The sequence below is a fragment of the Salarias fasciatus genome, unplaced genomic scaffold (genome assembly GCF_902148845.1).
Source record: "Salarias fasciatus unplaced genomic scaffold, fSalaFa1.1, whole genome shotgun sequence".
In the NCBI taxonomy this organism is placed as follows: domain Eukaryota; kingdom Metazoa; phylum Chordata; class Actinopteri; order Blenniiformes; family Blenniidae; genus Salarias; species Salarias fasciatus.
Genome location: NW_021941396.1, coordinates 287,202 through 358,689, shown reverse-complemented (window position 1 = coordinate 358,689; position 71,488 = coordinate 287,202). Strand labels below are relative to the sequence as shown.

The window sequence follows — 71,488 nt, the reverse complement described above, 5'->3', positions numbered from 1 at the left end:
AGCTGCCAGCGGTGAAGGTTAGGTGTTACCCGGGGGCCAGAGTGGGGGACATCGAGGGGAACCTTAGGCTTTTAAAACAGGAAGGTAGGAGATTCCGTCGAGTCGTGATTCACGCAGGCGGTAATGATGCCCGGCGGAGACAATCAGAGGTGCTCAAATTACAAGTAGCCTCGGTGTGTGAATTGGCTAAGTCGATGTCTGATGCCGTAATATTCTCTGGTCCCCTGCCCAATTTGGTCAATGATGAAATGTATAGCCGACTTTCATCATTCAATCGCTGGTTGTCTAGATGGAGTGAGGAAAACGGAGTTATTTTTCTAAACAACTGGTGCACCTTCTGGGGAAAGCCTGGGCTCATCCGCAGGGACGGCATCCACCCAACTTTGGATGGTGCAGCCCTCTTAGCTCACAATATGGCTGATCGGCTCAGTACTCTAAATTGACAATCCAGCTATGAGCCCCGGGCGCAGAGCAGTCGTGTAGAACGCTCCTCTGTTGATCTTGTTGATCCCGTCACTAATCCTGCTCCCGGATTTTTACAAGTCAAGCATGGAGGTTTACCTAGGCTAACAGAGACTGTGTCTGTCCATAGTGCTCAAAGCAGTAGAAAAAAGTCAGTGGGTAAAAAGCTTAACATCTGTACAAGACAGAATAACTCTTCCAGTAGGAAATACATAAAATGTGGTCTACTAAACATTAGAGCAATCTCCACTAAATCTCTGTTAGTTAATGACCTTATCGGTGACAATAACATTGATCTCCTTGCTCTAACAGAAACTTGGCTTCAGCAAGATGACTATGTGTGGCTCAATGAATGTACCCCTCCAACCTATGTTAATTTCCAAACAGCTAGATCAACAGGTGGAGGTGGAGGTGTGGCAGTGATATCACACTCCAGTCTTCTTCTTAAACCCAAAACTAATGTTAAATTCAACTCTTTTGAAAGCTTAATACTAACGCTTACTTGTCCAAATGGGAAGAATCAAAAAGCTGTGCTATTAATTATTGTGTATCGACCTCCTGGTCCTTACTCTGACTTTTTAACTGAGTTCTCAGAGTTTTTAAGCAATATAGTATTGACTCATAACAAGATCCTTATAATAGGTGACTTTAACATCCATGTGGATGATTCTGGTGATAGTTTGAGTAATGCGTTTATTGCAGTATTAGATAGTATCGGTTTCACTCAAAATGTTGATGAATCCACTCATAGTCACAAGCACACCCTGGATCTGGTCTTAACATATGGGATAGAGGTCAGTGACCTAAATGTTCTCCCTCTGAACCCCATACTCTCAGACCATTTTTTAATTACTTTTCAGGTTTTGATTGAAGACTACTGTGCTCAAAAAGATAAAATTCAGCTGATACGGACATTATCTGAAAAAGCTGTGGCTCGGTACAAAGAATTGATCCAGCCTGCATTTGCTGCATTATCTTGTGAACTCACAGAAATGAGCTTATTGACCAGTGGTGATAATAGTGATCAGTTTGTTGACAGTGCTATGCACTCACTAAAATCTGCCCTTGACGTAGTGGCCCCGTTGCAGCTGAAAACCAATCGACCCAGGCGCGTTGCTCCATGGTTTAATTCTGAAACCCGTGTTCTCAAACAAAAAACTCGGCAATTAGAAAGACTGTGGCGTAAATCTAAATCAGAACAATCTCTGAAGGCCTGGAAATGTAGCTTGCTAAGCTATAAACAAACTCTTTTTAAAGCCAAGACATTATATTACTCTCGTTTAATAGAAATAAACAAAAATAACCCTCGGTTTCTATTCAACACTGTAGCCAGACTGACAACCAGTCATACTGTAGTGGAACCAGTAATCCCAGAATCTTTAAACTGCCATGACTTTCTTAAATTATTTAATGATAAAATCATAACCATCAGAGGTAAAATCAGTGAAGCGCTTTCCTCAGATCAAGCTCAGGGAATCCAGCCACTGCCTCCACCTGAAATACCTGAAATACTAGATAGTTTCTCATCAGTAAATGGGGCTGAGATTACTTCAATTGTAATGTCTTCTAAAACCTCAACCTGTCTCCTAGATCCAATTCCAACTAAGCTTTTCAAAGATATTATTCCAGTTATCTTAAATACGATCATAACTGTAATAAATACGTCTCTAGAAATTGGCTATGTGCCACAGTCATTTAAATTCGCAGTAATCAAACCACTGCTGAAAAAACCTAATCTTGATCCTGATATTCTAGCTAACTACAGACCGATATCAAATCTGCCTTTTATTTCAAAAGTCCTGGAAAAAGTTGTGGTTAAACAGCTTTGCCGCCACCTACAGGACAATAGTTTATTTGAGAAATTTCAGTCAGGATATAGAGCTTATCACAGCACTGAGACTGCGTTAGTTAAAGTCACTAATGACTTGCTATTGGCGGCTGACGCAGGTCTAGTCTCAGTCCTGGTTCTCCTAGACCTCAGTGCAGCTTTTGATACAATCGACCACAATATTCTCCTGCAGAGGTTAGAATGTGAGGTCGGCATCAGAGGAAAAGCCCTCTGCTGGTTCAAATCCTATTTATCTAATAGGTACCAATTTGTTCACGTTAACCAACAGTCCTCACCGTGCTCCCAGGTCAGTGATGGGGTTCCTCAAGGGTCCGTGCTCGGGCCAATTTTATTTCTGTTATATATGCTTCCTTTAGGGAACATAATTAGAAGTCACAATATCAATTTTCATTGCTATGCAGATGACACACAACTGTATTTATCTATGAAACCTGATCAAACTAATCAAATAGACAGACTCAGTGACTGTATCAGAGAAATTAAAACCTGGATGACTACGAACTATCTCCGTCTGAATCCTGGCAAAACAGAGGTCATTATACTAGGCCCCCATAAACTGAGAGAGTGTCTATCTGAACAGATTATCACCTTAGATAACGTCAGTGTATCCTCCTCCTCTACTGTCAGGAACCTCGGGGTCTTATTTGATCAGGATATCTCCTTTAAAGCACACATCAACCTGGCTTGTAAAACAGCATATTTCCACTTGCGCAACATAGCTAAAATAAGAAACATTCTACCTAGAAGCGATGCAGAAAAACTCATCCATGCATTTGTTTCTGCGAGATTGGACTACTGCAACTCCCTTCTCGCAGCCTGCCCAAAAAGTGTATTAAAAAAACTTTCAGTTGGTTCAAAATGTGGCCGCCAGATTATTAACTGGAACTAGAAGACGTGAACACATTACTCCCGTTCTAAAATCTCTTCACTGGCTTCCTGTCGAGTTTAGAGTTCGATTTAAAATCCTTCTCCTCACTTACAAAATCCTAAATGGGATGGCTCCAACCTATCTCCAAGATGCTTTAACGCCTTATCAACCAATCAGAGCACTCCGCTCTCAAAATGCAGGGTTACTGGTGACTCCTAGAGTCTCTAAATGGACACTAGGTGGAAGAGCCTTTAGCTATCAGGCACCGTTTTTATGGAACCAGCTTCCAAGTGGTGTCAAAGAGGCAGACACAGTCTCCACATTTAAGGTTAGGCTCAAGACGTTTCTCTTCGATGCAGCCTATGATCAGGTCAGCTAGGGACTCTAAACTAAACTAAACTAAACTAAACTAAACTAAACTAAACTAAACAAACAAACCAAACCAAACTACAGTAAACCAAACTAAACCAAACTAAACCAAACCAAACCAAACCAAACTAAACTAAACTAAACTAAACTAAACTAAACTAAACTAAACCAAATTACACTAAACAAAATTAAACTAAATTAAACTAAACTAAACTATACTAACTAAATACTAGTTTAAACAGTTAAGTATCCACAAAGCTGCCCTAGGAGCTAGAATGCTGTGGGAAGTACGGTGCACTGAGCCCTGTCCTCTAATGTCTGAATGTTCTTCCCTTTAGTCCCTTCATTGCTTTTCCCCTGCTGTCCCCCCCTTCGAGGGGGAGTCTTCTCCAGTTTCAGTTGCTGACTCCACTATTACGAGGGCCTACGAACAAGCTCCGTCCAGACCGGGAGGACACTCCTGTCGGTCCTGCCCGCGGACTGGCTTCGGTTCTACTTCTGGGATCCGTGGTTCCTGTGCTGGACCGTCCAACGGACTGTCCTCAACATAGTCCTAGGCTTTACTTCTTATTGTCTCATGCTAGCTGTTGCCAAAGCTTTCCGTCCCTGGGAGAGGGATCCCTCCATACTGTGGTTCTCCCCAAGATTTCTTCTTCTCCCACTGGGTTTTTGGAGTTTGTTCTTGCCGGATGTGAGGGTCTAAGGCGGTGGTTGCTTCGTTTTGTCTCGTTACTGTAAATATTGACATATTACCATTATTATTACCCCCGGTTCCTCTTCTCCACCTTCTACATTTTAACTGGCACTAATTTTAATAAAGCTTTTAAGGAGCCAACAGACGCTCTCTGTGAAGACTTTGCAGACCACTTCAGAACTAAAATCATGGACATCAGGTCTAGTCTTTTACCCCAACAGGTTTTATCAGTGAACACAGCTGAACCGTTGTCCATGCCTGAGGAAACACTGGACAGTTTTGACCTGGTTGATGCGAGGACTCTTGGTCGAGTTTTCTCCCAAGTAAAATCAACAACCTGCCTTTTAGATCCCATCCCCACACCACTTTTCAAATCACTTTATGGATTCCTTGAGGAACAGATTTTAAATATCATGAACAGCTCTCTTCAGACAGGTGTCTTCCCCACTGCCTTTAAAACGGCGGTGGTGAAGCCCCTTCTGAAGAAGAGCAATTTAGACCCCGATGTTTTTAATAACTACAGACCAGTATCCAACTTACCATTTTTAAGTAAAGTTTTAGAAAGACTGGTTTTTAACCAAGTCAATGACTTTTTAATGATTAATAACATTTTAGAAAGACATCAGTCTGGTTTTAGAGTGAACCACAGCACCGAGACGGCCCTTTTAAAGATTTTAAATGATATCAGGTGGAATTTAGATAATAAAAAGCTCACAGTGATGGTTCTACTGGACCTGAGTGCTGCATTTGATACAGTAGACCACCACATTTTAATAAATAGACTGAGTCACCTGGTGGGCCTCTCTGGTACTGTTCTGAACTGGTTCAGTTCTTTTCTCACAGATCGATGTTTTTATGTAAGTTTGGATACTTGTTCCTCAGGAACCCATGAAATTAGGTGTGGGGTTCCCCAAGGTTCAATTTTAGGTCCTATACTTTTTAATCTCTACATGCTTCCACTTGGGGACGTCATCAGGAGACACGGCATCAGTTTCCATAGTTACGCTGACGACACTCAGCTGTACATCGCCGTGTCTCCTGGTGACTCCGGGCCAATAGAAACCCTTTTTAACTGTATTTCAGACATCAAGTCATGGATGGCAGTGAATTTCCTACAGCTCAACCAGGACAAGACTGAGGTTTTAGTTATCGGTCCTGAAGGTCAGAGAGAGAAGATTTTACCAAAATTACGGGATTTTAAACCAGCACAATCAGTTAAGAACCTGGGCGTGATTTTTGACTCTGAGCTAAATTTTATTCCACACATAAAAAACATAACTAAGATTGGATTTTATCATCTTAAGAACATAGCTAGAGTCGCCCGTTTCTCTCTCAGGCCAGCACAGAGGTGCTAATGCATGCTTTTATCTCCTGTAGATTAGATTACTGTAATGCCTTGCTCTCTGGTCTTCCCAAAAAGAATATTTCAAACTTACAGCTATTACAAAACTCAGCCGCTCGCGTGCTGACGAGGACCAGGGGGCGGGCCCACATTACACCGGTTTTACAGTCGCTGCATTGGCTCCCTGTCCGCTTCAGGATCGATTTTAAGGTTCTCTTATTAGTTTTTAAATGTCTTAACGGCCTTGCGCCTTCTTATTTAGCTGATCTGTTTTTACCCTATCGACCCTCGCGGGCCCTGAGGTCCTCTGGCAGCGCCTTATTGTGTGTTCCTAAAGCCAGAACCAAGACTCATGGTGAGGCGGCTTTTGGCCATTATGGCCCCCGCCTGTGGAACAGCCTGCCAGAGAACCTCAGGACCGCAGAGACCGTTGATATTTTTAAAGGGAGGTTGAAAACACACCTTTTTAATCAGGCTTTTAACTGACCTTTTATAGTCCTCTTATTCCATTCTTATTATGTAATTTTATTCTATTTTATTATGCACATTCAACTTGTTTTACTTTTTTACTTTATAATCCTATCTTATTATCTTATTTTAATTTTGTGTCATATTTTATTATGTTTTAGCTGTTTAATTCCAGTGTTTCCTCAGGGGGGTCCTTCACACCGGGAGTTGGTGCTGGTCCAATGCTGGGGTTACTGTGCCCGGGTACTCTGGTCCTGGCTGGCCTGGGGGCTCCACACTTTGGTGTGCGAGTTCCCATGGTCTGTCGGGGTCGGGGGTCGGGCGCTGGAGCCCCAGTTTTAATTGACCCTCGACTTCCCTTGGTGTGGGGGGCCCCACTGGTGGCGTTTTCCCTAAGATGCTCAGTGCCATGCCATGTCTCCTCTGTTCTGTGCAAATTAATGGTAGAGTGTGAGTGTGAGTGTGAGTGTGAGTGTGAGTGTGAGTGTGAGGGTGAGTGTGTGTGTGGTGCATACTGTTTGATGGCGCGGTTTTTATTCTTTTTGTTTTTATGACTGTTTTTAATGTTCAGCACTTTGCGTTGTTTTTATTAATATGAAAAGTGCTATATAAATAAAATCTGATTTGATTTGATTTGATTTGATTATGCTTATTCACCGTTTTTACTTTTACCGACCAATGTAACATCTTGAAGCCCTCTGAGGCAGCTGTTGTTGTGATACTGGGCTGTACAAAAATAAATTGATTGATTGATTGATTGATTCTTCTGAGTGGGGGTGGGTGGGGGTGGGGTGGGGTTGTATTTAATCAACAAATAATCTGTACACACATATGCATACAATAAAGTCCTAAAGTCTTGAAAGGTACAAGACAGACAGTTTTTCATTTATTATTATATATCCATATTATTACGTGCATCTGAACCTGAACTGTGACACAAAGAAGCAGAAGTAAGCTTAATTCCTCTCAGACAGCCTGGGATGTGGAAGAGCAGCCAGGAAATAAAATGTATTTAATCACGTCAGTTTAGCAGTGAGCTTCACTGCAGTGCATTTGAAAATGAGGAGAGGTGTCATTTGATTGGGCAAATTACGCGAGGCTGGGTTAAACCCACTTTCTCTCCTCCTCTTGCCACCTGCGGCGCTGGGCGGGACGGCGGCGTGACTGCGCTGCTCTGCGCCTGTTCATGAAATTAGCAAAATGTTCTGGACACGCCCCGTTGACTTTCTTCGCCGAAGGCACACTTTGCGGTCTGCAGACAGTGGGCGGAGTCTAAGAAGGTAGGGCCGTGAGTCTTTTAGGCAGCGGGGCGTTGAAATGTCCCTCCTGCAGCTCTCTGAGCCCAGCTCTTCACTGATCCTGGTTCTGTGCTGCTGCTGTGTTGTTCAGTTAACAGGATATATTCGTGCATCAAACTAAAAAAAAAGAGAAAAAAAAGATTTTCCAGTCAGAAAACTCTGGTCCTGATATCACCAGACCGGCCTCGGGTTCTGCTGCAGGTTCCTGCTGTCGTGCTGCTGGCGGTGGGGGACCCTCCCATCCCGGCTGGCTGGGCTGCTCCTTGCTGTGGGGCAGGGCTGTCACATACGGTGGCCCTGAGGTGCAAAACACAACGCCAAATCAGAAAACACAACACAAAAACAGAAAACACAACACAAAAAGACAAAACACAACGCCAAATCAGAAAACACAACACAAAAACAGAAAACACAACACAAAAAGAGAAAACACAACGCCAAATCAGAAAACACAACACAAAAAGACAAAACACAACAGCAAAAGAGAAAACAACACAAAAACAGAAAACACAACGCCAAATCAGAAAACACAACACAAAAACAGAAAACACAACACAAAAAGACAAAACACAACGCCAAATCAGAAAACACAACACAAAAAGAGAAAACACAATGACAAAAGAGAAAACACGAATGCAAATAAGAAAACACAACACAAAAACAGAAAACACAACGGCAAATCAGAAAACACAACACAAAAAGAGAAAACACAACAGCAAAAGAGAAAACAACACAAAAACAGAAAACACAACGCCAAATCAGAAAACACAACACAAAAAGAGAAAACACAACAGCAAAAGAGAAAACACAACACAAAAAGAGAAAACACAACACAAAAACAGAAAACACAACGGCAAATCAGAAAACACAACACAAAAACAGAAAACACAACGCCAAATCAGAAAACACAACACAAAAAGAGAAAACACAACGGCAAAAGAGAAAACGGAAATCGGGTGACATCAGTCTTCTTCTTCTAATGATTTCCGGCAGGCTGTACGCTTGTTTAGCGCAATGCTGCCCCTTCAGGTTAAGTAGTGGGTGACATCGGTCGTCGCTGATTGGACGAAAGAACTGGTCCGTCCTTTGAACCGGAAAGAGTCACAGTTCGCCACTAATCCAATGCCTCGGATCCTTAAGATGCAATAAAAAACGCCTGTTTTTTTTAATAAAATGCCATAAAAAACGTGCGTTTTAAACCAGCAAGACGCGCGATTTTAACGGCGTTTTATAAGATGTTAATGAGCTCTGTGTAACCCTGGGTGAAAATCTCAAAATTCCCACTTTCTGCAAGTCCCTTGAATGCACCACACACACACCTCACAGGTCACATGTTTCCCATGACCAATCCAAGGTATTGGAGGGAAAGTTACCTGCGACCTCACTTCCTCTCCAGTCAGTTGTGTGGGGAGAGGAGCTGAGGGAGCAGCAGTGCACAGATCTCTGCCTGCCTGGAGCTTTGGATTGGGGGACTTTGTCAGGACATGTGCCTGTGTGAAGGGAATTGGCCAGGTGTCCTACTCTGAATTGAGTAGTGGATGGCGAGCCAGTGGTTCAGCGGCCAGGAGCCTGAAGAGACCCCCTCAGTTCCCAAATAAATTGTCGGGTAGGAGGCTGGTGCAGCCTGCTCTCTTGCCCCCACCTACTCACTCCTCCATTACACCACTTTCCCCAATATTCACATTCACTCTGGACATTTGCGCTTTCGCCAAACCCCACCACTGCAATAATTCATATATGGACAATTGGTGGTGAAAAATGGACCCCGAGTGAGAAGAAACCCGACACCTGCTGGACTCTGAATTTATTTTCTTTATTTTGAGTTACTTAGTTTGTTTGCTCGTTCACTGTAAATATTTTGGGTTGTTTGTTTAATAGTTCTGTTTTGTTGTCACATTTAATATATTATGCTTGCACTTAAACTTACCTGGTGTTGTGTTTTACTGTCCTCCGCCCTCCAGTAGTCGAACCCAGAATCTTTTGACTAGCCCGCTTAATATACTCACCTCAGTGGTGATAAATTATCATAACGTAACCGAAATATCTGTTACATCTGCCCTCTGAAAAACACAGCCAATAATTTTACTTTTTCTGAAGCCAATCAGCAGAGAGCACAGCGACGCCAAAACAATGGATCTAAGACATGGCCAGCTCCTCTGCTAGAATAAATGACTGAAATTCAGAGGGTTAAAATATCGATTTGCACGACTTATAATCACCATGGCTGAAAACGCTGTGCTGAAAACGTGTGCTTAGTACAAAAAAAAAAACAAACCAACCCTTGATCATCACATTTTCAAAATGTATTAAGTCCATATCTGTACATACTTCTATATATTATAGCTCCAGTTATATTTTAGTAGTAGTAGTGTTATATTGTAGATCTGTTGTATATCAAGTTCAATGTTTTCTTCTTTTTGATTTCAATTACTTATTCTTTATTTGCAAATGTCCTCATTTATTTGCACCAGTTTGTTCTACGAGCCTCCATAACTAAATGTCTTCATGGTGAGATAAATAGTCTCTTCTGTTCTTTATGAGGCACAGATCTGCTCATAACTGGGTAAAATTCGTAATTTTTTTTCTGACAGACAGAACAGTTTGCTGTTAAAGGTTTAGTTTCAAACCAGTCTTAGGAATTGTGCAGAGACTACATGCTTGTCACCATGAGGCCGGCTCAGAAGAAGAGCTGGTTGATGACAGGAGAATTGTTTTATAAGGCTGTATTTAGTGACAGTGTTGTTTAAAGCTGTAACAGGGTAATATTAAATCAGTACTGGCTTCTCCCTGCATGGAGATGATACTGGCTCCACCTCACCTTTGGCTCTTCAACTGCAGTCTGAAGTGTGTTTCCATAAAGCAGCCTGTTACTGTAACGTGTCGCATTGCAGAGTTGTCTGGATTGAAGTTCACGATAATCACCATGTAAAATATTCAAAACACCACCCTGTACATCCCTTACAAATGGAGTTATTTCATTTCCATTCAGCACCACGACTTAGAAAGAAATGCCAAATGCAAAAACACTGCTGTGCTTGTGTTGAGCAAGAACCAGTGAATTCAGACACATATGGGCGTGAAAATGGTTTTTATTGGAAAGGACATCAACACCACCAGTTGTTGAGTTACTCCTGTGGGTTCTCGGGGTCTGGACCAGCAGAGAGACCCGCTGCAGGGACATCTGAAGGCCTGGCTCTGCTGCTGCTGAGAGGCCACATCAGCCTGATTCAGCCTGATTCAGCCTCGCTGCCCTGCTTCATCTTCAAGGAGCTGCAGGTCCAGACGCCGCTCCTCCTGCTGCTCCTCCTGATGGACATGCCGTTCGTCACGCTGCAGCTCCCAGCTCACCTAAAGCCTGAATTTCTCTCAGGGACTTCGTCAGGTCTGGTTGGTGTTCCAGCCTCCTCCTGGGTAAAAAGCAAAGGGGGAAAGAGAGCAGTTCAGCAGACACTGCCACCCACACCCTGCCTCCACCCATCAGACCCTGTGGTGCAGCTGGTGGAGACGTTCCTGGACAGTAACATTGCTGGATGTAATTCCCAGGGTGTAAATGCAGAGTGTGGCCTATCAGCTGACTGCTCTGCTCTTCTGTAATGGATTCAATATGATCTATTGTCGTTTGTCCAGCAGTTTTTGCTACTTCACCAGTTTGTGTTCACTGTAACACTGGACGAGGAGAGCTGTTCAGCGTAAACATCCACAGTTCACAGAGCAACTGAAGCTGCAGAAACAGCAGCATAGATTTATTTCAGTACTCTGCATCAATAGTACTGCACACTGGGCCCTGGATCCAGCTGCAGCAGCAGTGGTGAACGTATCTTGATAGAATTCTACTTGATAGAATACCAGTATAGATGCTGAATCGTTTCCTGCATTATCTACAGCATGAACAAGGCTGCTGCTCACCTCCCAGCTGCTGGAGCTTCATAACACAGGAGAGTCCGGCTGGAGGTGGATGCTCCATCCTGACGACGCTACATCTCTCTCCTCCACCCCTGGGCCCAGAGGAGGACGACTCCTGTCCTCCTGCAGAAACGTTACACAAACCACATGCAACACCACAATGCTACATGGCTGGGTGCAAAGCTATCTAGCCTAGCTGCGTGCTAATGCTAACCAGCTAGCGCGCTGCGTGGATACACTTTTAAGACAAAAACCTCAGATTTCAGTGGTGGATAGCGGCATGGTAACACTGGTGGTTGTACAGTTCATTGTCTTAAAACTTACCATCAGCTCCATCTCAGCCGCCGTCCACACAGCCTCTCCTCCGTTTCTTGCATTTCGCCCGGTGCTGACCGGGTCTGGAGCCGACGGAGAGCAGCCGCTCGGAGACGACGGTGTTTTTTTCCCTTTTATTCCCATTTGCGGTGATTTTTTCCCCCTTTTTTGGATTTCTAACGGCACCGTTCGGTTCCGTTGAACCTCCTCTGCAGTGATGGAAGCAGCCGCTGCTCCTCCGGGGAAGACCGGTGTTCAGTAGACTTTTTGGAAATGTTTGCGTTGCTGTCGCGGTGAGACCGGTGGAACAGATCGTCACAGACGGCTCGCTGCTTCGCAGGCTAGAACGCCGCATATTCGATCCGAACTGAGCAGACCTGAACCGTACCGAAACTGTGGAAAAGAGGCTTTAGTGGCGAACTGCGACTCTTTCCGGTTCAAAGGACGGACCTGTTCTTTCGTCCAATCAGCGACGACTGATGTCACCCACTACTTAACCTGAAGGGGCAGCATTGCGCTAAACAAGCGTACAGCCTGCCGGAAATCATTAGAAGAAGAAGACTGATGTCACCCGATTTCCGTTTTCTCTTTTGCCGTTGTGTTTTCTCTTTTTGTGTTGTGTTTTCTGATTTGCCGTTGTGTTTTCTCTTTTTGTGTTGTGTTTTCTGATTTGCCGTTGTGTTTTCTCTTTTTGTGTTGTGTTTTCAGATTTGGCGTTGTGTTTTCTCTTTTTGTGTTGTGTTTTCTCTTTTGCTGTTGTGTTTTGTCTTTTTGTGTTGTGTTTTCTGATTTGCCGTTGTGTTTTCTGTTTTTGTGTTGTGTTTTCTCTTTTGCTGTTGTGTTTTGTCTTTTTGTGTTGTGTTTTCTGATTTGCCGTTGTGTTTTCTCTTTTTGTGTTGTGTTTTCAGATTTGGCGTTGTGTTTCTCTTTTTGTGTTGTGTTTTCTCTTTTGCTGTTGTGTTTTGTCTTTTTGTGTTGTGTTTTCTGATTTGCCGTTGTGTTTTCTGTTTTTGTGTTGTGTTTTCTCTTTTGCTGTTGTGTTTTGTCTTTTTGTGTTGTGTTTTCTTATTTGCATTCGTGTTTTCTCTTTTGCCGTTGTGTTTTGCACCTCAGGGCCACCGTAGTCACAAGATCAAATTTTCTCTTCACGATTATCGTGGGCAAAAAATATCACGATAACGATATTATCACGATATCAGCAAAAATGTTACTAATAATGGTTCAAACATTCAGATTCATCTTTAATTTTATTTTTGTTTGTTTTCTCTTTTCCCAGATGAATTACAGTCAGAATACCTGTCAAATGAGGTGTTGAAACAATATGAGAACAGTAACTGTACAGCTGCAAACCAAAAGTGTAGTTACACTCCACTAATTAAAATCTGATGTACTGATTAACAGAGGATCCACAGCAGAGGCGTCATTTACGTCGGGTTGGTGGGTTCTGAAAACCCTCGGGCCCTGTTGGGGTGAAATCCTGTCCCACCACCACACTGCAGAGGATTGTTGTTTGTTTGTTTAAATCTGAGGCGGAATGAGCAGCAGCTGCTTCTCTCCAGCAGAGGCGCCGCTACTGGCTAGGGCCCCGAGCTGAAGGGGGCCCCGAGGGACGGCTGACATCAGTCAATTTCAATGACAAATTTAAGGCGCTACGCTAGACGCTGCAACGACAACGTGTCGAAAATCCCCCGCATGGGGCCCTTTAGAGTACTCCCCGGTTAGTTGCTAGAAGGGGGCCGGCGGAGAAGACGGCGGATATCAGCGACACAACTTGAAACCCCCCGGACACATTACAATGACACGTCTGGAACCTACCTAATGGGGCCCCACTGCTACCCGGCTAGCATCAACGCGCAGTCAGCGTTGCTAAACACACTTTCTTCGGGTGAGGATAGAGCGTCTCGCTGTCGTTGTCGGCCACCGCCGACATGTTTAGTTCACTCGTGACGCTCGCTAACTGGGAGCCACGCTAGCTAGGAGCCGTGCCGCTACCGCTGCTCTGCTGTGTTTATATGTGAGGGGGGGGGGGGGGGGGGGGGGGGGGGGGGGGGCAGGGGGGGGCTGCAGGGTGGAAGAACAGGAGCAGATTTTGAAAATACACTTCAACACGTTTGAAGAGGCTCTAGATCCTCGATGCGTTATTATCATGTGCGCATTTTGAACACGATATTGAAATTTCACTTTTTAATACCACGATTATCGTCAATACCGGTTTACCGCGACAGCCCTCGTGTGGGGGCCCCCGGTCTGGCAGGTCGGGGGAGTCGGGTGCCGGGGCCCCAGCAGTCCCAGCAGTGAAATAAAGAAAAGAAGTTTGAGCAAAGATTTCCTGTTTATTACACAAAGACTGAATTTGCTTTGACAGAAAGGAAGGACTGTGAGACGTCGAGGACTCCTGGCTGTGTCTCCTGGCTCCTCATTGGCCGGCTGCGGGTCAGGTGGGTCTTCAGGTGTGCCTGGCCGGGCAGGCGTGGCCCACGCGGCGGCAGTAGCAGAAGGCGTTGAAGAAGCGGCAGTAGCAGGTGTCGCAGGAGTCGCAGCAGGGCAGCGAGGAGCCCAGGCAGGACTGCTGGTGAGGGATGCAGCGCCGCGGCGAGCGCATGGCGCGACCCTGCAGCTGCAGCACCGCCGGCGAGGCCTGCGACACACGGGGACAGCGCTGAGCCACGGCGGCACACCCGCCAGGAAACCGACGTCACGCTCGCTGCCAAACCTCGTCGTAGGACCCCGCATCTATGAGGAAGGGATCCTCCGCAGAGTCCACCGGCAGGAGGGGCGGGTCCCGCACGGCGTCGGGGGCGTGGCCTCTGTCTGCACAACACACAAGACTCATTGTCCCACATGCTCCCTACAGCAGCACAGAGAGCAAACCATTTCTTCACGTTGAAATACGACCCACTGGCTCCCCACTCAGGGACTTCCTGATTGGACAGGGTGTCAGCTGACAGCTCTCTGGCTGGGCTTACTGACCCAGGTCCAGCAGGTAGGCCGCTTCGGGGCGGCGTCCGGCTGCCGGACCCTCGTCCAGCTGCAGGTTTCCATGAACCAGAGAAGAGGAGAGTCGGAGCAGACTGAAGGAGCAGCAGCAGAGCAGCACAGAGCCGAACATGCTGCCGGGAACCAACCAAACCCTGAGAGGAGGAACCACAGACCGGAACCAGATCCTAAATCCTCTGAACCTGCTGGTGAGAAACAACAAGAGAACAGTTCACTTCTGGAACCATGGAGCTCCAGCTTCATCCTTTAAATCCTCATCTCCGCTTTTAAGGTGCTGTAGGCAGGCTTTTGCTAGCCAGTGCTATTTTTTTTTCCTTTGGATTAAATGTCAGAGTATCCATTGATAATCCTTTAGGAGTGCAGCATAACTGCTCTACCGCGAGGGCGCAGCGTTTCCATCTGTCTCTGTTCTGAGCTGAAAAGGATTCACGACCGCTCCCGGTATCTTTGGCCAATCAGAAGAGCCCTGAAGCTCTATCCTGAAGCTCTGTTTCTCGTGAACGCACACAAAGAAGTCCAGGCCCGCATATTTACCTGCTTCATCGGACATAACACGATCAAAACTCCCCGGAGGACACCGTCTGTTTCTACTGTAGTTCTTAAAGGAAGGCTTTGACCCCGGCCCGCCGTGAAAAGGTCACAGGTGAATCAACCCGCCGTCGCAGGCGGCCGTGACACTGCCGGCCCCGACTACAGGATATAGCGATATAGGATATAGCGGCGCACAGCGGCTGAGTCTATGGCTTCTACTGCTGTGCGCCGGTATATCCCTCCGCAGAACACTATGCTTGTGCAGCTCTGTGTATCAAAACGTTACTTTAACGGATTGAAAAGAAAACACGTCTTTTAAAATGTTTTATAACATTTGGATTTACTTCACGTGCTAACACGCCGTCCCCTGGACCGCTGGAAGGAGGATTTTGTCCACTTTCTCAGTCTGGCTCTGTCTCCTCTTCACCTGCCGTAGTTGAGCTAAGCTAACTACGATGCTAACAGCTGTTAGCCAGGCACTGGACGAACGGACACAAAAAAGGTATTTATGAGCTTATCTCACTCTGTAAACGATCGGGATAGGGCGTGGGTCCAAAATCTTCAGAGTATTCTTTTAAAGCAGAGACTGAGTCAGCCTCCCTTCCAGACTCTGGAGCTGGTTCCACAGAACAGGAGCCTGATAGCTAAAGGCTCTACCTCCTGTTCTACTGTTAGAGAACCAGGAACCTCCAGCAGACCAGCACTCTGAGAAGGAAGCGTTCTCCTGGGACGGTCTGGGACTAACAGCTGTTTAGGATCTGATGGTTCCTGGTTGTTCAGGGCTTTATAGGTTCAGAGGAGGATTTTGAATTCTATTCTAGATTGAACAGGAAGCAGTGAAGGGAAGCTGATATTGGGCTGATATGATCTCTCCTACTGGTTCTTGTGAGAACTCTTGCTGCAGCGTTTTGAACCAGTTGGAGACTTTTTAGGCAGTTATTGGTTCCTGATAACAGGAGTTCCAGTAGTCTACTCTGGAGGAACAGATGATGGATTCATTTCTCAGTCTGGCTTTGAGTCAGCATGTTCCTGATTTTAGAAATATTACCAGGTGAAAGAAGGAGGTCCTGCAGACCTGTTTAATGTGGGAGTTAAAGGTCAAAGGTCACTCCAGGTTCCTCACAGTGTTACTGGGAGTTAAAGCTGAGCAGCTGAGCCTATCTCCAGCTTGTGGTTCACCTTCGAGTCTGTAAGTCTTGCTGATGTTCTGGCTCTGGTAAACAAGACGAAACTCTCACCCTGTCCCTCTGACGTCATTCCCTGTAGACTGTTCCCAGAGGTCCTGGAGGCAGTTGGTCCCTCGGTCACTGAAATGATAAACCTCTCTCTGTCATCAGGTGTGTTCCCGAATGCCTTCAAGCTCGCCATTGTGGAGCCTCTTCTAAAAAAAGGAGGTTTAGACCCGGCAGACCGAAATAGTTATAGGCCCATCTCTAAGCTGCCATTTCTGTCAAAGATCCTTGAGAAGGTGGTCTGCAATCAGCTGTCTTCCTACCTCGACCAATACAACCTCTTCGACAAATTCCAGTCTGGCTTCCGTCAGCACCGCTCCACAGAAACAGCCCTACTAAAAGTGTCCAGTGACATAATGATGTCTGCCGATTCGGGCAGTTGCACCGTGCTGGTTCTCCTGGATCTGTCCTCAGCGTTTGACACTGTTGACCACCAGGTCCTGCTATGTAGACTGAGGGACCATGTGGGACTGTCGGGGTCGGTTCTCCAGTGGTTTACCTCATATCTGTCTGGACGCAGCTTTTGTGTGTCAACAGACCAGGTTAAATCAGAGTCCATGAATCTTGGGTGTGGGGTGCCTCAGGGCTCCGTCCTGGGCCCTATTTTATTTCTATTGTATCTGCTCCCCCTGGGTAACACAATCCAAAGGTTCAAGGACGTCTCCTACCACTTATATGCTGACGGCATCCAGCTCTACTGCTCTTTCAAGCCAGATGGGATACAGAAGCTGGATTCCCTTTTTCCACTGCTTGGCAGAAATAAAACAATGGCTTAGCGAAAACTCTCTCCAACTTAACACAGACAAAACTGAAACACTCATCTTCGCCCCTGATGTCTCAATTCCAGGGATCAAACAGGACCTTGGTGACCTCGGGCAGTCTGCCAAATCCAGTCTCAGAAACCTGGAGGTTTTCTTTGATAAAGACATGTCTCTGGCGGAGCACTGCAAGCAGCTGACGAGAAACTGTTTCTTTCAACTGACAAAAATCTCTAAACTTAATAAAAATGGTCTCATTCAATGATTTAGAGCTCATCATTCATGCTTTTGTCTCTTCGCGCTTAGACTACTGCAACAGCTTGTTCTCATGCCTGAATAAGAAGCAGCTTTCGAGGCTGCAACTTGTGCAAAACTCTGCAGCAAGAGTCTTGACCCGCACTAACAGATGGACCCGCATGTCTCCCAGTCTGAAGGAGCTTCATTGGCTGCCAGTTTCTTATAGAGTTAACTTTAAGATTTTGGTTTTAACCTTTCAGGCCTTGCACGACCAAGCTCCTTCTTATATTCTCGACCTGCTCCAGCCTTACTCCCCTGTGAGGGCTTTAAGGTCTGCGGACCAGAATCTCTTAAAGGTGCCGCGTACCCGCTTTAAGACCAGAGGAGCCCGATCATTCCAGGCCATTGCTCCCAGGCTCTGGAACGATCTCCCGCTCTCTCTTCGATCAGTTGTGTCTGTTGACACTTTTAAGTCACAACTTAAAACCTTTTTATTCTCTCAAGCATTTGCTTGGTTTTTCGGGCCTGTTTTGATCACATTTTTAGTGTTGCTTATTTATGTATGTGTATTTAATTGTTGTCTTATTTATGTATGCTGTGAAGCACTTTGTGGCTTTTTGTCTGTGACAGGTGCTATATAAATAAACTTTACTTACTTACTTACAACACCATCTAGGGTCAGTATTTGATTAGATCATTTTTATCTCAGGTGATTTGGGCCAAATAAAATAAATTCTGTTTTATCTTAATTTAGCAGGAGAAAATTATGACTCATCCAGGTTTTTATGTCATTAAAGCTGGTGTCCGGAGTTTCCGTTCGTTTCCAATGTATGTATCATTTTTTAACAGAGCTTAAATGTGTTAGTCTGGTTCAATACTACAACATAATATTAGCATTGTTTTTATTTAACCTTTATTTAACCAGGAGAATCCCGTTGAGATTAAGAGCCTCTTAATCTCAACGGGAGATTGAGAGTCTCCCGTTGAGAGAGAGTGTATGAAAGCTCTTCCCCCAGTTCTGTTCTGGCAAAAGGATCACAGAGCAACAAACGATCATTTGACCGCGAGCCGTAAGAATCAACACTTCTTCATGTGATTAAGTTGCAAATGTAGGAGGGCAGTCGACCACGCATGGCCTTGTAAATAAAAATGTACCAATGTCCCAACCTCCTGGTGGACAAAGGCGTCCATCCCACACGACAATACAGATCACAATGACGAGTCAGAGCTCTGCAGGTGTAATAAACCTCAGTGAGACACGATAAACGGTGTCAATCTTCCGAAGACATTGAGCTGAGGCCTTCATGTACAGCAGGTCTCCATAATCTAAAACTGATAAAAATGTTGCAGTGACAAGCTGCTTTTTCACATTGAAAGAAAAACAAAATTTATTTCTGAAGAAAAAACCCAATGTGAGTTTCAGTTTCTTCACAAGATTTTCAATGTGTGTCTTGAAGCAGAGGCCCTCGTCAAGCAAGACCCAAGATGTCTGTACACCTGAACCACTTCTGTGACATTTCCCTCAAGCCTAAACAGTGGGGGGCAGCTTGAAGCACCTTCTTATTGTTTGAGAACAACATCAGTGTCGTCTTGTCAGTGTTGAGGACTAACTTGAGCTGCAGAAGTGTGTTCTGGACCACAGTAAAAGCTTTCTGCAAGGATTCAACAGCTTTCGTCGGGTTGGTCCATCACAGTCAATAATTGTGTCGTCAGCATAAAAGTGCATATTAGCATCTGACACATTGAGACCCAAATCATTAATGTACATTATGAACAACGGGGTCCCAGTATTGAACCCTGTGGCACCCCCTTGTGGACACTCATAAAGTCAGAACAAAACCCTTCATACTTAATGCACTGAGTCCTGTCACTCAGATAATTTGCGAACCAGGACACTGCATGATCAGACAAACCAAAATGATGGAGCCTTTGCTTTAAAACAGTATGACCCACCGTGTCAACAGCTTTTGACTAATCAATAAAAAGTGAAGCGCAGCACTGCTTGTTGTCAAGAGCAACAATGATATCATTAATCACTTTAGTGGCAGCAGTGACAGTACGGTGCCTTTTCCTAAAGCCTAAAGCCACTTTGAGATAAGATCATTCGAGTCTAAAAAATCTTTAAGTTGATCACATACAAGAGATTCAAGAACTTTCGACAGGGTACACAAGTTAGATATTGGCCTATAAGTGGTTAAAGGGGACGTTGATCAGTGGACCTTTTTTAAACCTGTAAACTCTATTAAATAGTCTGATACCAATGTGAAACGACACCAAAGTGTCCAGTAATGCGGTTCATGTCTTTGCCCGCAAGCCCTGAAAACAGTTCTGCCTGGCTGTGAAGGCTCTGGTTCACTGAGGGTTTTCAAGCCGGACCGTTGCGACGTAGATGTGATCCAGACTTCCTTATATGGTTATGCTGAGACCCGGCCCTGGTTCTCTGTGCCTGGTGTGTGTGTTGGTGTTAGATCCAGAGAACATGGTTCCCAGAAAATATTTATTTGGATATCCTGGAAAGGCAGTTTTATTTGGCTTTCCTGAAGACGAAGTCACCAGGCAGCAGTGGGAATTATTTCTTTTTCCGGGTCAGAAGAAGACAAATCCTCCAGTCTCTGTCTGCCGACGGCATTTTGCACGGCGCTGTTTTGCAGAAGCGGTGAGTTAGAACTTTTCAATGTCCTGTGTTTATTCTGTGTTAGCTATAAAAGTTATTTCAGATGGTAAGGTTGGGGCCTCGACGAAATCATCAGCTGATAGGGGAATAGCGCAAAAAAGTTACAATTACCACCAACGTCCGAAATTTACAGCCAAACGGCAGATGAATTTTCTGTTTGGCGAGTAAATAGCGGGGTTATCTGCCACACGGGGCAAGGGGGGAATGTTTTCTACCATAATAATGATAATAGGAAGCGTTTTGGGACGCAAAGTGTGGGATCACTGCAAGCTGAAAGGAAAACACAGTGCAGCCTGTCTGTGGTGCTTCGGAGCTATCCTAGCATCGTGTGCTACACCAAGACGTAGCATGTTTATTATCAGAGCAGCGTCGCTGCAGCAGGTCAGTGAAAACACAATCATCCCATGAGGGTTTCTGCCAGACCTTTTCAGTCCGGGCGCCACGCTCGCGCTAAATTCTGCAGCACCCGGACAACGGACAGGAAAAAAATAAATTAAAAAATAGTGCCGTGTCTGCGGCTAATTAGCAGTTGTGCACCGCGGAGCAGCGGCGGCGGCGCTTGGACACTCCGTGTGAGCAGCGCGCTGCTCAGCATCACTCCCCCCGACACACACACACACACACACACACGTTCCACCCTGGTTAAACTTTTATCCTGCAGGAAACACTGTAGACGCAAATAAATATTTTTACAATCAGCTGTTTACACGTCTGAGTCCCAGAGGAGAGCCAGCAGTCGTCACCAACTGTCTTTGAATGCGCCACACCGCCAAGGAGGTCCTTGAACGCAACGCGAAATGAAATGGAAGTGATTCCACAGAAGAGGCACAACATGTTCAAAGGTTCAGGCTGGATTTCTGAGGAATGTTCCATTTCACAAACAGCTGATTTGGCAATGCTTGTCAGTTATCTCCAATTCCATACCGGCAAAGTGGGTTTGACCAATCACAGCGATTGGGATGTGCACATGGATGAGACTGGGATGGAGTCAACTGAACAGAGCGTTTTCGGAGGAAGAAGGAAAAGCGAGGAAGCGGCGCAGTAAAAGACACAGATCTAAGAAGCTTTCAGTGCCGGTTATCCTGTATGGGTCTTCTAGGGGGGCTAGAAATTAAATACCAATGAGCAAAACCGGCCGATCAACGTCCCCTGTGGTTAAAACTGCAGAGTGGCCCCCTTTCAACAAGGGAATAACATAAGCTGACTTCCAAACTGATGGAATTTCTTTGTTTTCAACTGAGAGATTATAAAGCATTGTAAGTGGCTGTGCTACAAAATCAGCTGCCAATTTCAAGAACTAGGGCTCTATCAGGTCTGGTCCTGTGATCTAGTTCTTTGAGGGCTTTATGCACTCGCTGCACAGTAAAAGGAGCAAAACTAAAAAGGTCTCCAGAAAACACTGGATGGTCTGTGCAGGGAGACAAAGAGGCTCCTGCAGAATCAAACAAGGAACCAGATGAGACAAAATGCTCATTAAAGCAGTTTAAAACCTCAGCTCTATCATAAACTGGGACTGAATCCTTTAGAACAAATCGCGGAAGAGCCTGAGAACTTTTGTTTAGAGATAGAGACTTAATCACTTTCCAAAATTTCTGTGGATTATTAAGATTCTCAGTTGTGACAGACAAGCAGTACTCTGATTGAGCTTTTTTGATGAGGGAAGTGCATTTATTTCTTAGCTGCTGGAAAACAGACCAATCGGTGGCAGAATCACTTCTTCTGGCTTTGGCCCATGCCATGTTTCACTGATGGATAATGTCTGACAACTCTGGAGAGAACCAAGGATTTTCTCTTCCCTTCACTCTGATTTTCTTAATAGGAGCATGTTTGTTTATAATTTTCACCAAATTTCCCTTGAAGAAAGGCCAGGCTAATTCCACGTCTGGCAACAGACCTATATGCCCCCAGTTCACCAGAGATAAATCATGATGAAAAGCTTGTACATTAAATCTTTTTAGGATTCTCTTGCAAACAATGCGTGGATTGCATTTAGGGATTTTAGTATTCCTGCAAGCAGCAACAACACAGAGATCACTCAGATCATTGCAGAAGACACCCAATGATGAGAATTTGTGAGGAACATTTGTTAAATTAAATCGATCAAAGTAGACTCGTCAGGATTTTTAAGATTTGGCCTTGTAGGCATGTTGACCAGCTGGGTAAGATTAGCAGAGTCACACAAGGATTTAAATTCATCAGACACAGAATTTAACCAGTCCCAATTCATATCTCCAGCGATTAGAAGGTCATTATAATTTAATTTAGACAGAAGCTGCTTTAAAGATATTAATGCTTCTTTGGTTGCAGATGGAGGCCTACAACACCCACCGACAGTCGAGGAGAATGACTTGGCTATTTCCACATTAAGAGCTAAAAATTCCAGTTGCTTACAAATAGACTCTGACAAAACAATGGAAGTATAAAATCTTGCTTTAACATACATGGCTGTGCCACCACCTTTCTTGGGCCTGTCGGAACAATAAACATTATAGCCAGGTATGTTAATATCATCATCGGTGATAGGTTTGGTCAACCAAGTTTCAGAAATTATCACCACATCTGCATTTGTTGAATTAACCCAAATTCTTACCATGTCCATTTTGGACAATAAGCTGCGCACATTAAGATGAATAAATTTTAAACCAGACAGTGATTCAAACTCAGCAGGGGTCTGAACACAACGCAGCTCAGGTCCAGGGTTTGGTTGTACATTCCCAGATAAAAGTAAAAGTAGAACAATGATCAGACTGCGTTTTATGTTAGCTTTAGAGGCAGTCTTTTCATAAGATGAAGCCATGTGATGCCTTCTATCAAGTGACAGAGTAAGATCATATATAGCAAGAAAACTCTGAAGTTTAGGTAAACACCATGGAAGCCCTGACCACAAATGTAAGGCCCAGTTCAAATGAGTCAGTAATTGCTCAGGATTCCCGGCAGTAATAGAGCTTGTGCCCCCATGGCATGCATCCCACATGCTCACAACCGTGGCAGAGGAATTCACCCTGGAACTATCAACCAGTCCCAGGTCCCAGGCAGCCCACAAGCACAACAAAGTTCTAAAAAGGATCATCTTCAGTTTCCACATGTCAAGGTTATAAATTGAAAACAACGCAAACCTTGGTTGACTAGTAGCCAGCAGACTCCCAAGCTCCAGATGGATGCAGCAGGCCCAGGCTGGCCAGCCTCGCTCCACAGCAGGCCCAGGCCGGCCAGCCTCGCTCCACAGCAGGCCCAGGCCGGCCAGCCTCGCTCCACAGCAGGCCCAGGCTGGTCAGCCTCGCTCCACAGCAGGCCCAGACCGGCCAGCCTCGCTCCACAGCAGGCCCAGACCGGCCAGCCTCGCTCCACAGCAGGCCCAGACCGGCCAGCCCTGCTCCACAGCAGGCCCAGGCCGGCCAGCCCTGCTCCACAGCAGGCCCAGGCTGGTCAGCCTCGCTCCACAGCAGGCCGGTCAGCCTCGCTCACAGCAGGCCGGTCAGCCTCGCTCCACAGCAGGCCCAGGCCGGTCAGCCCTGCTCCACAGCAGGCCCAGGCCGGTCAGCCCTGCTCCACAGCAGGCCGGTCAGCCTCGCTCCACAGCAGGCCCAGGCCGGCCAGCCCTGCTCCACAGCAGGCCCAGGCCGGTCAGCCCTGCTCCACAGCAGGCCCAGGCCGGTCAGCCCTGCTCCACAGCAGGCCGGTCAGCCTCGCTCCACAGCAGGCCCAGGCCGGTCAGCCCTGCTCCACAGCAGGCCGGTCAGCCTCGCTCCACAGCAGGCCCAGGCCGGCCAGCCCTGCTCCACAGCAGGCCCAGGCTGGCCAGCCTCGCTCCACAGCAGGCCCAGACCGGCCAGCCCTGCTCCACAGCAGGCCCAGGCTGGTCAGCCTCGCTCCACAGCAGGCCGGTCAGCCTCGCTCCACAGCAGGCCGGTCAGCCTCGCTCCACAGCAGGCCCAGGCCGGCCAGCCTCGCTCCACAGCAGGCCGGCCAGCCTCGCTCCACAGCAGGCCCAGGCCAGCCAGCCTCGCTCCAGATGGATGCAGCAGGCCCAGACCGGTCAGCCTCGCTCCACAGCAGGCCCAGGCCGGCCAGCCCTGCTCCACAGCAGGCCCAGGCTGGCCAGCCCTGCTCCACAGCAGGCCCAGACCGGCCAGCCTCGCTCCACAGCAGGCCCAGGCCGGCCAGCCTCGCTCCACAGCAGGCCCAGGCCGGCCAGCCCTGCTCCACAGCAGGCCCAGACCGGCCAGCCTCGCTCCACAGCAGGCCCAGGCCGGCCAGCCTCGCTCCACAGCAGGCCCAGGCCGGCCAGCCCTGCTCCACAGCAGGCCCAGACCGGCCAGCCTCGCTCCACAGCAGGCCCAGGCCGGCCAGCCTCGCTCCACAGCAGGCCCAGACCGGCCAGCCCTGCTCCACAGCAGGCCCAGGCCGGCCAGCCCTGCTCCACAGCAGGCCCAGGCCGGCCAGCCCTGCTCCACAGCAGGCCCAGACCGGCCAGCCCTGCTCCACAGCAGGCCCAGACCGGCCAGCCCTGCTCCACAGCAGGCCCAGGCCGGCCAGCCTCGCTCCACAGCAGGCTGGCCAGCCTCGCTCCACAGCAGGCCCAGGCCGGCCAGCCTCGCTCCACAGCAGGCCCAGACCGGCCAGCCCTGCTCCACAGCAGGCCCAGACCGGCTAGCCCTGCTCCAGAAGGATGTAGCAGGCTGAGGCTGGTTAGCCTAGCTCCAGGCCAAGGCAGGTTAGCCCAAGGTTCAGCAGATGAGGTAGTCCTTATAAGGTCCTTTTACCTCAATGAAAAGTCCACAATTTTCTAAAATATTACGATTTCAATAAAAAATGCAAACTGCAACACTTAGAGAATATAAAATGCAGTGAAATCCATTTAAAAATCCATTTAAAACCTTCTTCACTCAGAAAAGCTCTGAGCAGAAGACAAACATGCTGCCACCTTGCCGCCATCTTGGAATTTTGATGTAAGGAGCAATATAAAAATGTATTTATGAGCCCTGCCTTCGTCTCATAGACCCCCATGTTATCTGAAAAAGCGCCAGTCAGCTTCAGCCAATAGATTTCGAGCTTCCGCCTTGTCGTGCTGTCAATCAGCGTGTGCACGCAGCCAGAGAGCACGGCGCTCGCCCAGCAGAGGAGAGTTAGCTCTGCAGCAGATATATCCACCGTCTGCTGAACATCCACCGTAAACAGCTCAACATGGAGGATGCTGCAGGACTGGAGGCTCTCATTTTCACAGATAATTCGCGTGCATAATTGGAGGGGCGTGTCTTGGTCACTCAGAAAGCAGAGGGAGGGGGAACCTCGAGACGTTGGATTAAAAAAACCTCTCTCTTTCAAAACTGCGGACACGAGCTTTAAGACAAGCTTCTAGTTTGACCAGCTGATCGGTGTCGTCTGGTTTCAGGGAGAGGTAGATCTGTGTATCATCTGCATAACAGTGGAAGTTAACGGAGTGTTTCCTGATGATGTTCCTACAGGAAGCATGTATAATGTGAAGAGTATAGGTCCTAAAACAGAACCCTGTGGGACTCCATATTTAACTTTGATCTGGGCTGAAGAGTCGTCATTAACATGAACAAAGTGGAACCTGTCTGTTAAATATGATGGAAACCAGTTTAATGCTGAACCTTTAATCCCAACAGTACATTCTAGTCTCCATAGGCGGCGCCAGGGAGGGGCTTGGGGGTGCTTCAAAGCGCCCCCATAGCACCCCCAAAAAAATTTCAATTATTTACATTTTGTATGTAACTTTATTTGCAGCTGTGCAGTACACATTCAAAGTCATTTTAAATCAGAAAATATAAAAACTGTCAAAAAAAAGCCAAAATATGCACTAGATTACGCACATAACCTTTGACCCAACTCCTCTGTTTTTGGCTGGTGAGGCGTGTTTTGTTAGCTCGGCAGCTTCGAGGGGAACGGTGCGGAGATGGATCGCTTTGTTTTTCAGAAACGTCCCCGGATGGACCAAAAAACTTCTGAAGGTGAGGAAACAAGTCCGGCTTGCTCTGTTGATGAACATCTAGAGATGCCAGAACCAGAACAGGACCAGAACAGGACCAGAACAGGACCAGAAGAGGACCAGAACAGGACCAGAAGAGGACCAGAACAGGACCAGAACAGGACCGGAACAGGACCAGAACAGGACCAGAACAGGACCAGAAGAGGACCAGAACAGGACCAGAAGAGGACCAGAACAGGACCAGAAGAGGACCAGAACAGGACCAGAACAGGACCGGAACAGGACCAGAACAGGACCAGAACAGGACCAGAAGAGGACCAGAACAGGACCAGAACAGGACCAGAACAGGACCAGAAGAGGACCAGAACAGGACCAGAACAGGACCGGAACAGGACCGGAACAGGACCAGAACAGGACCAGAACAGGACCGGAACAGGACCGGAACAGGACCAGAACAGGACCAGAACAGGACCAGAACAGGACCAGAACATGACCAGAACAGGACCAGAAGAGGACCAGAACAGGACCGGAACAGGACTGGAACAGGACCAGAACAGGACCAGAACAGGACCAGAACAGGACCGGAACAGGACCAGAAGAGGACCGGAACAGGACCAGAAGAGGACCAGAACAGGACCAGAACAGGACCAGAACAGGACCAGAACAGGACCGGAACAGGACCAGAACAGGACCAGAACATGACCAGAACAGGACCAGAAGAGGACCAGAACAGGACCAGAACAGGACCAGAACAGGACCAGAACAGGACCGGAACAGGACCAGAACAGGACCAGAACATGACCAGAACAGGACCAGAAGAGGACCAGAACAGGACTGGAACAGGACCGGAACAGGACCAGAACAGGACCAGAACAGGACCAGAACAGGACCAGAAGAGGACCGGAACAGGACCAGAAGAGGACCAGAACAGGACCAGAACAGGACCAGAACAGGACCAGAACAGGACCGGAACAGGACCAGAACAGGACCAGAACATGACCAGAACAGGACCAGAAGAGGACCAGAACAGGACCAGAACAGGACCAGAACAGGACTGGAACAAGACCGGAACAGGACCAGAACAGGACCAGAACAGGACCGGAACAGGACCAGAACAGGACCAGAACAGGACCAAAGAGATGAGGAAGGGCGGCTGCCTGCTTTCTCATCAGTGAGCTGTGAGCGCCGTTTCTCATGTCTGCAAACACCGAGATTCTCAAAGCAGAACGTGGCACTGCTGGCAATAAACTCAGACAGAACCCGAGCCTTGGACCAGGAAGAGACCACAGCTGCCTTTGCCCTAAACCACCGGCGTTCCCGGGTCTCCCTGGGGGGCGTTCCCGGGTCTCCCTGGGGGGTGGTCCCGGGTCTCCCTGGGGGGCGTTCCCGGGTCTCCCTGGGGGGCGTTCCCGGGTCTCCCTGGGGGGTGGTCCCGGGTCTCCCTGGGGGGCGTTCCCGGGTCTCCCTGGGGGGCGGTCCCGGGTCTCCCTGGGGGGTGGTCCCGGGTCTCCCTGGGGGGCGGTCCCGGGTCTCCCTGGGGCGGCGTTCCCGGGTCTCCCTGGGGCGGCGGTCCCGGGTCTCCCTGGGGGGTGGTCCCGGGTCTCCCTGGGGGGTGGTCCCGGGTCTCCCTGGGGGGCGTTCCCGGGTCTCCCTGGGGCGGCGTTCCCGGGTCTCCCTGGGGGGCGTTCCCGGGTCTCCCTGGGGGGCGTTCCCGGGTCTCCCTGGGGCGGCGGGTCCCGGGTCTCCCTGGGGCGGCGTTCCCGGGTCTCCCTGGGGGGCGTTCCCTGGTCTCCCTGGGGGGCGTTCCGGGTCTCCCTGGGGCGGCGGTGGCTCCCGGAGCGCCTCCTCACTGCCTCCATAATCAGCGTCCGGCGCCGCGGAGGTGGAAGCCCGGGATGATTGCTGCTTCTCCGGGATCGGCGGGACTCGCTCCAGCTCCGGGGCCGCGGCGGAGCGGCGAGGCTGGGGCCCAGCAGGACGGAGGACCGGAGCGGCGTCGGGCGGCCTGGTTTCCGGGTTGTTAAGATCCTGGCGGCGGGCCGTGGCTCCCCCGGAGGGTGCGGCAGCAGCCGCAGCAGACCGCCGGCCTTCATCATCCGCCGTGTCGTCGCTGTCGAGGGCGAGGCGGCGGTTGGAGAGGGGCGGTGGAGGCGGAGCCGCGGTGGGCCGAGGCTCGCGGCCTCGCACTACCACCTCGGCCCAGGAGCGGTGCTCCGGTGTGGAGCAGGAAGGAGCGCGGGGTGCCGAGGCGGCGGCCGTTAATGACGACATCACCATGGATTGGTCGATCGTCAGCGTCCGAGCCTTCTCCGGCAGGTCGTCCTTCTTCCTGAGCTCATTCCACAGCCGGAGGGCGTCTTCTGTCAGGTCGGCCATGATCCTCTCCGCCTTAGCGGCCGGGCGGCGGGGGCGAGGTTCGTGGAGCAGCGGCGCCGCCATTGCTGTGACGTCACAGTGGAGTGCTTCGCTCAGCAGCATTCAAAGCGTCTCCCACTTCCGTCACGTTCCGTCACCCACCTGCTCCGCTCCACAACAACAACACGGCTTTCCACCTCAAACGGGTAAGTAGCAGAAAATTGGGCTAATAAAGGACGTTTCTGTCACTCACTTCTCAATTTTAATGCTGACTTTTATTTTGTTTAATTGTAATATTTTAGGTTATTATATTATTTTTTTATTCATCTAAAAGGCTCATTCTACTTAATTTAGTGTTTGTTTTTGCATGGATGTTGCTCTGCGAAACGAACCCGACAGTGCAATTAAGCCAAGAAAACAACAAGTGTGCAACAAGAAAATGTGAAAAACTGTTCAGCCAAAAAATGTGAGCTTATCTGCAGAGATTATAGATACAAATAAATGACATGCTTTAGCCCGTTTGTTAGCAGAGGGTTTGGTTCTGCTCATTTGAACTATACTTCATTTGTTTGATGTTTAGAGTTACCCACACTTTGTTCCAGTCTGTGTTTCAGTGTGTAGGAAAAAAATAAGTGTTGTTTTACCTGCCTGCGCTGTTTTTTATTATTATTATTATTATTATTACTGCAACATTCTGCTGTAGCCTATAATCAAATGATTCTAAAATATAAAAAAAAAAAGATCAGTCGACGATCAGCAGGATCGGACGAATCAGATTCGACTTTGTAAATTCTTAGTCGGGGACACCTCTCATAAAATGTGTTTCAATATTCGTTGGTTCTCTTCTAATGTATTCCCAGTCCAGATGATTTGTTTAATAGCTCCTTATTTGTAAATATCTATAGCAGTGATGGGCCGTCAGGGCCTGCAAAGCCTTCTCTGCTGGCCTAAAAATTATCTGAATTACAGACTGATGTAAATTATATTTTGTCCATAAATAATTAATAAATGATTCCAAACGGTATGTTCCAGTTCCTTTCATAGTTTTCCCGTGGTCGCGCTGCTTCCAGACATGTTTTTTTCATATTAAATTATTTAACCAATCAGATTTCAGGCATCATCTGTTGCTAGGGTCAAAGAAATCTGCCCGAGGCCTTCACTGTCCGTTCTGATAGCCCAGTAAAGTAAAGTGAAGCGTCAAACAGACAGCTGCTTCAACCAATCAGACAGCTGCTTCAACCAATCAGACAGCTGCTTCAACCAATCAGACAGCTGCTTCAACCAATCAGACAGTTGCTTCAACCAATCAGACAGCTGCTTCAACCAATCAGACAGTTGCTTCAACCAATCAGACAGCTGCTTCAACCAATCAGACAGCTGCTTCAACCAATCAGACAGTTGCTTCAACCAATCAGACAGCTGCTTCAACCAATCAGACAGCTGCTTCAACCAATCAGACAGCTGCTTCAACCAATCAGACAGTTGCTTCAACCAATCAGACAGTTGCTTCAACCAATCAGATTTCGAGTTGGCGACTCAGCGCCTTCTAGCTTCTAACAACAGCAGATCCAGGCCCTCTGATTTACATTCACCAAGAGATACAGTAGGGGGCGGTATGCACCTAAGTTGTTGGTCGCCTACCTCAATTATTCCAAAGAAGAAGAAGAAGAAGAAGAAGAAGAAGACCTGAAGAGAAATAAAACTTACGGGCAGCTGGACGTTCAGCCCTGGCTTTATGGAACTGAAACGCTGGATAATCTATATGACAGAGCAGTTGAACTCTTTTTGAGGAAGGAAATGAGGATGGATTTTGTTTTCAAATAATGGGGATTTTGGTGAGTAAAATGTTCCTCTTTTCCTAAATAATATTGCTGTTTTATTAAGTTGTTGATGCTCATTGTATGTGCACAGATGTAGTAGGAGACTTGTGCTCTTCAGCAAAGGCATTTATTCTGGCTGCACAAGTATCTATCTGCTGTGCAGCAACTCTTTATGTGCATATCTGCATAATAAGATTTTTTTTGTAGACAAAATAGTTATTGAGAGGTGGATTGGTTCAGGCCGATCTGCTCTGAAGGCCTTAATGTGAAATGCACGGTCCGCCACTGATCTATAGAAATCCTTTGATGGTATATCAAATTTCGCTCTTAATCGGGTAAAATTTTAGTCCCATCTATTTAAATCATTTTAATTTGTTTTAATAATTTATCATAATTTTCTGAAAACAACCCTGTGATCTTTGGGGTAAGAATTACTCCAGGATATCTAAACCCATGTTTACAGTGTCTAAATGACACCATGTTATCCAACTGCAATGGCCAACTCCCAGAAATCACTAGGGCTTCAGATTTATTGGTGTTTATTTTATAACCTGACACCTCGCCATTCTCTTTAAGACTATTGAGCAGAGCAGGTACAGATGTGATGGGATTTTCCAAAAACAATGAAATATCATCTGCAAAAAGGGCCCATTTGTGCTGCACGTTATTTTCATCTCTTATTCCTTGTATGAGTGGGTTAGATGTTATGAGTTCAGCTCATGGCTCAATACTCCGGGCAAACAAGGATGGAGACAGAACCTCGGCCTGTCTAGTGTCCCAGAGGAGAGAAATCTCAACAATAACCATTGACCCTCACCCGTGATTTTGGATTTTTATTAAAACATTTGAACCCACTTAATAAACATCTCATTCAAGCCCATATGACTCAGTTTCTGCTGCAGAAAAGCCCAGTCCACCCGATCAGATGCTTTCTCGGCGTCTAAGCCGAGAAGCATCGACGGGTGTTCCTTTTATGAGCCATTATTTGGAGGTTTAAGGCTCTTCGAACATTTTCAGATCCGTGTCTATGTGCAATGAAGCCAGTTTGATCAGGTTTCACTATTTTTCTGATATAATTTTGTGTTCTGTTAGATATAATAGCAGTGAGAATTTTCAGATCGACACGGAGGAGACTGATGGGACGATAAGATGTGCACAAAGTAGGATCTTTACCATCTTTATGGGTAACGCTGATAACGGCTTCAGACCATGATGGAGGAGGATCATTCTCTGAAAGTGCATAATTGTAAACTTTATACAAGAGTAGAGTAATCTCCTTTTCAAACATTTTATAATATTGTCCTGAGAGGCCATCCACTCCTGGAGATTTACTATTTTTAAGTTTCAGAATACTGTTTTTAATTTCCTCCCCTGTAATTGGACGAGTGATCATATCCGCCTCCTCCTCAGTCAGTTTGTTAAGGTTTATTGAATTGAGAAGAATCTCAGTTTTTTATTTTTTATTGTGACATTTTTCCTCCTTATGTAATTCCTGGTAGTAAGAGGCGAATGCCTTGGCCACATCTTTGGGCTGTATACATTTTTCCCCTGTTATTGGACACTTGATTTTTTGGAACTCCTCTACCTGATTGTGATTTACGAAGCTGGAATGCTGTAGTAGCATAGTAGCTAACTTGCCCTGTTGCCAAATTCCTAATATTTTTTATTTGAAAATCGAAGTTGTCCCTCTGCCCTATAGGTTAATAATTCATTTAATTTCTGCCTATTTTCTTTCAACATATTCAATTTTATTTTCCATTTCTGATTGTTCTGCAAGTCCTTCCTTTTTTAATCTTGAAGAAATTGCAATAATATTTCCCCTCAATATGCTTTTAGTTCCCTCCCATAGTGTAGATGGGGACACGGTATTATTGTCATTCAACTGGATGTACTCTATTAGGCCTCTTCTAATTTCTTGTTGGATTAAATCATTATTTAGAAGACATACATTTGCTCTCCAATACTTGAAGTTATTATTTGGGCTCATCCTTAATTTCAAAGAAACTGGAGCATGATCTGAAATAGTGATTGCTTCTGTATTAGACTCAGTGGCTCTGTAAAAATCTACTGCAGACATCAGAAACATATCTCACCTCGAATGACTACCATGTACATGTGAAAAGAAGGTAAAATCTTTTTCTTTAGGATGTAGTCGACGCCACATATCCACCATACCTAGCTCATCCATCAGTGCACAGAAAGTGAGAGATTTTCTGGATCTTGAATTTAAATCTGCAGGGAGCCGATCTACAGATGCTCTTAGAACACAGTTAACCCCCCCATAAAAATGATTCCCTCAGCTTTTCTGTAAGTTAAGTACCAACTATTAAAAAAAGTAGAGTGGGATCTTCAAGTACTTTTAAGCATTGGTTTGATGCCAACAAATGTTGAGACTGAATTTAAAGTGAAGTAAGGATGCGTGAAACCTCTAAGTCTTTTATTTGATTGAAGAAGATGATCAGACAGCGAAGAAGGACTATACTAACTATGAAAGAATAATACAGGCTGCCCCGGAACCCCGCCCTGCGAGAAGTGATCTCAGTCAAAACCCCAGGCGAAATGGTGCTGACCCGTTACATTCAAGGGATTTTATTCTCTGTGTTTGCCCGGTTTGGGAGGGGTGCTTTCCTCCACCTCCTCTTGGATTTTACGACCAGGGCAGACAAATACCAAACCTCCTTCCCGGTCCACTGTGGCACTGATAATGGCTTGTCTTATCATGACGGGCCGTTCCACGAGTTGAGGTGTTCAGACTTCTTCCTCCCTTAAGGCGCTTAGGCAACATTAAGTGTAGCGTCTGTTATTCCTCTGACCGGATCTTCTCCAGGGCTGTGGTTTAACACCGTTTATGGCTCACTCAAAGGCTAAACTAAAGTGACCTTTCAAACATGCAGTTACCAAGTACCAAAACAGAGTGATTAAATCGCAGCTCAGTCATACAAATGGAACAGAAACAAAAAAGGAACAGACATATACAACACAAATTAGCAATAAATTTGCCTAAAACAAAATACATTGTCTTTGGAAATAAGAAAATGAATGAGTCATGTCACATAAAAATTGTAGACAAGGAAATAGAACGGGTATATTCAACAAAATGGTTAGGAATTAATATGGATGACAAACTGAACTTGAAACTACATGTAAATTTACTGAAATTAAACTTTGGAAAATTATTGCAATCCTATGTAAGATTAAAAACATGGTAAATCAAAAAGCACTTTATATGTTATACAATTCTTTTGTACTTCCGTATCTTAATTATTGTACGGAAAAATGGGGTAACAATTATAAATCAAACCTACATTCCACTGACTTGCTTAAAAAAAAGCAGTCAGAATCGTCAGTTATGCCGAGTGTCAAGATCACACTAATCTTTTTATTAAATTAAAGGCATTGAAATGACAGGACCTCGGTGATCTTAACACTGCTGTTGTGTTGTTTAAGGCGTATAATCACACACTCCCTCAGCGTTTACAAGACTAATTCAAACTCAGGGAAAGTTCTGATGGTTTGCGAGGGTCTTCGGTCTTTCAAAAAACAAAAGTTAGGACTAGTTTAAAAAATATGAGTGTCTCTGTCAGGGGGTTCGTCTTTGGAATGGTTTGGAAGAAGAAGTGAAAAGTTCCAGTTCAGTCCACACATTTAAAACAAACTTTTAAAGCGAAAGTCACAGGAAAGTATAATAATCTTGAATAGAACCAGTATGTATGTATACATATATATATATATATATATATATATATATATATATATGTGTGTGTGTGTGTGTGTGCAAATATATGCTTGTGTCTGTATGTTTGTATATGTATGCATATGTCTAGGAACGCATGTTTAGAAGTACATGGGCTGTTTTGTTGATGTATATGTGTGACCATTGTATAAATGAGTTTATAGAATTTCTATACAGTTGTGACTTTATGTAAGCTTCAGTTCAAAGTGTTGATGTCTTGCGGACTTGCTGTGTCTTGATTTAGGTTATGGTTAGGCGGAATCAGTGTTAACTTCAGCCTAAATCCTTTCGGCGTGTGTGAATGTTAACATGAATGAAATTTGCTTCTTTTTCTTTTTACTTTAATTATCAAACGCGGAAGAATAAACTTCAAACTTCAAAGTAGAGTAATTTTAACGCCCCCCATACATCCAATAACCATCAGATACCTCCCCTCTTTGTCACTGAATGTTTTTCATGAATAAAATATACCTTTCTACTAAAAAGAATTGCAAGTCCTCTTTTTCTCCCACTTTGATATGAAGAACCATACTGCTGATCAACCCATTCCCTTTGAAGCTTCAGGTGCTCCTTTTCTCCTTTACTCCGCAAAAATAGAAATGAATCCTCAGTGCTGAAGCAGGTTTTGAGCTGGGCGTGAGCGAGCGTTGCTGGGCCTCTGGCTGCAGAGCTCCGTCCTTCCCGGGCCGGCTCGGTCCGGTCGACTCGAAGGTCAGCCCCAGATCCTGGAGTCCAGTCTGTCAGGGTCCTGCAGGTCTTCACGCCGTCTTCCCAGAACACTCTCAGTTGTGCGGGGAAAACGCGCTTTGCTCTTATATTCTTCCATTTCAACTGTTTGACTGCATCTCGTAGCAGCGCTCTCTTCTTCTGCAGCTGGGCGGAGAAGTCATGATCAAAACAGATGTTTTCCGTTGTGCATAACTTTCCCCTGCTGCCAAGCCTGTCGGAACACAGGCTCTTTAACAGAGAAGTCCAAACGTGTAACGACGAGCCAGCACGGTGCAGCTTCCTGGGTCTGGCTTGGCGCTGAGCGCTGTGTCTTTCGACGTCCACCAGAAGTCCCGGGGGGAGTCGAAGAGTCGATCTGAGCAACTCCTGTGCAAACCACTTGACATCCTTTCCTTTCTCACTGTCTTCAGCAGCTTGGTAGATTCTCATTATTTGGCCGAAGGCGGTTTTGCGGTCAGATCCTTCTCCCTGTGCAGCAGGTCGCGGAGGCCTTGCTCCTCATTAGCACTGATACCAGCCTCTGCCTCGGCTGTTCTCTTCTGCAGCGCAACAAAATCTTCTTTCATTTCACGGAGAGACGTCTCCGGTCTTGTTAAAGAGAGCTGCGTCTGAGCATGCCCGTCTCGGTCGTCTTTCCTCAGTTTCTCTAGCGCTGCTAGTATTTTCCCATGGGAGTCGCCCATGTTAGCATGTGGTAGCCCACTCCACGCTGGCGCTAGCGTTAGCTGTTTCACGTTGTCACGCTCTTCCTTGGCTGAGCCTTAACTGCCTGATGCTCTGCCTCTCACAGACGATGCCACGTCTTCTGAGAAAAAGATCGCAGAGTATTTCGTTGGCTTAGTTCGGAAATGCGATAACTTTGACGGAGCGTGTTTCTTAGGCAGCAGCCATCATGGCGTCACCGGAGGCCACTCACCCTTTCATTCTATTTCTAATCTTTACTGTATTCTTTCATCAGAAACTCTGTATTTGTCTAAAATCTTCACGATCAATGTCTTTCACCCTGAATTGTTTCATTGTTTATGTAGAGTAGAGTAGGGAAGAGTAGAGTACAGTAGAGTAGAGTAGGGAAGAGTAGAGTGCAGTAGAGTAGAGTAGGGAAGAGTAGAGTGCAGTAGAGTAGAGTAGGGAAGAGTAGAGTGCAGTAGAGTAGAGTAGGGAAGAGTAGAGTACAGTAGAGTAGAGTAGGGAAGAGTAGAGTGCAGTAGAGTAGAGTAGGGAAGAGTAGAGTACAGTAGAGTAGAGTACATTACAGTAGAGTACAGTAGAGTAGGGAAGAGTACAGTAGAGTACAGTGGAGTAGGGTCGAGTAGAGCACAGTAGAGTATAGTAAAGAAGAGTAGAGTACATTAGAGTAGAGTAGGGTGGAGTACAGTAGAGTAGACTACAGTACAGTAGAGTAGGGTCGAGTAGAGTACAGTAGAGTATAGTAGAGTAAAGTAGAGTAGAGGACATTAGAGTAGAGTAGAGTAGGGTGGAGTACAGTAGAGTAGGGTACAGTAGAGTACAGTAGAGTACAGTACAGTAGGGTCGAGTAGAGTACAGTACAGTAGAGTAGAGTAGGGTAGAGTACAGTAGAGTACAGTAGAGTACAGAACAGTAGAGTAGAGTAGGGTAGAGTACAGTACAGTAGAATAGGGTAGAGAAGAGTAGAGTAGGGTACAGTAGAGTACAGTACAGTACAGTAGAGTACAGAAGATTAAAGTTCAGTAGAGTAGAGTAGAGTACAGTACAGTAAGTTACAGTAGAGTACAGTACAGTAGAGTAAATTACAGTAGAGTACAGTAGAGTAGGGAAGAGTACAGTAGAGTACAATAGAGTACAGTGGAGAAGGGTAGAGTACAGTAGAGTAGAGTAGACTAGGATGCAGTACAGTAGAGTAGACTACAGTACAGTAGAGTAGGGTCGAGTAGAGCACAGTAGAGTATAGTAGAGTAAAGTAGAGTAGAGGAAATTAGAGTAGAGTAGAGTAGGGTGGAGTACAGTAGAGTAGGGTACAGTAGAGTAGAGTAGGGTCAAGTAGAGCACAGTAGAGTATAGTAGAGTAGGGTAGAAGAGACTAGGGTAGAGTACAGTGCGGTAGAGTACAGTACACTAGAGTACACTACAGTAGAATAGAGTACAGTAGAGTAGGGTAGAGTAGAGTACAGTACAGTAGAGTAGGGTCGAGTAGAGTACAGTAGACTATAGTAGAGTAGAGTACATTAGAGTAGAGTAGGGTGGAGTACAGTATAGTAGAGTATGGTAGAGTAGGGTAGAGTACAGTAGAGCAGGGTAGAGTAGAGTAGGGTACAGTAGAGTAGGGTAGAGTACAGTACAGTACAGTAGATTAGAGTAAAATACAGTAGAGTAGGGTAGAGAACAGTAGAGTAGAGTACAGTAGAGTATGGTGCAGTAGAGTACAGTACAGTAGAGTACAGTAGAGTAGGGTACAGTAGAGTAGGGTAGAGTACAGTACAGTAGAGTAGGGTAGAGAACAGTAGAGTAGAGTACAGTAGAGTACAGTAGAGTAGGGTAGAGTACAGTAGAGTAGGGTAGAGTAGAGTACAGTAGAGTACAGTAGAGTAGGGTAGAGTACAGTAGAGTAGGGTAGAGTAGAGTACAGTAGAGTACAGTAGAGTAGGGTAGAGTACAGTAGAGTAGGGTAGAGTAGAGTACAGTAGAGTACAGTAGAGTAGGGTAGAGTACAGTAGGGTAGAGTAGAATAGGGTAGTAGAGTACAGTACAGTAGAATAGGGTAGAGAAGAGTACAGTAGAGTACAGTACAGTAGAGTAGAGTACTGGCAGCCCAGATGACCCCCCCCCCCCCCCCCCCCCCCCCCCCCCCCCCCCCCACAGCGGTTGACTGAAGGTCCAACTGTCCTCATCATGAAGGAGCCCAGAAGGGAACTGGAACCGGGTCCAGAACCTGCCTCGGCTCCTATCTGGTCCACAGAGGCTCAGAGGAACAGCAACATGGAACCATAGTGAGCAGAACCCAGAAAGGAACAGTCAAGAACAGCCGAGGAGCCAGGAACCAGGTCCTGGTCTACAGGAGGACTGGACGGGACTGTGAGAGCAGAACCACCAACCTGAGCCCTGCCTGGATGAAGGACCAGAGCTCCACCCAGAAGAACGGAGCTTCCTCCGTCCGCCAGCTGAGAGCGAGTGTCAGGAGAGACTTCCTGAGTCTGTCCTGGTCCCCGTGTCTTTGTCTTCTCAAATGGGCTTTCTGTGATGTTGCTGGACAAAGGACTCGAATGCAGACTTCAGGGTAGTGAAGAGACCAGGACGAGGACAGGAACCGGTTTCACAAAGGACAGAGCGCTGACACGGGGACACTTCCACATCCAGAGAACCAACACACGAGGACAGACGCATGAGGACAGACACACTGGGAGGACACACTGGGAGGACACACAGGGAGGACACACTGGGAGGACACAGTGGGAGGACACAGTGGGAGGACACAGTGGGAGGACACACTGGGAGGACACAGTGGGAGGACACAGTGGGAGGCCAGTGACTGAAGGAAACATGAGGCGAGGCAGACACAGACAGCAGGTGGCGCTGAAGACATCCTCAGGAGAAGACAAGGACACAGAAGAGGGTGGAGACCATGCTGGGGGCGGGACCCACAGGGTCCTCACCCTGTCCAAACATTTAGTTTTTTTAATCTGTCCTCGATGTTCATTGTTTTTTATTTATACTTCATTCTGTAATCTTTATTCTTCATTCTACTTTTATCTGTCAGTCATGGCTTCAGCTCAGAGTCCGAGTCAGAACGACGACTCGGTCATTTCTGAAGAGCAGAAGACCAGGAAGAATCCTCCTTTGACAGGAAAAAACCTGCAGAACCAGGCCCAGAGGAGACTTCCTGCAGAACCAGGCCCAGAGGAGACTTCCTGCAGAACCAGGCTCAGAGGAGACTTCCTGCAGAACCAGGCTCAGAGGAGTCTTCCTGCAGAACCAGGCTCAGAGGAGACTTCCTGCAGAACCAGGCTCAGAGGAGTCTTCCTGCAGAACCAGACTCAGAGGAGACTTCTTGCAGAAACAGGCTCAGAGGAGACTTCCTGCAGAACCAGGCTCAGAGGAGTCTTCCTGCAGAACCAGGCTCAAAGGAGACTTCTTGCAGAACCAGGCTCAGAGGAGTCTTCCTGCAGAACCAGGCTCAGAGGACACTTCCTGCAGAACCAGGCCCAGAGGACACTTCCTGCAGAACCAGGCTCAAAGGAGACTTCCTGCAGAACCAGGCTCAGAGGAGACTTCCTGCAGAACCAGACTCAGAGGAGACTTCCTGCAGAACCAGGCTCAGAGGAGACTTCCTGCAGAACCAGGCTCAGAGGAGACTTCTTGCAGAACCAGGCCCAGAGGAGACTTCCTGCAGAACCAGGCTCAAAGGAGTCTTCCTGCAGAACCAGGCTCAGAGGAGATTTCCTGCAGAACCAGGCTCAGAGGAGACTTCCTGCAGAACCAGACTCAGAGGAGACTTCTTGCAGAAACAGGCTCAGAGGAGACTTCCTGCAGAACCAGGCTCAGAGGAGTCTTCCTGCAGAACCAGGCTCAAAGGAGACTTCTTGCAGAACCAGGCCCAGAGGACACTTCCTGCAGAACCAGGCTCAAAGGAGACTTCCTGCAGAACCAGGCTCAGAGGAGTCTTCCTGCAGAACCAGGCTCAGAGGAGTCTTCCTGCAGAACCAGGCTCAGAGGAGACTTCCTGCAGAACCAGGCTCAGAGGAGTCTTCCTGCAGAACCAGGCTCAGAGGAGACTTCCTGCAGAACCAGGCTCAAAGGAGTCTTCCTGCAGAACCAGGCTCAGAGGAGTCTTCCTGCAGAACCAGGCTCAGAGGAGACTTCCTGCAGAACCAGGCTCAGAGGAGTCTTCCTGCAGAACCAGGCTCAGAGGAGACTTCCTGCAGAACCAGGCTCAGAGGAGTCTTCCTGCAGAACCAGGCTCAGAGGAGTCTTCCTGCAGAACCAGGCTCAGAGGAGACTTCCTGCAGAACCAGGCTCAGAGGAGTCTTCCTGCAGAACCAGGCTCAGAGGAGACTTCCTGCAGAACCAGGCTCAAAGGAGTCTTCCTGCAGAACCAGGCTCAGAGGAGTCTTCCTGCAGAACCAGGCTCAGAGGAGACTTCCTGCAGAACCAGGCTCAGAGGAGTCTTCCTGCAGAACCAGGCTCAGAGGAGACTTCCTGCAGAACCAGGCTCAGAGGAGTCTTCCTGCAGAACCAGGCTCAGAGGAGACTTCCTGCAGAACCAGGCTCAGAGGAGACTTCCTGCAGAACCAGACTCAGAGGACACTTCCTGCAGAACCAAGCCCAGAGGAGACTTCCTGCAGAACCAGGCTCAGAGGAGACTTCCTGCAGAACCAGGCTCAGAGGAGACTTCCTGCAGAACCAGACTCAGAGGAGACTTCTTGCAGAAACAGGCTCAGAGGAGACTTCCTGCAGAACCAGACTCAGAGGAGACTTCTTGCAGAAACAGGCTCAGAGGAGACTTCCTGCAGAACCAGGCTCAGAGGAGTCTTCCTGCAGAACCAGGCTCAAAGGAGACTTCTTGCAGAACCAGGCCCAGAGGACACTTCCTGCAGAACCAGGCTCAAAGGAGACTTCCTGCAGAACCAGGCTCAGAGGAGTCTTCCTGCAGAACCAGGCTCAGAGGAGTCTTCCTGCAGAACCAGGCTCAGAGGAGACTTCCTGCAGAACCAGGCTCAGAGGAGTCTTCCTGCAGAACCAGGCTCAGAGGAGACTTCCTGCAGAACCAGGCTCAAAGGAGTCTTCCTGCAGAACCAGGCTCAGAGGAGTCTTCCTGCAGAACCAGGCTCAGAGGAGACTTCCTGCAGAACCAGGCTCAGAGGAGTCTTCCTGCAGAACCAGGCTCAGAGGAGACTTCCTGCAGAACCAGGCTCAGAGGAGTCTTCCTGCAGAACCAGGCTCAGAGGAGACTTCCTGCAGAACCAGGCTCAGAGGAGACTTCCTGCAGAACCAGACTCAGAGGACACTTCCTGCAGAACCAAGCCCAGAGGAGACTTCCTGCAGAACCAGGCTCAGAGGAGACTTCCTGCAGAACCAGGCTCAGAGGAGTCTTCCTGCAGAACCAGGCTCAAAGGAGACTTCTTGCAGAACCAGGCCCAGAGGAGACTTCCTGCAGAACCAGGCTCAAAGGAGTCTTCCTGCAGAACCAGGCTCAGAGGACACTTCCTGCAGAACCAGGCCCAGAGGACACTTCCTGCAGAACCAGACTCAGGGGAGACTTCCTGCAGAACCAGGCCCAGAGGACACTTCCTGCAGAACCAGACTCAGGGGAGACTTCCTGCAGAACCAGGCTCAGAGGACACTTCCTGCAGAACCAAGCCCAGAGGACACTTCCTGCAGAACCAGGCTCAGAGGAGTCTTCCTGCAGAACCAGGCTCAAAGGAGACTTCTTGCAGAACCAGGCCCAGAGGAGTCTTCCTGCAGAACCAGGCTCAAAGGAGACTTCTTGCAGAACCAGGCCCAGAGGAGACTTCCTGCAGAACCAGACTCAGAGGAGACTTCTTGCAGAAACTGGCTCAGAGGAGACTTCCTGCAGAACCAGGCTCAGAGGAGTCTTCCTGCAGAACCAGGCTCAAAGGAGACTTCTTGCAGAACCAGGCTCAGAGGAGTCTTCCTGCAGAACCAGGCTCAGAGGACACTTCCTGCAGAACCAGGCCCAGAGGACACTTCCTGCAGAACCAGGCTCAAAGGAGACTTCCTGCAGAACCAGGCTCAGAGGAGACTTCCTGCAGAACCAGACTCAGAGGAGACTTCCTGCAGAACCAGGCTCAGAGGAGACTTCCTGCAGAACCAGGCTCAGAGGAGTCTTCCTGCAGAACCAGGCTCAAAGGAGACTTCTTGCAGAACCAGGCCCAGAGGAGACTTCCTGCAGAACCAGGCTCAAAGGAGTCTTCCTGCAGAACCAGGCTCAGAGGACACTTCCTGCAGAACCAGGCCCAGAGGACACTTCCTGCAGAACCAGACTCAGAGGAGACTTCCTGCAGAACCAGGCTCAGAGGACACTTCCTGCAGAACCAAGCCCAGAGGACACTTCCTGCAGAACCAGGCTCAGAGGAGACTTCCTGCAGAACCAGGCTCAGAGGAGACTTCTTGCAGAACCAGGCTCAGAGGACACTTCCTGCAGAACCAGGCTCAGAGGACACTTCCTGCAGAACCAGGCTCAAAGGAGACTTCTTGCAGAACCAGGCCCAGAGGAGACTTCCTGCAGAACCAGGCTCAGAGGAGTCTTCCTGCAGAACCAGGCTCAGAGGAGACTTCCTGCAGAATCAGGCTCAGAGGAGTCTTCCTGCAGAACCAGGCTCAGAGGAGACTTCCTGCAGAACCAGGCTCAGAGGAGTCTTCCTGCAGAACCAGGCTCAGAGGAGACTTCCTGCAGAACCAGGCTCAGAGGAGACTTCTTGCAGAACCAGGCCCAGAGGAGACTTCCTGCAGAACCAGGCTCAGAGGAGTCTTCCTGCAGAACCAGGCTCAAAGGAGACTTCTTGCAGAACCAGGCCCAGAGGAGACTTCCTGCAGAACCAGGCTCAAAGGAGACTTCTTGCAGAACCAGGCCCAGAGGAGACTTCCTGCAGAACCAGGCTCAGAGGAGACTTCTTGCAGAAACAGGCTCAGAGGAGACTTCCTGCAGAACCAGGCTCAGAGGAGTCTTCCTGCAGAACCAGGCTCAAAGGAGACTTCTTGCAGAACCAGGCCCAGAGGACACTTCCTGCAGAACCAGACTCAGAGGAGACTTCCTGCAGAACCAGGCTCAGAGGACACTTCCTGCAGAACCAAGCCCAGAGGACACTTCCTGCAGAACCAGGCTCAGAGGAGACTTCCTGCAGAACCAGGCTCAGAGGAGACTTCTTGCAGAACCAGGCTCAGAGGACACTTCCTGCAGAACCAGGCTCAGAGGACACTTTCTGCAGAACCAGGCTCAAAGGAGACTTCTTGCAGAACCAGGCCCAGAGGAGACTTCCTGCAGAACCAGGCTGAGAGGAGACTTCCTGCAGAACCAGAACCAGAGGAGACTTCCTGCAGAACCAGGCTCAGAGGAGTCTTCCTGCAGAACCAGGCTCAAAGGAGACTTCTTGCAGAACCAGGCTCAGAGGAGTCTTCCTGCAGAACCAGGCTCAGAGGACACTTCCTGCAGAACCAGGCCCAGAGGACACTTCCTGCAGAACCAGGCTCAAAGAAGACTTCCTGCAGAACCAGGCTCAGAGGAGACTTCCTGCAGAACCAGACTCAGAGGAGACTTCCTGCAGAACCAGGCTCAGAGGAGACTTCCTGCAGAACCAGGCTCAGAGGAGTCTTCCTGCAGACCCAGGCTCAGAGGACACTTCCTGCAGAACCAAGCCCAGAGGATACTTCCTGCAGAACCAGGCTCAGAGGAGACTTCCTGCAGAACCAGGCTCAGAGGAGTCTTCCTGCAGAACCAGGCTCAAAGGAGACTTCTTGCAGAACCAGGCCCAGAGGAGACTTCCTGCAGAATCAGGCTCAAAGGAGACTTCTTGCAGAACCAGGCCCAGAGGAGACTTCCTGCAGAACCAGGCTCAAAGGAGACTTCCTGCAGAACCAGGCTCAGAGGAGACTTCCTGCAGAACCAGGCTCAGAGGAGACTTCCTGCAGAACCAGGCCCAGAGGAGACTTCCTGCAGAACCAGGCTCAGAGGAGACTTCCTGCTGTTCGAGCTGGATTCTGAATGACTGAAGTAAAGCAGAACAGGAGACAGCAGAACGGAAAGTAACCAAATGAAAAGAGTTTGTCCTAAATCAATTCACTGCAGCTGATTTCATTCTAATGTTCTTTATCGTTGTTCTTTCAGTTCACATTAGTCTGTTGTCTGTCTCTTACTTTGGTCTATCTCCTTCAGTATTCGCTCTTTTTCCAGAGTGTTTACGACTGATATCTACAGAAATGTTCGAGCAGGTCGAGTGTCTTGCAGCACGGGGACGGCTCAGCGTTGGACGGCTGCTCACATGCAGCCGGTGGGACTCAGACAGAAGACCCTGTCTGCTCTGGAGGAAACTGCTGTCTCTCGTTCATTTTAGCCAAATGTGAGAAAAGAGATCACTTTGAGAGGAAAATGGTTTATCTTTCAGTCTGTGTGGTTTTAAAGCAGTCAGACTGATAGTTTAGACTCTGCACACCTCGGTTTGTGAAAAACGCAAAATTTCCTCCCATCCAGCTCCGTTCTACCCGCCAGCCAAACACCTTTTCTCCCGCGCCAAAATGGACATAGATCATCAAGTTCTCTCTTCATACGTTACATCCTGTTGTTCAGAAGGACCTGGTGACGCTTCCCGTGTGCTCAGTCTGTTGATAGGAGTCACGGTTTAGCCACAGCCACCACTTGTTCAAAGTGTGATTTTTTTCCCATTCAGGAGGACGAGGAAGAGGTTTTACAACAGGATTCCCAAAAAGTCCACACCGTGTTACTGAGTGACTCGTTGTTCTATCATCTCATTCAGCAGATTCTCCTCCGTCATGTCGTGTCTTAAAGTCTCTGTGACAAACGCCCTCGGAGAGCTTTTCTTTTTCTTGAGAATAGACTTTAAAATGTTAAAAACCAACATAGGATTATTGGAAACGGACTCTGTACTCCAGTTCATCAGACACGCCTTCAGTAAAATCATCACGACACATTCAGATGTGACGATCAGACAGTCTCAGTCCACCGACACAACACATGATCTCCATTTTAAAGCTTTAACAAAACAGAAACAAATGTGTGGAGAGAGACACTCACCTGAGGCTGCTGGAGTCTGTCCATCGGTCGTGTTTCTGAGCGTTTTAAAGTCCGAACAGCGGCGAGGTCACCTGACTCCCTGCATCACCGCCGCACATCAACACGGCTGATTCACTGCATTCAGCTCATCCAATTAGCACTCACTCATCTGCAGCGTCCATCTATCTACAGTACAGGGAACGAACCGCTCCTCAAACGCTGCTGGGAATCAGTGAAGAGCAGTACGGTGGGGGGGGGGGGGGGGGGGCACCACACCACACCACACCACACCACCACACCACACCACACCACACCACACCACCACACCACACCACACCACACCACACCACACCACACCACACCACACCACACAGACAGGCCGAGGTTTCAAAGACCTTTATTGCTCTGAAAAACATGACTAAATATTCCATACTGTAGTTTAAGGAGAAAATAAATTCCTTGAAATGAAATAAGAATGACTGAATATAATAATAATAATAATAATAATAATAATAATACCTTTAATTTGTAATGCACTTTACATTTGAATATCTCAAAGTGCAACAATAAAAAAAAAAAAAAGACAAAACAATAGATGTTAAGAACTATCAATAGATCAAAAACAACACAGCAAAGATTAGAATGGAAACAGGAAAGTCTTTAGCCCTTTCTTAAAAGAGTCCGAGGTTTGTGGGGCTCTGAGATGTACGGGAAGATTGTTCCACAGTTTCGGAGCAGCTGTCTGGAAAGCTCGGCCCCCCATTGTCCGGAGTTTAGTTGGTGGGACTGAGAGGGTGTTCATTTCTGTGGACCTGAGGTGTCTGGAAGTGGAGTATGGAGTCAGGAGTTCTGTGAGATAGTCCGGGGCGTGGCCATGAATACATTGATATGCAAGCAGACAGACTTTATGGTGGATGCGCTGGTGGACCGGAAGCCAGCGGAGGTCGCGGAGAACAGGAGTAATGTGTTCATGTTTCGGGGTCCTCGTCAGGATCCTGGCAGCAGTGTTCTGAATGCGCTGGAGCTTTTGAAGGCTCTTTGCCGGGATCCCGACGAGGAGAGCGTTGCAGTAATCCAGCCTAGAGGAGACAAAGGCGTGGACCAGTTTTTCAGCATCTGAGGGGGAAAGACTGGGGCGGAGTTTTGAAATATTTTTTAAATGAAAAAGTGATATTTTACAGAGATTTTGGATGTGCTGTTCAAATGACAAGTGTGGGTCAAAAATGACTCCCAGATTTCTGACAAAAGAAGAAAGAGGAATGGTGTAACCAGAGAGTGAAATATTGTCAATTTGAGAGGATTTGAGCTGGTGGGGGGTTCCACTGAGAATGGCCTCAGTCTTAGATGCATTTAATTGAAGGAAATTTTCTGCCAACCATGCCTCTGTCTCCTCCAGGCAGGCTGCCAGAGCTGATGGAGGAACTGGTGTGGGGGAGGGGCCGGTGTAAAGTAGAGCTGAGTATCATCGGCATAGCAATGGAAGGAAACCCCATGCTTGCCGATGATGTGGCCTAGGGGGAGCATATAGATGTTAAAAAGTGAAGGACCAAGGACAGAGCCCTGAGGAACCCCACAGGTGACAGAATGGGGCTTTGATCTGGCATCCCCCAGGGCCACACACTCAGCTCTACCTGCCAGGTATGATTTGAACCAGTTTAACACAGTGCCGGACAGACCAATGTTCTATTGCAGACGATGGAGGAGAATGTTGTGGTCGACGGTGTCAAAGGCAGCTGTTCAGTCAAGTAGAATGAGAAGTGAGGGAGAGCCCTGGTCAGAGGCCGTCAGGAGGTCATTGGGCTGTCTCTGTACTGTGAGCTGACCGGAAACCAGATTGGAATTTTTCAAACAGAGAATTTGACTGTAAATGGTCATGTAACTGGCGGGCAGCAACCCTCTCCAAAACCTTCGATAGAAATGGAAGGTTGGAGATGGGTCTGGAGCTGGCCAGGTTCTCTTGATCCAAGTTGTGTTTTTTAATTTGCGGCCTTATGAGAGCAGTTTTAAGCACGGATGGGATGTAACCAGAGCGGAGTGAACAGTTTATAATATATGTGGACTACACTTGTATATTTGTACATACATACATACATACACACATAGTTTGATACTTAGAAATGAAAAATCAGTTTTCTATCGTCATCAACCGAACACAAAATATTCTCCATTGACCAAGTTTGTACGAAACTCTCCATGTTGTCTGTCATTGAGAAATAAGAGCGTTTAATTCTCAGTCGAACTTTTAAGAGTCTTTTCAGAATCAGAACGGAGTCCACTCTCTCCTCATTCTGTTCTCAACTGTCCCGGTCCGGGCCCGGACCAGGCCCGGTCAGCCAGACTGACGTCTCAGCAGAGCCAGAATCCCATTGGTCAGAAGAGTACAACTCTGCACGAACTCTTAAAAACTGGGGCAAGGTGGCTCCGGCTCCAGGCCGGACATCTTAACTAATCATTGGTCATGAAAATCGATGCTGCGGCTGTGGTGCAGCTGCAGTCCGGTTCCGGTTCCGGTTCCGGTTCCGTTGTGGAGCCCGTCCAGCAGTCCAGAACATTCCATAAGGATTCTGTTGTTCTGCGCCGCAGCCCTGCTGGATCAATCTATACACAAGCAAGTCGGTGCCATAAGGAAAGTTGATACGAGTTCCAAAATAAAATTGATTTCAAAATAAAATCTGTCACATTTTTGCCTTCAGGTTCTGTTTTTAATTCTTCAAGCAGAACGCACAACAAGCACCGTGATCCGATCACTATACGCATTGGAAGAAAGGACCTCCTGCGATTTTTCTGGCACCTCCTCCACGTCTGCAAGCCGCCGTCCCTTCAGCCCCTTTTTCAATTTGGGGAACAAGAAAAAGTCACGGGGGCCAGATCCGGCGAATCAGGCGGATGGGGGAGGAGATTCATCCCATTTTTCGCCAAGAACTGCGTGACGCGCAGAGCTTTGTGCGCTGGCGCTCGGTGGTGGTGGATCCACCGGCTCCACTCGCCCACAACGCTCTGCTTCCTCCTCACATCCTCACGGAGCGTCGTAGGACTTCGATGATTTACAGTCTGACCTGGAGGGACAGACTGGCTGTGGACGACACCCTGGACAGCCAGGAAGCAGCTCAGCAGCGTCTTCACGGCTGAGCGGACCTGACGGCTGTCTTCGGCCGAGGGGATCCGTGGTGTTTCCTCTGGCTGGACTGCTGCTTGGTCTCGGGATCAGACCCGCAGCTCCACGTCTCGTCCCCGGTCACGACCTTCGACAGCAGCCCGGCGTCGTCCTCCAGCTGCTGTTTGATCAGCCGGAACACGTCCACGCCGGTGTCCTCCTGCTCCGGTGTGAGCAGGCGCCACCATTTTGGCAGAGACCCGGCGCGGCCCCGAATCCTGGTTTATGATCCTCTGGCAGGAAGTCCAGGAGCCCCCGTCAGCTCAGCACCTCTGCAATGCTCCTGCGTCGATCTGCCGTCACAGCCGCTTCAATTTCCCCGACAATAGCGGCCGTGCGGGAGGTGGAGGGTCGTCCTGGTCTCGGCTGATCCTCAATGGACATCTGGCCCTTCTCAAACCCCCGGACCACTCATGGACCTGAGTCTTCCCCAGCGCTTCATCCTTGTCGGCTTGCTGCAACAAGCTGAGTGTTTCTGCTGCTGTTTTTCCAGCAAAAAGCAGAATTTAATGTTTGCGTGTGATCCCCTCACAAATGTGATTTATTTCATATTTTAAAAATAGGCAAATGCCTTAATACCTTTATTATTTGCACTTATTGTTGCCAGTGTTAATTGTTAAAAGGGTTAAAAACCAGAAGAATAACAGTGAGGGCCACTGTAGCATTGAATTTGAGGGTAGGAACCTTTGGGTGTGTTCGTTGTTTCTGGATGCTCCTCTTAAGGTGTGAGACCGCCCCTCCATCTTCAGATGGATTTTGCAGCAGAACAACGCGGTTCAGTGTGCCTCATTTTCATGCACTTTTCACCTGTTTTTCAGGTCAGTATGAAACGAAACACACAAATATAGATGCTCTGACATGTAGAGACGATGTGAGCATGCTGCGTTATGGTTGAAAGAAGGTTTTGAGCGTTTTATGACGAGTTTTAGGAGTATGAAAAAGTCCGGGAATTTGGAGCTGTTTTGTGACCGTCAGCAATGGCGCCGGCCATACTATGTCTCCACTACATCTTGAAATGTGTGAATTTATAATGAATCCCTGTCTGAATGTTGTTTCCTGAGCACCTGAAAGTTATAGAGTTGTTGAAGAGTTTGTTGAGTTTATAGAGATCCTAAGTTTTCTTCAGTATTGTGTGATGAGCAGCTGGACATTCCTGATTCCATTTTCTAATATCTTCTTCTGAAATTCTTTATATGTCTGAAGTGCTGTGATGTTCATGTGGAGAAATTACAATCAGTGATTTATTGTTTAAGTGCATTTATTTGTGTTTAAAGTGCCTGAGTCCTGTTGGATCTGCTGTGTTGTTATTTCCCAGTAATGTGACGATGCTTCCATATGTTTTTTTGACAGACAGTTTAAACCTTGCCCTAAAACTAGCTTGAAGCTACAGTACGGTAAATTAATGAATCCAGATTCATGCTGCACTGTGATTGTGAGTTAAGAGTATTATAGTGTATCAGTTGCACAGTCACTTTCATTGCTTAATGGCAGATACATGGGATCAGTGTGATGATATTAATTGTCTTAAATGTGTTTCGCAATAATACTGTTGTTATCCATGTTGAATGATGATGATTTGAAAATGTTTAAGAACTGTGACACACACACACACACACACACACACTACACATACCTGCTTACCATACTCACCTGCACACTGTAAACATTTAACCTTACACATACACATGTTGTACTTACCTGTACATTCATGCACACACACACACACACATTCACACTTTCGACCTGAAAAAGGACTTATGAATGGAAGAGACACTGTTGCAGTTTTTGGGAAATGTTTATTGTTTTGTTTGCTTATTAATTGAGTGATTGAATGATAAATTGATTGATGCATTGTTTTGTGAATAAATCAGATGGATTTTGCAGCAGAACGACGCGGTTCAATGTGCCTCATTTTCATGCACTTTTCACCTGTTTTTCAGGCATTGAATCCAACAACTTAACCTCATTGCTGTGCGGTTCCCAGCCTAGCTTGGGGCCCATAACACGCGCTGCTCTGGCTTCACAGTCAATGTCGCCATTTTGGAAAAAGCGCAGACCGCACTCTGTTACTATAAATAGCACCTGACAGGCGTCAGGGTCACTCTCGGAGCTCAGATTTCTCACAGGTGTGCACGAGGCTTACCTGCAGCACATCTGACGGCCAGAAGTCGGAACTCATTATTATTATTGTTTTCTGACCAAATTCCGGTTTCTTTTGGGTCCCCCCTCGTACTGGCCTCCAGCTCTTCAGTGGAGTCAAATCCCTCTTTCTTGGCAGCAGAGACAGCAGCACTTCTCTCTACATGAAACAGGCAGGGATCCAGTTCTGAAGCTCTCCTGGAACACCTCGTGCAGGTCGACCCCCAGTGACTCCCACAAGTGTTTGTAGAAGCCACTGAGGAGACTGTCCTCATAGCATCTGGTCCACAGCTGATCATCCCTCCAGTGAGAGCAGCTCTCTCTTCTCTGAAGCACTTCCTCCCGCTCCCTCCAGCAGCAGACCTCGCCTTGAACCGGTCAGAGTGGAACTCCACAGCGTGACTTCTCATCCAGAAGTGACAGAGTGACGGAGGCAGAGGAGCTGAGCAGCTCCTTCATCCCCACCGCTGTCAGACTGGACAACGCCACTGTGGACAACATGAGCAATAACCCTGGACATTCTAATATCCTGCAACCATGGTCACTTGATGGCTGAGGCTGCCATGCAAGGAGTAATTTGGGGTTCAGTGTCTTGCCCAAGGATCCTTCAACATATAGCCAGGGGCGCACGGGAGTCGAACCGGTGACCTGCGGTCACTGGACGACCCACTCTACCACCTAGGGTGACCACCTCCAGAAAGACAAAAAGTGGGACACCTGGCATGTTTTGGAGGGACAAGGTGGGATGGACGCAGCCATCTGTAAACCCTGACCACACACTTCACAGTTAGACCACAAGACCAGTAACACAAAATATTCAATATGCGGCCTCTATATTTTCAGGAAACATCACACAGAATTCAGTAAGAAATGTGTTTTACTTACTTAAGTAAAACATATATTCACCCATTAGCATTAACAATCCATCTAAAAGCTCTGAAAAGGCCGAACATGAAGCCTCTCAAGTATACAGGACAATAACCGACAGGCCTATGTGCTTCCAACACCCCCATACTGACAGAATTCAACCAGCGCACTGTGTGGAAATCTTGGCTTGAATAAAATGCCAGTGGGGAAAAAAAAATATCAACATAAAATCTCATGCTTTTGCATAGCCATATTTAACTGTAATGTACAAGGTAGAAGAAACAGTCTGTCTTTTCTCTCAGCAGGTCGGCGTCCTGCAGCGCTGTGGAGAGGCTCAGGACACATTTCTGAAACACAGAAGGAAAAACAGCCAACAGATATTAGTACGAGCCTCTGCAGTGAAAGAGAGGACCTGCTGGAGGCTATAAGGTCAAGCAAAAGTATAAATTCAAGAAGAACTGAGGTGAGAGTTTTTTTGCTCGACGAATTTTGGCACTAAAATGACGCCATAACAACGATGACGTCCGTCCAACAGGCTGCGTTTTAAGGTACTACGTCAAATGTTACGCCCCAAACAAACACGAGGGAGTGAGGGAAGTGGAGCGGCAGGAGACGATGTAAATGAAATGGTGAGTGGACCACAGTCCAAAAAGAGAAAGTGTTCTTTTAAAAAGGAATGGACGTCTTCACACAGCTGGGTGAGACCAACTGACGAGCCGACAAAGTCCTGTTCAGCTCCCTGAGCAGCAGCAGCTTGTCCTGGTGGAGGACATGATGTCAAACCACATGCTGGATGTGATTCTCATCAAAAAGGTCCGACAGCAGGAGACTTCTAATGTCACTCATAACGGCACTCAGTTAAACCACTCTCTGTGCGCTCGCGATGCCTCTGCGCGCACGGTCACTTTTTACACGCGCGACATCACTTTTTGTGCGTGCGATCTCCTTCTGCTCGGCGGTGACGTGTCTGAGCTGTCTGCTCGCCCGGTGGTGTTGCCTTTTGGCACTCAGGGGGCGGGGTTTGAGTTGACGCCACTCAACCCCCCTCTCCTTTGTGATTGGTTGCTCTAAACGTCTACTGTCTTCAAATGGGTCTATTACTTTTGTGACTTATGAAACTTATCAACATATCACCTGCTCAAAACAAAGAAAAAAAAAAGCAAAAGTACTTCACTGATCCTGGCAAAAAATCAAATGAAATCTGAGAGAGAGGGAAAAAGACAGGAAAAAAGGAGAAAAAATGTACTATAAATTTAGGATAGGTATAATTGAACAACAGATATAAACTAAACAACATAATTAAATAGAGTTTAAATATTATTTTAAGACAGATATAATCAAATAACAAATATAGACAAACAGATATGAATTAAATATAATTTACATATAAATCTAAGACTGATAAACTGTTAGGGATATACTTTAATTGGCACTACTACTATGGAATAATTGTATTAACTGTATATTAGGCCTTTCCTGAGAGAAGTACACCAAGGTTATAAGATGCTCTGCTAAGGTGTAAACATACCCACACGTTCCGGAGAAACCAACACACACTCACTAGTGTTCCAAAACATACCGGATAAGGATGTCAGCTCCTGGTTGGCAGCTGACATCAATACCAAATTGTCCAATTGCGAACAAAGTCCAACCTCTCTGTCGGGGCCCCGCCCAGAAGAACATGGAATAAAAACTCTGATTCATCAACAATCAGGATCCTTTCGGGGCGAAATACTTTGTATCTTTCCCTGTAAGGTCCAGCTGAGCATTACATCTGGCTATACTTAAATAAATGGTAATAATCTGAAGTCAGTCGTTTTGGCATTCTTTATACCAAGCATAGAATAAAAGAACCGGGTGGAGTCAGCGGGACGGAAGTCCGGGCTCCAACAATACTTAAAGGAATACTCCACCCAAAAAACGATTTGGCCTCATTTTCTACTCACCCTCATGCTGAGAAACACTCTGGAGCAGTTTTTTGATGTTTCAAATGCAGTTGGAGATGTTTGGGGACTTTCGTTGTCAACAAACAGGGACTGACAGCGCCCGACAGAAAAAACGGTCCATAAAGTCCACAAAACGTTCCCATTTTCCTTCATACTGCTCGTCCGCTGTAATCCAAGAGTCCTGAGCGGTAACGTCCATAATTAATTCTTAACGAGGTCATTTAGTACATTTTAAGAGCGTAAACAGTGCGCTCTCGTACAGCTCAGGTGCATGTCTGCACGCAGCCTGAACTACGGAAGCCTCAGCAGACCAAGCAACACGCTTGTGCCCTTTCAGCAGGACACCGAATTCAAAGCTTTAAAACAGCAGCCAGTCACTTTTGTGATTGTCCACAGCTCGGTCACTCGCAGCAGAATATAAACAGCGGAACTTCTTCTTCTACGCTTGCAATTTAGAAAAGTAGTCGCTGAAAGCGCACAAGCGTCTGGCTTGGTCTGCTGCGGCTTCCGTAGTTCAGGGTGTGCAGACACACTGGAGCAGTAGAGAGCGCACTGTTTGGGCTCTTAAAATGTACTAAATTACCTCGTTAAGAATTAATTATGGACGTTACGCGCTCAGGACTCTTGGATTACAGCGGACGAGCAGTATGAAGGAAAATGGACACGTTTTGTGGACTTTATGGACCGTTTTTTCTGTCGGGCTCTGTCAGTCCCTGTTTGTTGACAACGAAAGTCCCCAAACATCTCCAACTGCATCTGAAACGTCAAAAAAGTGCTCCAGAGTGTTTCTCAGCATGAGGGTGAGTAGAAAATGAGGCCAAATCGTTTTTTGGGTGGAGTATTCCTTTAAATAAATAACAGATATACACTAGCAGGTAGGCCTGTCACAATAGTCAATAAATCAATTAATCGCACGATAAAAAAAACGAGGTCGGTAAGTTTTCCAGGCGCGATAAATTTACATTTTCCAAAGACACTAGAAACCTCTCCTTTCGGCTCTGTAATGTAATGAGGAGTGATGCATGAGAATGAGAAATTTTTCGGCCGAAAATGATTCAAAAGTGTATTTTCGGCTTTCGGCCGAAAGAAAAAAATCACCGAAACAACACGGCCGGAAATAATTGGTGATGACGTGGCGGTAATGCTAAAGCAAACCTTTTAATGCCTCATGTCTGCTTTATTAATGCCTCAAATCAGGTTTTAAATTTTTTTTAACTTTTTACGGTGCGTATTTGCGCAGCGTCACCTCTCACTCACACTCCGCACACTCATTTCCTTGATAAACACACACATAAAATAGTTGTATCATTAACTGTCAGTAATAATCAAGAACATATTAAAATTGGTAAAGTCTCCCCGGCTGTGCATCAGGACGGACACCTTCCCACACAGTCCGTCCTCACCCTGCTCATTTCTGGGACTGCAGGCTCCACAGGACGAAGGTATTTATTCATTCAGAAAATATGTTCGTTCTAAAATTAATTTTTGGAAACGAAAAATACATGGTTTGCTGTACTTTGATGATGTTTGATGATGTTCACTGTTGTTTTTGAAATTTATTACATTATTTATTTTTTACACCATTTTATGTTATTATTTAGTTGTAAGCTGACAGCAGCCTACAGTAGTTCTCTACCTGGAGGTGACGCTGAGCGCTTCATGCTCCACTGCAGGTTCTGCTGGACTGGACAGCAGCTGGAGGTCGATCCGGCATTTTTGGGGCAGAATTACATTTTTTTTCGCTGTTTGGCCCGCGGCTGTTCTGACTGTGATTCAGAACGTTCCTCCTCTTCACTCCAGTCAAGATGGCTGATGTCCGACACGTCTCCGCCGTCCGACTCCCCCTCACTGACCTCCTGTATCATTGCTAAAGCTTCTTCCACCTTATATCTCTTCATTATGCCTCTTTTCATTGTCTTTCTTTTGGGATTTGGTTGATATTTTTGGCCGTATGTCTGATTGTCTGCAGTCAGAGCTCCCTGTTCAGATGTGCGCATATAAAACAAATCAATCGCAGAAAAAAAGCCCCGCCAAGTGCGTCTTTTTTTTTTTTTTTTATCAGCGGTCTGTGAGATCGCTGCTGGCCTTTGGAGGTATAAATGCTTTGTAATATGATGTGTGTCATTGTTAGGGCCTTATTTGCCTCAGAAAATCAGTTTCCTCATTTTTTGGTTTCGGTTTCGCCAAGAATTTTCATTTCGGTGCATCCCTAATTGTTGCATTAATTAAAAAATTGCAACAAAAAAAATGGCAATATTATCATTTATCGCAATAAATTCTGGGACAATTAATCGTCCAGCAAAATTTGTTATTGTGGCAGGCCTACTAGCAGATACAAATTAAATGTAATTTTAAAAAAATCTAAGACAAATTTATAATGAGATGAATAACAGATATACACTAACAGATATAAAACAAATATAATTTACATATACATTTGAGACAGATAGCCTTGATGGCTCCATGAAGACGTTTTTATTCCTTCTTTCTCCTCCCAGGAAACAGCCAGGTCTCCTCCACAGTAATCAAATCACTGTATGGAGGTCATGTTATGTCAATTTTACTCCTCAATTTTCCAATTCTGCCGCCAAACGATGACTACCCGCCCTACTTAACCTCTGATTGGCTCTGACCGAAAGACAGTAGACGTTTAGAGCAACCAATCACAAAGGAGAAGGAGTTGAGTGGCGTCAACTCAAAGCCCGCCCCCTGAGTGCCAAAAGGCAACACCACCGCGCGAGCAGACAGCTCAGACACGTCACCGCGCGCGCAGAAAGAGACCACGCGCGCAGAGAGGCATTGCGAGCGCGATTATGATTTTTTTGCGCGCGGAATTTTGGCACTAAAATGACGCCATACGTTGGCTCCTGCAGCCATTGGTCGAAATGAAATGCTCTCCGCTCGCGCAGATCAGAGCATAGGGGTAGAGGAATAGACCTGCTCTGGGCTGGTTAATTTTGTTGTATTCTTTTTTTTTTTTTTTTTTTGCCAACGAATGTAAAAGCGGGACATTGTCCTGATATGCGTGACGTGGGACAAACACTGAAATAGCGGGACAAAATAGCCTTAAACGGGACAGGTGGTCACTCTACTACCACCTGAGCCACAGCCGCCCCAGTGAGTGAACTTTGATCAGGATTCTTGGTTTGAAATAATTTCCACTATGGGATGGTTCACTAGAGAGCACGAGGAAAGCTCACACATTATAAAATACTTCACTGATTTCATTAGACACCTTCACAATCACTGCACTCTTCAGTGGCTCGCCTCTCAGTCTTAACTGCACTAAGTCATCTAAAGGCCTCCACACACTACAGGATGATCGGGCCGAATTTTGCCCCGATCTTCTCCTCCCGATCGAAGCAGACAGGGTCCGATCGTCGGGAGTATGCTAATGAGTTGGGGTCCGATCTTCGTGTGGTGTGCGGTGTGTTCGGAGAGATGTTTTCCGGTCGGAGCCTCTCGGGAGGCGTCGGAAGGGGAGATCGTAGATCATGAACATGTTTAACATTTCTGATCGCAGATCCTGTGGTGTGTGGAGCTCCGAGAGGCTCCGAGTAGAGCTGTCCACACCCTCGGAATAAAGCTCCCTGATTGGCTGAACAGCTCCGTCTCACCAAGGTGCTGCTGATTAAAAAAATCCCCTCTCAGCTGTCAGAGCTGGATGAATATATGTCTGTGAAATATATTCACTATATGACAGTGAAACAGAAAAGCCAGAGCTCCTGAAGTCAGCTGTACAGGAAGCTGTTAATCCTGTCGCTCCTGGATGGACTGGATTTCCTCCATTCAGACCCAAACTCCGATATAATATCTGCATCTCCGCCAGTCCTGCAATAATCCCAATGTTTTAATTAATCTACGTTATTAACCATCACGGAAGAATGGGGAAGAAAAAAAATTATAATAATAAAAGAAAAAAAACTTTCCGCTGACTCCGTGCCTTCAGAGAGCGGACTGTAATGAAACTGACCTCATCAAAGCTCAACGTGTTTTTATTCTGGTGTGAACTATCACATCTGTGGACATAAAGAATGATTTAAGATATTTGATGATTTAAAAAAGTAGCTTTTATTTGACACGGTCTGCTAATAACTTTATTCTACTGCTGCACTCGGGACTCAAAAGTAAGAAAAAAAACACACAAACAGATTAGCTAATGAACTGAATTATTATTAAATGTGGAGGGTAAATTATAATAAAATGAAACTATGAAACTATGTTTCCCTCTTCTGTACTGGAACATTTAAATTTTCTGACAAGGTGCTGACAGTCCGTGCTCCGTGGGGGGGGGGCTGCACTGAAGGAGCGATGCTGATGTGAATGAATGAACTGAGGGAATGAATGAGTTCTCTGCTTATTATTGAAAGTGGAGATGAATGTAAAAACAGCAATGAAGGGAAACAGCACAAAGTCACGTTGGACGACGCCAGATCTGGAGGAGAGAGGAGAGATTCTCGGCTGAAGAATCTGCTGGTGTGTGTTCTGCTCCAGAGCGACACTAGAGGATCAGGAGAGGAAGATCTGGTGTGATCTGTCCTCTGTTGTCTTGTAGTGTGTGGTGTCTGAATTGGGGAAGATTGAAAACATCCTGTAGTGTGTGGCGGGCTTAACACGACCAAATACATACAAACACACACGTCGGGGGGGTCTTGGCGTGCTGTGTCGGGGGGGGGGGGCTGTTCAGGTGGATGAGACTGCTCGTTTGGCCTCACTCGCAGCACGGTGTGGTTACTGCCCCTTAAATTTTAATCGCAAACAACATATACTCCATCAACACTCACGAGCCGGGGGTGGGGAGGGGGCAATGGGGTCTTCTGCGCCCCCTTTTCCGTATTCCTTCTGGTGGGGGGGGGGCTGTTGTTTTCCCCACAGGCCTGGGGTTTGGACTGGCTGTGGTTTAGGGGGGCTGCTGGCTCTGGGGGGTGCATACTTGTCTGCAGCGGTGGGGTTTGGGGGTGGGGGGCGGCGGTGGTGGGTGGCCGGGGGGGTCATGGCCCTCCGCCTGTGTGTGGGCTCTTGGGCCTCGGGCTCTCGGCCCTGCCCGCCCCGGGCGTCCGGCGCCCGGGGTGGACCGGCTCCTGCCGGTCGTGGCTCCGCGGGGCCCGGGCCCCGGGGCCGCCGGGGTCCCCGGCCGGGGCTTTCCTCTGCCCCGTTTCTGGACCGGAGCGGGGCCGTCTGCCTGGGGGGGCGGCTTGGATCCGGGCTCTGTGATGACCGCCGGCCGTCTGGGCTCTGAGGGCCTCTCTGGCCTGCTTCTGGCCTTCTCAGAGGTCAGAGGTCATATATGCATGATCACTATCACCATCACTGTCACCATCATATTCACATGATCACGCTGATCTTTAATCACTCTTCACATACTGGGTTACCTTGTCTTCTTGTGGTGGTTAGACTAATGGTGATCTGTAGCAGACCTCTCTTGATGCACGGCCCAAGTTTACTACTAGTTACTACTAGTTACTAGTAGTTACTACTAGTTACTAGTCTGTTCACTACTATGGTTGTCAGGGGAGAAAAAAATTGTATGTATATATGTAAATGTATGGTTCTGTCAGTTTCTGTGTTGGTTGTCGGCTCTGTTTTGGTGTTGTCTAGATTGGGGGTTTGGGATTGTTCCTGGTTGCGTGTGGTGCGTCGACAACACTGTTTTGTATTGTGAATTTGTACATAGGTTGTGCCCCCCCCCCCCCCCCCCCCCCTTCCGTTCTCCCTCTCTTTATCTCTCTCTCTTTCTGTCCCTGCTCTCTGAGCGTTTCCGTCCCGGTCCTGTCCTCAGCCATGCTGGATGCCTGCTTTAAATAAAGGCAGCAGCAGGAGGAGACTCAGTCTCGTCCTGCTGCTGACATTAAAATCTGTTCGGACAGTAAAAGGCTACAGTCAGACAGTACTGCTCGCCCCAGCTGCCGAACAGGACAAGGAAAAAAAAAAAAAAACCTTTGTTGGAAATGCTGCAGCCATGAAGGTACATTTCTTCATGCCATGTGGACTCGTCCTGTAATTAAACCTTTTTGGAAAAAATGAATCAAAACAATGGAACGATGGCTCGGAGCATCTGTGGCAGAATGTGCACAGCTTTGTCTTTTAGGAGGTCGATCATATTTAGGCAATGTTTCAAAGGGCGCAGTGGCTTTGGCTTTAACGGGGTTCACCCTGGCTGCTGGAGTTCTTCTTGGTGACTGGAGGAGTCAGGATGGACCTGAGTATCAAGAATGGGTGAAGTCCAGGACCGATGGGACATCTTATGAGTTATTGGTGGCGAAATAACAAAACCGGAGAGAGCAATATCTGGAGGTCTGGGACTTGTTTAGCTGTTATTTAAGGGGTCAAATGCTTTAGTTCTCACTTAGATTTGGAATTTTTAATTGTTTTTTTTTTGTTTTTTTTGACTGTGTCAGTGATTGTTGTAATCTGTAGTCTGTAGTTAGTTTGGTCTGTGCCCTTTTTTGTGTTTTTTGTTGTTGTTTTGTTGAATAAAAAAACTTTTCAAAATTTTGCCACATTTCAGGCTTCAAACATAAAGATATAAAATTTTAATTTTTTGTCAAGAATCAACAACAACTGGGACACAATCGTGAAGAGGAATGAAATTTATTGGATATTTTCAAATTTTCAAACAAATAAAAAACTGAAAAGTGTGGCGTGCTGAGTGAGTTGGACACCAGGAAGAGGTCCAGCCCTGCTGCAGTCCCCCTGCCGTCACAGACCCTCAGCCAGCTGTCCTGTCTGGAATGAGGACGTCTGATCCTCCATGAGTCTGTCCAGCCTCACTGCAGTCAGACCATGGGGGACGGGGCTCTTCCCCTGTCCTGTCCACAGTAGGCACGTTTACATGCGCCCGTGTAATCCGCCTATCTGGCGGAGCGGATTGTAAATGTGTCATGTGAACACCGAGTGGATCCGCTGCCCCGGGCCCACTGCTGCGTGGGGGGAAAAAAAGTGTGCTGAAGAAAATGGTAAGGAAGTAAAGTTGGAGTCTATAACAGTCGCGTTCATGAGGATGAAGTTGTTTAAAAAAATAAAAATGAAAAAAAAAAATGCTCGCCCATGGTGTCTGTTCTTTAGTTTTCCCGGAGGTGCAGCTTGTAATCCTCTCGTTTTCACTTTTACCGTAATGCCCAGAATATCTGCGCACCGCTAAATAACATGTCGCTTAGCGAGTTTACTGCGGTCAAGCCAGCCGGCGCTCTGTCAAGTGAGCCGGCACGTTATTTAGCGGTGAGCACATATTCCACGCATTACGGTAAAAGCAAAACCGAGAGGACTGCAAAACAAACATTGATCACAACCTTATTCATAATTAATAGAAGACGCATGAATAATGTTGACAAAAAACTAAACTGAACAACAAAGTAAATTAAGGAAAGCTTGTCCGAATGCTGCTTTCAGTCAGATAAACTTGGAGATATTGAGCTTAAATACTGCATTTCTCTTACAAATATTAATATAATGGGTTTTTTTTTTTTTTTTGCAATATTTAAAGAGAAAACAAAAAGGTGTGTCTGAAAGAGACTGCAGCAGTGTGACTCACGAGTGATTTGGAGTCAATAGGTCAAATAACCTGGGACCTATTGAGAAAAAAATATATATTTTTTATAAAAATATTACTAAAAAATATTGAAAGTGTTAAAAGCTAAAAGAAGGAGGTGTCTCTGAACCAGACAGTGTAGTACATTACGTACATTGTACATTACATTATCTGGAGCATTTTTTTTTTAAGCGATTATGTTTTAATAGGGATGTTCAGGCCACAAGGGCCCATGGAGAACTGCTCCGCCCCCCCTGGGCTGGGACCCCTGCTCCGCCCCCCCTGGGCTGGGACCCCTGCTCCGCCCCCCCTGGGCTGGGAGCCCTGCTCCGCCCCCCCTGGGCTGGGAGCCCTGCTCCGCCCCTGGCAGTCTTAACGCCAATCAGTGTGGGAACGCGTCTGCGTGACCACATATCCTGTGGAGCCGCCTCTGGCGCTCTGGTTTGGAGCTCCATGCTCAGAGCTTTGTTCAGGAAGCCATGCAGGAAGCGACCAGCGCACCTCGTTCAGAAGCAGCTCGCTCCTCCAGCGAACGCCTCCGAAGACGGCCGGCCACAAAAGAGAACCTTGTTTGAGACGGCAGAGGACAGAAGAAAGGCCGTAGGAAAGAAGGCAGAACGTGTTCTACTGGAGATTCCTTTATGAGGCGGCGGACATTCAAAGCACGAAGGGATTTATACTGATCAGGAGGAGGGGAGTTCCTGCTGGACAGGCGACCTGCTGATCATCCCGTTCAGATGTTTCTGCTGCATGAACACGTCAGACTCTCCCGTACGGACCGTGTTCTGATGTACGACAGGAAGAAGAGTCGACGTGATCAGACGTGTTTTAATCCTGTGAAAGACGACGCTCCAGCTGCGCCGATGGAAACAAACTGCCATGCAGCTGCCGTGCGCTCCCACCGTGCGCTCCCACCGTGCGCTCCCACCGTGCGCTCCCACCGTGCGCGCGCTCCCACAGGCCTCATGGAGGCAGCGCTCCAGAAGTGCAAATCGGCCATGTTGCACGAAATCGGCGGAGAGTCCTATCACATCAACCCATTCACTCCACACTGGGTGGAGGTAAGCTCCTGCTGTAGCCACAGCTGCCCTGGGGGGGGCAGACTGACGGAAGGGAAGCTGCCAGTCTGCGCCATCGGCCCCTCCCACCACCACCAACCATTCACTCTCACACTAGGCAAGGAGGGTGAAGTGTCTTGCCCAAGGACACAACGCCAGCGGGAGCGGGGATCGAACCGCCAACCTTCCGGTTATAAGACGACCCGCTCTACCAACTGAGCTGCTGTTGATCCCACATGTTTCAGTCTATTGGTCACCAGTTAACACGAAACATCGGCATGGAGCGGAGCTCACAGCGAGACATGGCGCTCGGCGGCGGCGCTCCCTCAGCAGCGTCTCATGGAGATGTTGGACTTTATCTGAGCAGAGATCAGCAGATAAAACTCTGTGCTGGGTCTGAGGAAGACTGGAAGGTCCTCCAGAGACCCTGTCCTCATGTCCCAGGATGCTGTAGAATCCGCTTCACCAGGACCCTGGAGAACCAGGTGTTACCAGCCAGCAGGGTCCCTTTAAGAAATACGCTGTGCTGGTGACGGAGGGAAGTTTTGGCCAGTAGTGACAGAAAAAGACGTGATGCCGCGGAGTGAGCAGCAGGATTTATTTCAGTTAAAAATAGCTTAAACAGTGCATAGGAAATTACTGGCCCAAGTGTGGATTGTTTTATCTCTGTGGAGACCCAAAATAAATGTTGCACCGTTGGAGCACCTCCTGCGTCTCTCTTTTTTCCTTCTACATCACCGGGAACCCTGGACGCCGGTTACCAGCAACGAGCCACGGTAAATAAACCAGCTCTCCCAACTGCGGTTCGGGGACAGACTGGGAGTAACTGAGGTAACACTGGGGGCTCGTCCGGGATCTTTTTCTGAGCTTTCTCACGGAAGAAGAGGAGAAAAAGAGATTAAGGAGTCGTGAAGGAGGACTGTCATGGCGGCGTGCGCGGATGTATAATGGCGGCACACGGAGGAAACGCTACATTTGCTGCTGGGAGACATATGGAGCTGAATAGTGTGAACATTGGCACCAATCCGTTCTTGGCGGACGGAGGGGAGACTTTCAAGGCTGGCAGGGACTTGGTCGATCCAGCGGGCGTCCGGTTCGGCGGCGGCGGAGAGAGCACAAACCCTTTTCTTGTTAGCATGGAGCTAACCGCTGGAGCGGCGGAGCGAGCCGATGGTCGATCGGCGGACCACCCTCACCCATCGCTGATAAGGGGAACGTGGCCCCCCACCCCACCGTCTTTAGCACCAACAAACCCTTTTCTGACACCTGGAAGCGAGGAGGATGCCGCACGCAGTGAGTTTATGTCTCTCCCTCATTGGGGTAATGATTGTTTCAAACACATGGCGTCTACCCCAGCTACAGCCTTGCAGTCTGGTGCTAATTGTTACTCTGACAATATTTTTGACTGCCATCCAGCTAACCCTTTTGCTCCTGTGTATGATGGCTGTCCCACAATGAAAGCACCTTTCTATTCGGCCCGTGTATCGTTCCCACAGTCCGTTGTGTCCCCTATTTCACCATGTATGCCCCAGTATGCGAAGTTCTGTGATGTAGATCAGGCTCAGGATTGTTATTCAACCCCTTGCCATGATGCATGACTTCCCACAGCTAGGCAGCTTGACACTGGTGACTGTGGTCTGTCTGGCTGGAAAAGATCCAAATCCATGCCACAACGTTTTCCCTCTTGCTCAGTGCGGGGTGGTGACTGCATGGACAGTGGTGGTGGTGAGTGGCATGAGAAGGAGAGGATTCCCATCTTACAACCAGGGTGTTTTGATGGGTCAGGCTCATGGAAAGACTTTCTACACATGTTCGAAAGCTGTGCACAGGCTAACCATTGGTCGGAGAAGACTATGGCTGTACAGCTCAGATTCAGCCTGACGGGTGCGGCTGGGGCTATTATCCACAAAAACCCGAGATCTGCTCGATGGAGTTACCAGCGCATCGTGGATGAGGTGAATGCTGCCTACGGGCCATGTTCAGAGCATGCAGCAGCTATTGGGATTGAGCTGAGACAGAGAGTGAGAGGGCAGAATGAGGCTTTGCACAGCTTAAGGGATGATATTTATGAGAAAGTTGCTATAGTGTATGCTGACCGTACAGAGCAGGAACAGGATGCAATTGGTGTGGAGATTTTCATCAACGCCTTGGCTGACGCCGAGGTGGTTCAAAGACTACTGGAGGAGCGGCCTCGCACCTTGACCAGAACGTACCAGATGGCACACAGCTATGAGACCACCAGAAGGGCTGCGAGAGCGGTCACACGACTGATGCAACCGGGTCAAAGGAGCTCTATGGAGCGGAGAGCTGGGGCAGCTATGGTGCGTGAGAATACAAGTGTGATGGTGTGTGATGAGCCAGTGGGGGGTGCTGCTGGGCCCACCAGCCCTCCTAATAGAAAACCAAGATTCTCCCAGCAGTGGCAGCCTAAGAAAAGCAGACACTGCGAATTGAACTCAGCAGAAGTAGTCTGTCATAACTGCTCCGGTCTGGGGCATCTGCAGAGAAACTGCCCCTCTCCTCGTCGACCCAGACAGCGCACCCCAAGCGTGAACCTGACTCCAGCCCCTGACCCAGACACAGTGGTTACCTGCACCACAAACCAGGAAAGAGATGTGTGTTAAAGTAACGACACATGGACTGGAAATGTGTGCTCTGCTGGACTCTGGGGCTCGAAGAAATGTTCTGCCTCTTCGCCATTTTGACTCCATTCCTGTTGAGACCAGACCCCCGATACAGCCATCCACCGCACAGATCCTACAGGGCATTGGACCCCAGGGCTTAGCAGTCATCGGGGAAGTCACTCTGCCTGTGTATGTAGGTAGCAAGTGCACCAATGTGAACTTCATCATGGCTGACACAGCTGAGAGCACTGAGGTCATCCTGGGGCACCCTTTTCTGCAGCAGGCACATGCCCACTTGGACTATGGCTGCAGGGAGATAACTCTTTTTGGTGAAAAGGTTCCCCGCTTTAACCCAAACCACCGCCCTGAGATACACATTGTCAGAGTGGCCTGCACTACAGTGTTGGAATCAGGCCGTGAATATGTGGTACCTGGCACTGCCCGCCTCCGCCTTGCAACTGCAGGGGACATGATGTTGAGTCCCACCAAAGGCTTCATCGAGAAACACCATGTGCTAGTGGCTCACATTGTTGTTCAGACGCAGCAATTTACCAACATCCCCATTAGAGTCTTCAACCTCGGCACTAAACCTGTCACCTTAAAGAAGGGGGCTGTGGCCGGGCTCCTTCAGCCAGCTAAGGTTGTGGGGGAGGTGGAGCCCCAACCATCAGGGTCTTCATCAGTCTCTGAGCCTGTTAATCCTGTCTCTGTTTCTGTTCCCAGCCACCTGCAGTCAGTGTACGCTGAGAGTTGTATCAGCCTGCCCAAAAGTGACCATGGTGGACTGGCCCACCTGTTGCAGTCATACAGCGACGTTTTCTCCACCGGGCCTGTTGATCTTGGTCGCACCAGTCTCGTTCAGCACGATATCTTGACCACGCCAGGGCCTCCAGTGAAGCAGCCGCCACGTCGAATGGCCAACGACAAGCAGCTCGCAGCAGACCACCAGGTGCAGCAGAGCCTGGGGAGTGGTATAGCGCAACCCAGTAACAGCAGCTGGGCTGCACCGATAGTGATGGTGCGGAAGAAAGACCAGAGCCCGCGATTATGTGTGGATTACAGACCTTTGAATGAACGAACCATTAAGGATGCTTACCCACTGCCACGGATTCAGGACACTCTCGACACGCTCTCCACTGCTAAATACTTTAGCACACTGGATTTAACATCAGGCTACTGACAGGTTGAGATGACACCGAGGGCCAGCAAGGCTGATGCATTCTGCATCCGGAAAGGTCTCTTCGAGTGGAATGTGATGCCGTTTGGTCTTTGCAACGCGCCGGCCACGTTCCAGAGGCTTATGGATCGCGTCCTGGCGGGGTTGCAGTGGGAGACGTGTTTAGTGTACTTAGACGACATCATAGTGTTGGGGCGGGATGCTACTGAGATGCTGGAGCGTCTCGGTCAGGTGTTCACCCGGCTGCGTCAAGCCAATCTCAAGCTGAAGCCTTCCAAGTGCTGCCTGTTTCGGGAAGAAGTGGCTTATCTGGGGCACATTGTCTCCGCCAGAGGTGTCGCTACTGACCCCCAGAAGGTACAGAAAGTGGCTGAGTGGCCGGCACCCCGAAATATCTCAGAGGTGCGTCAGTTTATCGGCTTGGCTTCGTACTACAGACGCTTTGTGCAGGATTTTGCCTCACTCGCCAGGCCGCTCCATGACCTCACCAAAAAGTATGCCCATTTCACCTGGACCAACGAATGCCAGGAGGCATTCGAGACATTAAAGGGCCGACTGACATCTGCGCCTGTGTTGGGCTATCCCCTCGATAGTGGCGAGCTGTTTCTTGACACTGATGCAAGTGATTGGGGAATCGGAGCAGTCCTCTCCCAAATTCAAGAGGGCGAGGAGAGGGTCCTGGCTTACGGGAGCAGGCGACTGTCAGCGACAGAGCAAAATTACTGTACCACGAGACGAGAGCTCCTATCAGCAGTGGAGTTCACCAACCATTTCAGGCAGTATCTGCTGGGAAGGTCGTTCACCCTCCGGACTGACCACAGCAGCCTGCGCTGGTTGACAAGGCTGAAAGAGCCAGAGGGCCAGCTTGCCCGCTGGTTGGAGAAACTGGCGGAGTACGACTTCCAGGTGGTCCATCGGCCAGGGAGGCACCACCAAAACGCCGACGCACTATCCAGAAGGCCGTGTCGAGAGTCGTGCCTATGCCGTGTGCCAGAACCTAAAGTGGGTGCCCAGTGTCAGCATAAGGCAGTGCAGTGCAGCACGGATGACATTCCCACCAAAGTGGTTGGCGTGGTAACTTCCACAGGGCGACCTCCAGTGGGGGTAGTGGAACATGATGGCTGCAGTGGGGGCCTGTTACCATCTAAGTCAGAGTCTCCTTCCCTTGGGTTAGAGGACACCTCCAGTTACAACAGCTGTGACTACGTCCTAGCCCATCCTATCATCCACAGGGTGAGTGAAGCACCTCAAATCAACCTGTTCTGTGGTTGGAGCCAAGAACAGCTGAATGACGCCCAGTTAACAGATCCAGATATGGCACCATTGAAGGAGTGGATGGATACTGGGGATCGACCACCGTGGACGGATGTGGCACCCTGCAGCCCAGCTACCAAGGCTTACTGGGCGCAATGGAAAAGGCTGTATCAGAAAGACGGAGTGTTGCTGAGGAAGTTTTGCTGCACCGAGGGCCAAGTATTCTATCCCCAAATCCTGTTGCCTCAAAAATATCGTGCCTCGGTGATGGAACAGATGCATGACGGCCCAGTGGGTGGCCATTTTGGCGTGGAGAGGACTCTGGCATGCCTCAAGACCAGGTATTTCTGGTACAACATGAAAGATGATGTCACACTGTGGTGTCGCACCTGCACCAGTTGTGCTGCCAAAGCTCGACCTAAGAAAACTCCTCAGGCTGCTATGGGCACGGTGCGTGTTGGTGCTCCCATGGAAAGAATCGCAGTTGATCTGATGGGACCCTTAAATGAGACAGAGAGACATAATCACTACATACTCGTGGTGCAGGATTATTTCAGCAAGTGGGTCGAGGCCTATCCTGTCCCTAATGAGCAGGCAACAACAGTGGCTGAAAAGATCACCTCCGAATGGGTATGTAGGCATGGAGCCCCACAGTGCCTACACAGTGACCAGGGCACCAACTTTGAATCAGCAGTCTTCCAAGGGATATGCGAGCTGCTGGGGATTGATAAAACACGGACGACACCATTTCATCCTCAGTCAGACGGCCAAGTGGAGCGCTTCAATGCCACCCTACAGACCATCTTAGCCACCACTGCTGAGCGTTGCCACTGGGATTGGGATGTCATGGTCCCTTATGCAGTGATGGCTTACCGTGCTACTAAGCACAGCTCCACAGGTCTGACACCCAACATGATGCTCTTTGGGAGGGAAATAACTGAACCGACCGACCTAGTTGCTGGTCTACCCCCTGATGCTGGACACTCAAACACCCCCCCACAGTATGTCCAACAGCTCAGAGAGCGGCTGGAGCTCTCCCATCGGCTGGCACGAGAGACATTGGGAAAATCTGTCGAACGAGCCAAACGTCAGTATGACAAAAACATCTGTAAAGTCCAATACAAAGTCGGAGACGCAGTCTGGCACCTGATAAAAGGCACCAAGAGGGCAAAAAACAGAGTGAGGAAGTTCTTACCATCCTATGAAGGTCCGTTTTTCATTGTGTGGATCAGGAAGAGCCCAAGAGCGAAAGTCAGAATAGTTCATCATGACAAGCTCAAGCCTTACCATTCCAGGACTCCTCTGGATAACAGCTGGATACTTCGAGAGGCTGACACCTGGACACCAGTGGAGATACCGCCACCTTCGCCAGATTCTGGTTCTCCCACCTCCGACATCAGACCCGGCAACCCCAGGGGAATTTCATCTGACACAGAGGATGCAGCTCTGGATGCCCTGCAGGACCTCTTCTCACCAGCATCTAATCAGTCCAGCGGCAGCCGGGTTCCTGACCTCCTCCCTCAGCCTCAACTGGATGAGGCTGGGACTCAGTCTCCTGCTGAGGGACTCAGTCATCGTCCCCTTTTGAACTTGATGCCTTTCCAGAGGCCCCAGCGACGTCGCAAGCCACCGGACAAGTTTGGTGACTGGATTGGTCACTAAACAAAGTGGAAAACGCTTGTCCTGGGGTAGGGTGTAGGCGGATCGCTGCCCTCCCCAGAGAGGAAAAAAAAAAAAGAGTTCCAGAAAATGTTTCAAATTGTAATTGTTTACATTGTTTGTATGTTTTTGCACATTTTTATGGGCCTATTTAGTTAGCTGACCAATTTTTTTTGTGTGTGTGATTTTGACACTGTACTTTAGGTATTATTAAGATCTGAATATCCTGCTAGTTTAAGTTAACTGCTGAGTTTTCAATAGAGGTGTACGAAAAATTAAGGGAAAATTTGATGTGTTCCATGTGTGACCAGGAGTTATCTAGATTTGCACACCCCCCTTTTTTTTTTTTTGCATCTTCTAAGAGTAATGTCATTCAAGTATTAGAGTTAAGTAGTATGAACAACAGCATCACTCTTTTCCTAGTGAATGTGTACTGTAGAAGTTGTTTTGCAGAAGCTAGTTTGCATTCTTATGAGAAGGATACACAACATTTTTTGTTTTATGGACATTGTATGACATTGATCGCCGACGGACATTGTTGCCACCACAGGAGGATTCCGTCAAGGACTGTGTGAAACGAAGGCTACTGTGTGTCGTGTTTCAGTTTATAATGTCTTATGTTTACCTTCTCAGGAGTGACGTGCTGGAGTGATGTTAAAGTTTTAATCATCATCCAGAGTGGGGGTAGTGTTACCAGCCAGCAGGGTCCCTTTAAGAAATACGCTGTGCTGGTGACGTAGGGAAGTTTTGGCCAGTAGTGACAGAAAAAGACGTGATGCCGCGGAGTGAGCAGCAGGATTTATTTCAGTTAAAAATAGCTTAAACAGTGCATAGGAAATTACTGGCCCAAGTGTGGATTGTTTTATCTCTGTGGAGACCCAAAATAAATGTTGCACCGTTGGAGCACCTCCTGCGTCTCTCTTTTTTCCTTCTACACCACCGGGAACCCTGGACGCCGGTTACCAGCAACGAGCCACGGTAAATTAACCAGCTCTCCCAACTGCGGTTCGGGGACAGACTGGGAGTAACTGAGGTAACACTGGATTCATCATGGGTCCTTTGTATGCTGTACATGAACACACTCGCGTTTAATACGATTGTTTACAATGGTATTGAAAAAACCCCATGCAGACCGGGCCAGCGACAGCTGGACTCTCCAGCCACCAGCTGGTCCTGCTCTTCAGTAGCTAAAGACTGCAGCTCTCTGTGACCCGGATCCACAGCAGATACATGAACAGAGATGGAGACGACAGCAGGCAGCAGGCTGCGTCTGTCTACTGACAACAAGCAGTCGACCTTCACAGCCTCACGGGTCGGTAAGACGGTGTGTTCACAGCCGGTCGAAACAGAACAGCTCCTCCTGCACTCAGGATGGAGAACATGAGAACCTGGTGACCTTTGAACCAGAGCTTCCAGTCTGCCTCCTCCAAGGTGTCAGAGTGAGTCTCCTGTAAGAGAAGTGCATCAGTTTTATTCTGAAGGAGCACTTCCTGAAGCAGAGCTTCCTGTCCACTCAGGCTGCCTCTCCTCGGCTCGGACTCCTTCACTCTGTTCGTCCGACCTCTACACCTTCTGTCCCTCTCTCTCTCGCTCGCCCTCTCTCTGTAAACGAGGGCTGTGATAATAACAAGTTCATTCAAGTCCCTCAATGCCTGCTGATGCCACTAATCTAGTGGACTCGCAATTAACTCGTGCACGTTTTCTGACCCTCGTCTCGCACCGTAGTTTAGGAACCTGAGGTCCGTGATGTGAAACGGCTCACTCCTGTACTGAGGCGGCGTGCACCTTAAAGCCGTGTGACCCCCCAGAACAAAAGAAGAAGGCTGGATGTTCTACACTTCTATAACGCTTTCACGCTGCTCTGACAGAGCCCAGAGCGCTTCACACTGCAATGTCACATTCACCCGTTCACACTCACATTCACACAGCAGTGGAGGCGGCCGCCATGCAAGGCTCCGTCCATCCACTGGGGCGAGTTGGGGTTCAGGGTCTTGCCCAAGGGCACTTCAGTTTAGAAGAATCAAGTGCGACAGGTGGAGCTGCCAGTTTCTGATGTCTGTGGAGAGACAGGCTGGTGAGGAAGAGGAGCAGGGAGGAAGATCTCTGTCCTTCCTCCAGGTGGACAGCTGGTGAGGAAGAGGAGCAGGGAGGAAGATCTCTGTCCTTCCTCCAGGTGGACAGGCTGGTGAGGAAGAGGAGCAGGGAGGAAGATCTCTGTCCTTCCTCCAGGTGGACAGCTGGTGAGGAAGAGGAGCAGGGAGGAAGATCTCTGTCCTTCCTCCAGGTGGACAGCTGGTGAGGAAGAGGAGCAGGGAGGAAGATCTCTGTCCTTCCTCCAGGTGGACAGGCTGGTGAGGAAGAGGAGCAGGGAGGAAGATCTCTGTCCTTCCTCCAGGTGGACAGCTGGTGAGGAAGAGGAGCAGGGAGGAAGGCTCAGCAGGATGTCACTGAGCTCCATCAGTTTGGAAAATGTTTGGAAAACTGGAAATGTGGCTGGTTGGACAGTAGTGGTGAGATTATTACTAAATGATGTCCACTCAGGTCCAGATGTCCTCCAGTCTGTCCTCCAGCTTGTCCTCCAGCCTGTCCTCTGAGGCTGTCCCCAGCCTGTCCTCCGGCCTGTCCTCTGGCCTGTCCCCAGCCTGTCCTCTGAGGCTGTCCCCAGCCTGTCCTCAGCCTGTCCTCCAGCCTGTCCTCCGGCCTGTCCCCAGCCTGTCCTCCAGCCTGTCCTCCGGCCTGTCCCCAGCCTGTCCTCCAGCCTGTCCTCTGGCCTGTCCCCAGCCTGTCCTCAGCCTGTCCTCTAGCCTGTCCTCCGGCCTGTCCCCAGCCTGTCCCCAGCCTGTCCTCCAGCCTGTCCCCAGCCTGTCCTCAGCCTGTCCTCCAGCCTGTCCTCCGGCCTGTCCCCAGCCTGTCCTCCAGCCTGTCCCCAGCCTGTCCCCAGCCTGTCCTCCAGCCTGTCCTCTGGCCTGTCCCCAGCCTGTCCTCCAGCCTGTCCCCAGCCTGTCCTCTGGCCTGTCCCCAGCCTGTCCTCAGCCTGTCCTCTAGCCTGTCCTCCGGCCTGTCCCCAGCCTGTCCCCAGCCTGTCCTCCAGCCTGTCCCCAGCCTGTCCCCAGCCTGTCCCCCAGCCTGTCCTCCGGCCTGTCCCCAGCCTGTCCTCCAGCCTGTCCCCAGCCTGTCCTCTGGCCTGTCCCCAGCCTGTCCCCAGCCTGTCCTCCGGCCTGTCCCCAGCCTGTCCTCCAGCCTGTCCTCTGGCCTGTCCCCAGCCTGTCCCCAGCCTGTCCTCTGGCCTGTCCCCAGCCTGTCCTCTGGCCTGTCCTCTGGCCTGTCCCCAGCCTGTCCTCTGGCCTGTCCTCTGGCCTGTCCCCAGCCTGTCCCCAGCCTGTCCTCTGGCCTGTCCCCAGCCTGTCCCCAGCCTGTCCCCAGCCTGTCCTCTGGCCTGTCCCCAGCCTGTCCCCAGCCTGTCCCCAGCCTGTCCTCTGGCCTGTCCTCTGGCCTGTCCCCAGCCTGTCCCCAGCCTGTCCTCTGGCCTGTCCCCAGCCTGTCCCCAGCCTGTCCTCCGGCCTGTCCCCAGCCTGTCCTCCAGCCTGTCCTCTGGCCTGTCCCCAGCCTGTCCCCAGCCTGTCCCCAGCCTGTCCTCTGGCCTGTCCCCAGCCTGTCCCCAGCCTGTCCCCAGCCTGTCCTCTGGCCTGTCCCCAGCCTGTCCTCTGGCCTGTCCCCAGCCTGTCCTCTGGCCTGTCCTCTGGCCTGTCCCCAGCCTGTCCTCTGGCCTGTCCTCTG

General features: G+C 48.3%; 1 protein-coding gene across 1 annotated transcript; it reads right to left on the bottom strand.

The window, feature by feature from the left end:
* Positions 1-14,014: 14,014 nt before the first annotated feature.
* Positions 14,015-44,347, bottom strand: agrp (agouti related neuropeptide). Its single transcript, XM_030087706.1, has 4 exons — positions 44,327-44,347; positions 14,539-14,750; positions 14,282-14,379; positions 14,015-14,206 (listed from the first exon to the last, which is right to left on the bottom strand). Exons 2-4 carry the CDS (start codon positions 14,675-14,677, stop codon positions 14,015-14,017), a joined length of 429 nt encoding a protein of 142 aa, XP_029943566.1. The 5' UTR covers positions 14,678-14,750; positions 44,327-44,347.
* Between the last annotated feature and the right edge of the window lie 27,141 nt (positions 44,348-71,488).

What these genes read in the sequence shown, in the direction of transcription:
- agrp (XM_030087706.1), bottom strand. Translation starts at nt 14,677, where the DNA reads ATGTTCGGCTCTGTGCTGCTCTGCTGCTGCTCCTTCAGTCTGCTCCGA. An exon ending in GGCCTACCTGCTGGACCTGG is followed by an intron (nt 14,380 to 14,538) that starts GTCAGTAAGCCC and finishes TGTGTTGTGCAG; the next exon opens with ACAGAGGCCACGCCCCCGAC. An exon ending in ATGCGGGGTCCTACGACGAG is followed by an intron (nt 14,207 to 14,281) that starts GTTTGGCAGCGA and finishes CGTGTGTCGCAG; the next exon opens with GCCTCGCCGGCGGTGCTGCA.